General features: G+C 32.7%; 3 protein-coding genes across 4 annotated transcripts; all 3 read right to left on the bottom strand.

Annotated features, from left to right (window-relative positions):
- Positions 1–20,563: 20,563 nt before the first annotated feature.
- On the bottom strand, positions 20,564–23,517 carry LOC132191878 (G2/mitotic-specific cyclin S13-7). Its single transcript, XM_059606997.2, has 8 exons — positions 23,284–23,517; positions 22,560–22,762; positions 22,174–22,446; positions 21,961–22,086; positions 21,621–21,869; positions 21,292–21,450; positions 20,985–21,163; positions 20,564–20,803 (listed from the first exon to the last, which is right to left on the bottom strand). The coding sequence occupies exons 1-8, from the start codon at positions 23,318–23,320 to the stop codon at positions 20,641–20,643; spliced, it is 1,389 nt and encodes a 462-aa protein (XP_059462980.2). The 5' UTR covers positions 23,321–23,517; the 3' UTR covers positions 20,564–20,640.
- A 5,782-nt stretch (positions 23,518–29,299) lies between these two features.
- LOC132162091 (stomatal closure-related actin-binding protein 2) lies at positions 29,300–46,369 on the bottom strand. Of its 2 annotated transcripts, XM_059572341.2 has the most exons (14): positions 46,116–46,369; positions 44,446–44,623; positions 43,973–44,278; positions 43,370–43,498; positions 42,292–42,384; positions 39,759–39,899; positions 39,564–39,632; positions 38,175–38,258; positions 36,931–37,111; positions 34,905–35,021; positions 34,656–34,714; positions 30,966–31,100; positions 30,287–30,436; positions 29,300–29,608 (listed from the first exon to the last, which is right to left on the bottom strand). In XM_059572341.2, exons 3-14 carry the CDS (start codon positions 44,258–44,260, stop codon positions 29,576–29,578), a joined length of 1,479 nt encoding a protein of 492 aa, XP_059428324.1. In that variant the 5' UTR covers positions 44,261–44,278; positions 44,446–44,623; positions 46,116–46,369; the 3' UTR covers positions 29,300–29,575. The 2 variants fall into 2 exon arrangements, with proteins under 2 accessions (XP_059428324.1, XP_059428323.1); XM_059572340.2 differs by lacking the exon at positions 44,446–44,623.
- Positions 46,370–63,423: 17,054 nt separating this feature from the next.
- On the bottom strand, positions 63,424–64,922 carry LOC132162161 (acetylglutamate kinase, chloroplastic). Its single transcript, XM_059572424.2, has 2 exons — positions 64,810–64,922; positions 63,424–64,591 (listed from the first exon to the last, which is right to left on the bottom strand). Exon 2 carries the CDS (start codon positions 64,516–64,518, stop codon positions 63,490–63,492), a length of 1,029 nt encoding a protein of 342 aa, XP_059428407.2. The 5' UTR covers positions 64,519–64,591; positions 64,810–64,922; the 3' UTR covers positions 63,424–63,489.
- Between the last annotated feature and the right edge of the window lie 7,167 nt (positions 64,923–72,089).

The following is a 72,089-nucleotide window of genomic DNA, read 5'->3' as shown; positions in this document are numbered from 1 at the left end:
CCTTATTTTTTCTTATTTTTTATTAATTTGTTTTTTAATTTAAAATAATATTTTATTATTATTTTTATTGATGGGATATGTGTCCTATTTGTGGTCATAGGATTTTTGAAAAGAAATCTTTGACCATAAACTGGATATTCTCCAGTCCATTATGGACCGGAGAGGATCCTGTTCCCTCTCACTCTCTCTCTAAATAGGGAAAATTTATATAAACTAAAAACTAATATTTCTTGCTTGATACGGAAGGTAAAGGAAATTAAAAATGCTAACCATTCTTTTTTAATATTATTTTAATATAAAAATGATTTCTCTCTTTTATTTCTTTTAATATTAATTTGAAATAATATTTTATATTTAATTGAAAGCGTATTTAAATAATATAAAAAATTGTTAAGAAAAGTTATTATGGAGTTTATTTGAATAAAAAAGTAAAAAAAAGTAAAAATTAAAATTAAAAGGAAATTATTGTTATTGCTTAATAATAGAAATGATGCACTGAATAAGTAGACCATTATAATTTTATAAACAGCCATTTATTCTTTTTTAAAGTTTTTATCAAGGGAGTTAAATAAAAAGTTATATTAAATATGAAAAATCACACGTAAGTATAACATCATTTTATATATATATATATATAACATGTATATTTGTAAGGGTGGAACTAAAAGTGATTGCGAGGGACCAAATGCACTTGGCGCTCACCCCAAAATTATTGGGGATCAAAATTCCCAACTATAATATTCCGATTGGTTGAGTTGGGTTAGGTTTAGTTTACACTTTCCACGCATCAATGTCCTTTTTTCTATTTTTTCTTTTCTTTTAATTTGTTTTCTCGGCATCCAAACAGACCATTACAAGATTTGACAACAAGACCAACAAAACGTTCTTAACAAATATGACTTCGGCTTCCTCCTGTCGTGGAATGCTCCGGAGGTGGTCTACCAATTCCACAGAGGAAGAGAGATTATGATAATGTGGGAAAAGTTTACGAGGCAATCCGATTGGATGGGATATTGTAAACAAGAGGAAAGTCCCTTACCCTCTCAAATTATACTATTCAATTAATAATGTTTATTTTTAAATTATTAAAATTGTCAATAACCTCCTAATGATGAAAAAATTAATAATAAAATAAAAAATAAAATAAAATAAAACTAAAACTATTATATATATATATATATATATATTAAAAAAAAAAAAGCGAGGGTGTGGAAAATTTAAAAAAAATTCGTTTTTTTCATTTTTTTTTTTTCAAATTTATTGAAGTACTTTTGTCTTATTAAAAAAGAATTTCGGGTAATTTTTATCTTTTTGTTGGCCTTGAAGTGGACATTGTCAATTTTTTTATAGTTTAGGGGGGGACATTTGTTTCAATTAAAAATTTAAGCAGACATTTTCAATTGAATAGTAGTTTGAGGGGTAAGTAGAATTTTTCCTATAAATAGTTTAGCATTTTTTGTTTCGATATAAAATATTTTTTGCTGAAAAATACATACCAAAAATCACAAATATTGTTTTATATTTTTGTTCAATCATAAATAACCTATAAAAGTCAATTTTTATTCACAGTAAAAAAACAAAATAATTTTTTTTAAAAAAATTAACTTAAAATTTTGTATTTTGAGGGTGGTTTGGCAGAGTTCTGGTGGAGGTGTAGCAAACTCTAGGGTTGTTAATACGGTTAAAATTAGCGGTTATTGACAATAACCACTAATCGTAACCGCTAACCGCTAGGTTGTTAGCGGTTGGCTACTAAACGCCAATTAGCTGTTAGTGAAATAGGTAGCCGCTTGTTCAAAATTAGGCTTTTTTATTATTGTAGCATTTTTTACTCTCATTTGTTTTTTGTATTTTTAGTGTCTTCTTAGGCCAATTGCTATAAAAAGAGCCCATATTGAAAAATCAAAAATATTTGACCCCAAATTTACATTTACTTGTACTTTAAGAAAAATTCCTTAAATATTAAATCATAACTGCTTAACTTTTTTAAAAAAACACACACACACAACATAAAAAATAATAATAATAATAATAATTAAAAAAAAAAATTCATCACAACATATAAAAAAAGTTCAACACAACATATAACCGAAGTTCAAATAAAACATATGATTATATGTTATATTATATATGATTATATGTATTATTTGTTATTATATAATCATATGATTTAATGATCAATTCATCATGTGATATAATCATATCAATTATATTGATAATATTACTAAAATTAGAATGATAATACGTTAATACTTCAATTGTGTTTATAAGTAACACATTGTTTAATCCAATGTCAATTACTTAATTTGATATTATACAAATCACATTATCATTGTACAATAATAATATGATTCACTTGAATAAAGCATTTGAATTGTCGTTGAATCATATGATTAAGTATTGATATTATACATTTATATTATTCATATGCATATATGTATAATTATACTTTATAACATATACATAGACTTATAAGTTTATAACATACATTGGAACTAAGTCTCTAGGTACTTAATTGTTGTATTAGTATGAATTGGTATACTTATGACTTGTGTCATATTATATATGTATAATTTGTTATTATATAATCATATAAATTAGAATGATAATATATTAATACTTCAATTGTGGTTATAAGTAACACATTATTGAATCTAATGCCAATTACTTAATTTGATATTATATGAATCATATTATCATAGTACATTAATAATATGATTAGCTTGAATAAAGTATTTGAATTGTCATTGAATCATATGATTAAGTATTGATCTTATACATTTATATTATTTATATGCATATATGTATAATTATAATTTATAACATATATAGACTTATAAGTTTATAATATACATTGGAACTAAGTCTCTAAATAATTAATTGTTGTATTAGTATGAATTGGTATACTTATGAGTTATGTCATATTATATATGTATAATTTGTTATTATATAATCAAATGATTTAATGATCAATTGATCATGTGATATAATCATATAAATTATAATGATAATATATTAATACTCAAATTATGATTTAATTATCTAAAAAAAAAATGTAATTTAATGATCGAGTGATTATGTTATATATATAAATATTATTATAATTATAATTATAAAAATATATTATATCAAAAAGGCAGTTAGCGGTTAGCGGGCGATTTTCAACCGCTCGCATTGACACCCCTAGCAAACTCCAACAATTTAAAAATAAGAAGCTTAAGCTCAAAAAATGATTTACAATTTTAAAAAAGAGAAATTAGTTTACAAAAAATAAATAACTTTTTGGTTAAACCTAAATTATTTTTGGTTGACAATGATTATTTGTCACGCTATTGTGTTTGAGAAATAGAGCTTTTAAGTTAAAAAACGTTCTTTGGCAAAAGCTTAAAAATTAAACTTTTGCCAAAAGTGTATTTGACAATTTTTTGACTTTTTGGACCCTTAAAAGCCCTTTCAATTTTCTTTACCAAACGAATATTTTTTTTTTTCAAACGAACCTTTTGAATATTAAACGCAATTTTAAGTCACTTAAACGCAAATCCAAACATACTCTAACTACTAAAAACTATTTTTAAAAATCATTTTACACCAAAATAAACAAAAATAGTGTTGATGGAAATACAAAGGAAAAGAACAAGCTAGCAAAGGCCAATACACAAAAAATGTTGTGGCGTTAATAAGAAAGAAAAACCACTAAAATTTTTGTGTCATGGAAAAATGGAACTGACAAGTTTGGCTCATAAGATTTGGATCATACTCAAATTTTGTTCTTTTTTAAATGAGAAGTGTTAGGAAGCCAAACAAATGAATTAAAAAAAAATTAAAAATTAAACTGACGTGGCAAGTATTTTTAAATTAAAAAAGAAACATGCAAGAATCTAATAAAAATTTCATATTTTGCCCATAAAAGTCCATGTGGCAAGATGTCATATCATCTTCTTTTTGTTTTGTCTTTTTTTTTTTTTTTTTTTTTTTTTTTTTTTTTTTCTCTTCACCAAAATATGATGTGGCATCTTACCACTTGGACTTTTATGGGCAAAATATGAAGTTTTTATTAGATCCTAGCATTTGTTATTAAAAAAATGCAATTCCCCCTCCCTTGTCTGCCACTCACGGTCTGTAATGTCAGTTTGGAAAGTTTTATGTGTTTATTTGTTTGGCTCCTTAGCACTTCCATTTCTAAAGAGTTTGTAAAAAGCAAAAAAAAAAAAAAAAAAAATTGTTTGAAAAACAAAACTGTCATCAATCCAATTTTTTATAAACTTATTTTTTGTTCTAAAAAATTTTAAGGATTTTTTTTAAAAAAAATTGGGGACTACATGGCAAACTAGCTTAGTTAATTACATAATCACCCCTGGCCACCCCAACCACTATGGGGTGGGTTAGCCACTTTCACGAAATTGTTTCACTAAAATAACCAAAATTGGTTTTGGCGAGGCTGCAAAGGGTGCTCTTATGATATTTCAAACATGAACTTGTATTATGATTAAAGTAAATTAGTATTTCATTAAAATATGATTAGGTAGGATTACATATTATATGATATCTTTAGTTTTGCCCTTATTTATAGACCATAGTCTAAAATTCACCCGTGCTTTTCACATCGATGGTTCAATTATTCCAAGGGTTAAAGTCAATCATCTTACTGTAAGACAGTAAAGAGCAGCCATCTCTTTTTTTGTCTCATCCAAAGATGCCCTGCCGTTACATTTCCTTTTTCTCAAAATAAAATGGGGAAACTTCAGAAAACCCCCTGAAGTTCCAGCTAATTTGAAAAACTCCTCCTGAATTTTCAAAGCTCTCACTTAGACCCCCTGAACTTTGGTTTTCTCTCACTTTGGACCCCTTTAACATTAAACTACGTCGTTTTGAATGTTTTATACCCATTTTACCTTTCTCCAAAACTATGTCGTTTTGTGTCCTAAAATCACAACACATATCCAGCCCAAAACGACGTCGTTTTAAGTTTAATTTTTTTTTTTTAAATTAAAAAAGTAAAATATATATATATATAAAACCGTGGGTGGCTTCAGCCACCCCTTGGCCAAAATGGGGTGGCCGGACCACCCCATTTTTGGCCAAGGGGGTGGCTACAGCCACCCCCTAGCCGATCTGGGGGTGGTCGAACCACCCCCATGGCCAAGGGGGTGGTCCGACCACCCCCTTGGCCAAAAAAAAAAAAAAAAAAAAAAAGGGGATGGGGTGTTTTTGGGGGTGGCCGAACCACCCCCAAGGGGCTGGGGTGGTTTCGGCCACCCCATACCGGCCGTATGGGGTGGCCGAAACCACCCCCATCCCCTTGGGGGTGGTCCGGCCACCCCATATGCACCCCACCCCCCCGTTTTTTTTTTTTTTTTTGCCCTTTTGGGGGTTGCCGGACCACCCCCATGGCCAAGGGGGTGGTTCGGCCACCCCCAGACCGGCCAGGGGGTGGCAGAGCCACCCCCTTGGCCAAAAATGGGGTGGTTCGGCCACCCCATTTTGACCAACGGGGTGGCTGAAGCCACCCCAGTTTTTTTTTCTTTTTCTTTTTCTTTTTTTAAATTTTTAAATTTTTTTGTTTTTTTTTTAAAATAAAAATTAATGCCTAAAACGATGTCGTTTTAGGCTGGGTAATTTTAGGACACAAAACGACGTAGTTTTGGGGAAGGGTAAAAGGGGTATAAAACATTCAAAACGACGTAGTTTAATGTTAAAGGGGTCCAAAGTGAGAGAAAATAGAAGTTCAGGGGGCTTAAATGAGAGTTTTAGAAATTCAGGGGGGGTATTTCAAATCGGCTGGAACTTCAGGGGGGTTTTCTGAAGTTTCCCAAAATAAAATCAAACACAAACAAAACCATAATTATCAATAGCTCAACTTCACCATCATTACATATTTGCTTGATTAATTTCAGCAAACTGGCTTAATTAATTACATAATCACCTAAGGAGATACTAATTAAATTGAGAGGGAGCATTTTGTCTCCCCTCTTATCCCTCCAAAGATAATATAACTTATAAAATTACCTTACCATTGATTTGTATGTTGAGTCTAGTAGTTTATCCAACTGCTTACACTAAAATATACAAGTGTCTGTGTCCAATTAGCAACCATAATCACCAACCAAAACATGCGCTGAACAGAAGTAAACCAGCCGGTGCAACAAGCTTTCGACACTTGTACACAAACAAAATGCTTTCCAACAGCATATGATTTTTTAAAATATGTTGACTTTTTCTGGCGAATTAAAGAGACACGGTAGCATAATGCGACAATTTTTTAAAACAAAAATAGGATACTCTCAGTCTCATGCGTCATACAAAATCTTTTTTAGGTTGTCTTAAAATATATTAAATCTTTTTGAAAATTGTGTTTAATATACTAATTAATTCTGTTTCTTTAAATTTGGACCAATTAACCTCTAACTCACGATTCTATAATCAGAAAGATGAAGATAATGATAATGAAGCTCGCTCCAGCTGTCCAAGATCTTTCCTCAAACAATAATCCAATGAACAAAGATGAAGACAACTCATGAAATCGTGATACCTTGCAACACTTTACTTGCGCATCATATCTTGAGAAACCAGTTTCCATGTGTCAATAGTTAGTTGTGTTCCCTTAATTATTTGCATAAAAGAGCACGAATATGATTTTCTCCTTAACTGTACACTTTAGGAGCGAGTAATGCTAGTCTAGCTATACATCACTTACGTAGCTTAGGGTCTATTTAGAATTACCGTTTTAATTAGTGCAATTTTTAAAATTGTATTTTTAAAATCGCAAAGGTGTTTAGTAAAACATGTTAATTTTTTTTTTTTTTTATTTTTTTTTTTTATCAAATATTTGTTATGTGAAATCGTAATTTTGGTTTAAATTCACGTTTTTTTAAATAAGCACACTTTACGCTACTTATAGAAATCGCAAATTTTTTCTTAGTTTAGATTATGTGTTTTTTAAATCGTAATGTCAAACGCCTTATGTTTTGCGATATCTTTTAAAAACTCAAATTATTTTAGCGAAATCGTAATCCCAAATGCACCCTTAGTCGTTCCTAGCATTTAGAAAAATTCTGATTTAATCTCTTTACAAATCTTAAATCACATAGGTTTTGGGTGGATAAAGAGTGATGAATAGAATTACTTCATTAGAAACACACTATATCTTATCTTTTTAGTTGCATAGTGTTACTTGCATAGTTTACATATAATGAGAACTTAACAATAATTATGGATATTATAGGATTCTCAAGGATTCCTAAATCTCCGATGAGCAATTAGAGGTGCTCTCAAATCTCAACTCTTATAAACACATGGTTTGATAATTTTCTTGATTGATTCCTTTTATTCAATAACAATGCAATATTTAAAAGAATGGAATACAATCCTGCGTGAAATAAGACTTCCATTTGACTCACGACTCAATAGCCTAATCCGTCGTCAACAAGACCCCTAAAAGAGATTAATCTAATCCCACCCAAATACGGACAAAAATTTCCTCCAAATTTGGTTGGAAGAAGTTCTTCCAATCTCATTTACAAAAATGATATGTATCTCATTTTTTTCTTTTCTTTTCTTTTAATTGCAAAGACAATTTTGGAAGAAATTTTATTAAAAATGCATGTGAGAAACGAGTAATGCTACATGTCCCTCTTGAGTCATTCTAAGAATGATGTGGCTATTAAAATTACCATTCGGTTTGTGATTGATTACTATTAGATTTTGATCAAATGATGATTTTAATAGCCACATCATTCTTGGAGGGACTTAAGAGAGACACAAGATAGACTTTTAGAATTACTCGTGAGAAACACATGTTATTTAAAAAGTATGTGTTTCTCACATGGATCACATGAAAAATGACATGTCATTTTTATAGACTGTGTTCCTCCAACCCAATTTTAAAGAAAACTCTGTACCCTAAACACAATATAAAAGTTCCATCAACCAACATGCCATATCATATCTAAAATAAAAAAGAATAACAATAACAATAAAAATAATAAATAATAAATAATAAAAATAAAAGTTTTTTTTTTGGGGGGGGGGGGGGGATTGTGGATATGCAGGAGAAAAAAGAGTTGAAATTATGTTTGGATGATGATTAAGAAAATTAAGAAAAAATTAAAAAATATATATAATTAAAATATTAAAGGGGGAACTTCAATTACTCCCCCTATACTTTCGCGCTTTTTGCAGACACCCTTTCATTGTTCAAAACATCTCACTTTGATGTATCCAACTTTCGTTTCCTTTCACTTTGCCCCTTTCGTTAGGATTTTCTGTTAAATCCTAACGGAAAGGGTGGAAAAGTACAATCATGCACTTAATTTTTATTAAAAAAATAAATTTTTTTTAAAAAAATTTAGGGGTAGAAAGGTCTTTTACTAAATCTACCATTTGATTTAACTGCAAAAGCTAACGGTAGGGGGTATTTGAAAGGAAACGAAAGTTTGATACACCAAAGTGAGAGGTTTTAAACAATGGGAGGGTGTCTGCAAAAAGCGCGAAAGTATAGGGGGGTAAGTGAAGTTTCCCCAATATTAAAATATTAAACAAACAAAATTTACAATTAAAAAAAAAAAAAAAAAATAGAGATAGTTTTGAATCACCCTTAGGGGTGGCCGAACCACCACCAAGGGGTGGACCAACCACCCCCCAGGTGTCTAAGGGTGGCTGAGTCACCACCAGGGGGTGGATCCGCCACCCCCGAAACTGATGGGGGTGGCTTAACAACAACGATTTTGAGGTGGCTCGGCCACCCCAAAAACTACTTAGGGATGGCTAAGCCACCCCCAACGGCTATTTAGGGGTAGTCGAGCCACCCCTAGCCCACTCCCAAATTAGACTTGGGGGTGACCGATCCACCCCAAAAAGTGGATCGGCCACCCCCAGACTCTTAGGGGTGATCTGACCACCACCCTAGTCCAGCTGCCCCTTATATATATATATATATATATATATATATATATATATATATATATATAATTTTTTATTAATTGGGTTGAAATTTTTTGAGTTGAAGTTTAAAGAATTGCTAAACATGAATTTAGAAAATAATTGAATTGAGTTGGGAAACATGTGTTTCCCAAACAATTGTTAAAGGCTTAACATAGAAAGAAATAGCAAATAGCAGTAAGGGTTACTGTTTCCCAATTGCGCACAAATCCAAAATTGTTGAATTGTTGAATGGTAGCTTCTTGGAATGACAAGGACAAATAGCAGATAGCACTAAGGGTTACTGTTTCCCAATTGCAAATGGTGTCATAATGTTTTTTTTTTTAGTTGTGTTATAGTGTTTTAAATATAGTAAATATAATACATACTTAGAGATAAAGTATGGTAAGACTTCTTAAAAAAAAAAAAAAAAAAGAAAAAGAAAAGAAAAGAAAAGAAAAGGTTTGAGTGTTAAAGTTGGCGTTTCAAACTTAAAGTCCCATCCCATATTCCCATACTCCCATGTGTAAATCAAGGCTAAGCTTTCAAGTCTATTAAAAGTCTCAGACGTGTCCCATTTGTGGGTTTTGAATTAGTTAAACGAGCGTTTTGGTAAAAGCTCAAACGATGCGTTTTTGTTAAAAATAAAATACATACATGTTCGTCTACAACCTCTATCTTCTTCAAGTTGGTGTTCTGGTTTGACCTAATCAAGAAACTGGCTGAAACAGTAACAAAACATAAGTGTGACTCTTGAAGCCCGGTCCTCTTGAAAAAAATATGCCCCCTAATGAGTGTTTGAGGGTGGGCAATTAGGACTTCCTTAAAAATTCTTCCACGGGTGAGGAGAATTTTTGGGAGGTGAAGGGGGGGCACTTGATCCCTCTCGACTCCCTCCCTCTGCCCCCCTGTCAGGAGCCAGACTATGAGAATTATTGAAGATGTTGAATCATCTCCATAACCACAACCTTTCAAAAGACCCAACATCATAGATCGTCAATTTGAAAAATTCCTAACAAAGGTGACAAATGATGTGGTTGCAAAGTTCTAAGTGTTAGCATTTTTGTTGGTTTAACTCGATTCTAAAATGTAGAGGCTACTGTCTATGGGCTTAAACACTAATATATAATGTTCAAAACCCAATCTCCACCGTTCACAATGAGGATTCATGTGTCATGAACATTTCTACAAAGTTTCAGCTCAATCGGACCACAAACGCTCATCGATCGGAGCTGTTGATCATGGTCAGATAGCATTTCTAAAATGTAGTTTTCCACCATTGCAGCCCTATTCGGACAGGCCCTCTCCCTGTCAGCAATTCCAAAAACATGCAATCTCGTCCTACCAAGGCTGTCCAAACAGCAAGACAGCCTACCCGGACAGCAGTTCCAGAAACATGTTTTTTCTTCCTCCGCAAGGCCCTGTCCGAACATGCCATTAACCTGTCCGGACACCCTGATAGTATTATGCCCAAATACATGTTTTTAGTGGGCCCAAGTCTAGGATTTTGTAGATGTTATAAATACATCTTTATAAAAGAGAAATGCACGAATTCTGCATCTAGAGTTCGGTAGTTTGTGTTAAGAGAGCGTTTAAGATATTGAGCGTGAGGTTAGTCTCTCTTAGAGTAAAAGGTTGTGCCTTCATCATAGATCGTATACAATTGAAGTCAACCGGAGTTCCGGTGAAGGTAGATCACGTAGAAGAATTGTGCCAGATGTTCTGGAAATGACTACTACGGTAGAAGTCAAGTGGGTCGCTTGCCTTATGCAAGAAGTGTCAGCTTCAAAGGTTTTGTAAGTGTGAACTTCTTGTAATCCTTATTCTTTTATAGTGGAGTGATTTCTTGGGTTTTGCTACCACTGAGAGATTTTACATTTAGAGAGTTCTTTAAATGGTTCCATTTTCGTAACCAAATATCTGTGTTATTTAATATTCATTACATATCTGTATTTGGTTGATTATTATCTATTAGGTCAGATCTATTTCAGCATAGTATTTTGTGAAACACCTACACAATCAAAATATGTGTTAATTGGACTCAATTAGAGTTTTTCAGTAACCGTTAGCTCTAATGAACATGTACTCTCTCTACTACTTCCTCTTCGAAATCTAGCAGATAACTTCTTCTACTCTCTTTTCTATTCCCTCTTCAAAATCCAGTAAATACCTTCTCCTACTCTCTCTTTTACCCCCTCTCCAGAATTCAATAGATTCCTTCTTCTAGACTCTATTCTACTCCCTCTTCGGAATCTAGTAAATGTCTTATTCTATTCTCTTTTCTACTTACTCTTCGGAATCAAGTAGATACCTTCTTCTACTCTGTCTTCTACTCCTTGTTCGGAATTCAACAAATAACTTCTTCTACTCTCTTTTCTACTTCCTCTTCGGAATCCAGTAGATACCTTATTCTACTATTCTACTCCCTCTTCAGAATTAATCAGATACCTTCTTCTATTCTATCTTCTAATTCCTCTTCGAGATCCAGTAGATACCTTATTCTACTCTCTTCCACCCTCACTTTGAAATTCAACAAATACATTCTTCTACTGACTCTTCTATTTACTCTTCAAAATCCAGCAGATATCTTCTACTCCATCTTTGGAATTCAGCAATACCTCCATCAACTCTCTCTTCTGCTTCCTCTTCGAAATCCAGCAGATACCTTCTTCTACTTTGTCTTCTACTTCTACTTACTCTTCGGAATCAAGTAGATACCTTCTTCTACTCTATCTTCTTTCGGAATTCAACAAATAACTTCTTCTACTCTCTTTTCTACTTCCTCTTCGGAATCCAGTAGATACCTTATTCTACTATTCTACTCCCTTTTCAGAATTAATCAAATACCTTCTTCTATTCTATCTTCTAATTCCTCTTCGAGATCCAGTAGATACCTTATTCTACTCTCTTCCACCCTCACTTTGAAATTCAGCAAATACATTCTTCTACTGACTCTTCTATTTACTCTTCAAAATCCAGCAGATATCTTCTTCTACTCCATCTTTGGAATTCAGCAATACCTCCATCAACTCTCTCTTCTGCTTCCTCTTCGAAATCCAGCAGATACCTTCTTCTACTCCCTCTTATGAATCCAGAAGATACCTTCTTCTACTTTGTCTTCTACTTCCTCTTAGGAATTCAGCACATACTTTCTTCTACTCTCTCTTCTACTTCCTCTTTAGAATCTAGTAGATATCTTCTACTACTTTTCTACTTCGTCTTCAAAATTAAGCAGATACCTTTTTCTGCTCTCTCTTCTACTTTCTCTTCGAAATCCAACAGATACCTTATTATACTATATCTTCTACATCCTCTTCAAAATCCAGCAAATACCTTCTTCTACTTCTTTTGAAATCAACAAATAACTTCTTCTACTATCTCTTCTACTTCTGCTTTGAAATGCAACATCTATCTTCTTCTACTCCCTTTTTGGAATTCAACAATTACCCCCTAAATTTATAGGCGGATAATTGCTACTTTTTACCCACAAGTGAACAAGATCAAAACGATAGTATAGTAGGCAAATATGAGATCATTTCCACGAGGATTGTGTAAATTATGCTTAAAAGGATTTTCCTATTTAATTTATTGAATTAAACAAGATGTCATAGATTGAATTGAATAATAAAATAAAAAGGTAATAAAAGATAGAAATAATAATAAGAACGAAGGTTAAGGTTTTGACATCCACAGCTAATCATACTCAATTAAGATAAACAATATGTCAATGCTAACAATTATATCGATATACTTAATGCTTGCCAACCTAATGGCATGTTATCTACTCCTTAAGCTATTGATCTCCCTAAGCAATGAATTAGGCATGGTATCTACTCTAATTCTTTTCTTTCTCAAAGGATTTAGCATGGTATCAATTAAGTTGTGCTTCAAGAAAGCATAAATCTGTGGAAATCAACAAACACATGAAGCCTAGGGCATGGTATCTACTCCCGATTCTCCATATTGATTAATCCAAGAACTCGTGAGGACATTCTTTTAATTTTTCTCTTCTCAATAGTGGTGACCCCAGTGTTGCCGCTATTGACCCTTCATCAACGCTGTTTTAGACCAAATAGCCTTTTTAATTTTAATTTTTTTATTTTTCATTTCTCAATAGCGGCGACCTCAATGTCGCAACTATTAACATCTCATCAACGGCAACTTTTGGAGTCATCGCTGTTTTAGACCAAAAGGTTTTGGAGTTGCCTTTTTAATTTTTAATTTTTATTTAATAGCTGCGACCCCAGAGTCGTCGCTATTGACCTCTCATCAGCAGCAACTTTTTGTCGCTGCTATTTGTTTGGTCGCTAATGAGAGTTTTTCTTGTTTGTAGTGATTGCAATCAATTTGAACACTTCCGTTAGATTTAAATGTTAAAAGTGAGACAATGACGTTTATACCCATGACTCTTTTATAAAATTATAAATTTATCCTTAATTTCAAATTAATTTTTTTAAAAAATATTATTAAAAAAAAAAAAAATCACAAGGTGACCCACAGTTGGGCCACCTTGTGATCATTTTTTTTTTCAAACTTTTTTTCTTCGATTTTTTCAATTTTTTTTAATAAAAAGAAAATTGAAGGATAATTTTGTCTTTTTAAGAGTTTTAACGGCAAAAATTGACGGAGGGGGCAAATTGACTGCAATTGAAAGTTCATGGGTCAAAATTGAGAGGTTTTAAAGTTGTGGGGTATGCCTAATCACCTAGTAATTCAGGGAGTTTAAAGTTAAAGTGGAGTTATATATATATATATATATATATATATATATATATATATATATATATTTTGGATAAAAAACTATAAGTATGGTAGAATGGATTTGGACATGTACAATGAGTTGCCTAAATCGGTGATAATTTGGATATCACATTATAAGAGAATCCATATAACCCACTTTTTCATTCTGACTTACCATTGTATAGTGGTTCTCCCTCCACATCATGCAGACGAATTCCGGATGAAAAGGTGAGATAGAGCATTATTTCTGTCAGGTTACCTATTCGAGCATGTCGGTCCAACCGATCATAATCACCAACCAAAATATGAGCTGAAATCCTTTTTCCACCTGTTGGTCTTCTTCCGCTTTATTGAGGCACTAATGGTATGTTAGATTTGGGTTTTTAAAAATAACTTCAATCGATTGGGCCTCAGACTCTATGTTGTGAAAAGATCCATTTTTTCATTGTTCATTTTCTTAACTTTCACCATTTCTTTGGAAACTTGTCTAGATTTAAGTTTATAGGGATATTCTTATTGCATATGATTTTATCCATCAAAGAGCGCCATGGCCTTCATTGATTGCATTCGCTAGTAACTTTCACATTTTTGATCTCCTTCCAGTTTACTGATGAGGTGCTAGTAGTGGTCTGTCTGATTTGAGATTTTCAATTTAGTCTTTATTTGCTTTATGTTTTTAATTTTCTCTGTAATTTCTTTATATATATATGAGCTGAAATAAAGTAGCCCATACAACAAGCTTTTGACACATGTACACAAATAGTAGAGGTATACGTAGTTGCATATGATTTTTTTTTTTTTTTAAAGGAAAAAATTCATTTTATCCTGAAGTTTTAGGAGTTTTTCAATTTGAACCCCAAAGTTTAAAAAGAGGCAATGTACCTAGGGCTGTTAAGTGAGCGAAGCGTCTCGCGAGCAAGCTCGGGCTCGGCTCGCATAAGCTCGGCTCGAATATTAAATGAAGCACTTCATGAACACAAATCTTAGCTCGAATATTAAATGAAGCAAGCTCGACTCGACTCGGCTAGGCTCGTGAACAAGCTCGTATAAGCTCGTGTGTGTGTATATATATATATAAACTAAGTAATACATAATTAATTATAAATCTCATAATTATTAAAATCTTAAAATTGCATTTATATTTAAGCGTTAGAGAATGAAAAATTCTAAACCCTTCGTGATCAAAGAGAGAGAGAGAGAGAGCAATCATTAAAAAGACATCGATTAAATTAGAGCAGACCCAAATGAAAGGAAGAAGAATCAAGTATAAACTATTGAGGGAGATTGCAAAAGGCATAAACTATTGAAGAATCATAGAGACCCAAACACAATCACTACCTGTTTGATGAGCGAGAGTGAGAGAGTGGAAAATGAGAGTTCAGGTGGAAGATACGCTGTAACTGGTGAGGGGGATTGAGAGAGAGACGTTGAAAAAATAGTTTTTTGTAGGGTGCGTTGTCCCGATACAGTCTGAATGTAACCTATTAACTTGTCCCACATTGTTAAGAAAAGATTAATCTCCAAGTTTGCTTATCTATAAAATGATGCATATCCTCTATCTTTGAAACCAAATGCCTTGCTGTATTGACTCAGGCTCCATACTCGACTAGCCAGATTAAGCAAATACTCATATGCAAACTAATTTCTTAAGCCGTTTAAGAGTACTTGAAGTTAATTTTTTTTAAAAAAATAAAAACATTAAATATAAGAGCCAGCTCGCGAGTTGGCTCGGCTCGACTTATTATTAGTTCGAGCTCGATTTTTTTGACTCGCCCTTGAGCTCGACTCGAGCTCGAGCTCGAGTAAAATTTAAACGAGCCAAGCCTGAACAAGGGAAGCTGGCTCAAGCTCGGCTCGTTTACACCCCTAAATGTACCCCCAATGTTTCAAAAATTTTCAATTTAAACATTCTGTTAGTAATTTCCGTTAAATTGGACGGAAATCTCTAAAATTACATAATTACCCTCAAGCTTTTTTTAAAAAAATTTCTGTCCAATTTAACGAAAATTGTAACGGAAGGTTTAAATTGAAAATTTTTGAAACATTTGGGGGGTACATTGCCACTTTTTAAACTTTGGGATTCAAATTAAAAAACCCCTGAAACTTCAGGGGAGTAAAGTGGATTTTCCCTTTTTTTTAAATATGTTGACTTTTTATTGAATTATTAAAGAGACACCGTAACAAATAGGTTACTCTTATGCATCATACAAAATCTCAAATATCTTTTGTAATTAACGGTGAGAAATGTTAGGTGCTCTCTTGGTATTTTTTTAGTATTTTTATAATTTTAGGTGAATATTATTTTATAAAAAATAAGTGAAAAATAAGGGCCAATTTTTTTTTTTTTTACTTTTCTAAAAAATAAGGGAAAAATCCACTTTACCCTCCTGAAGTTTTAGGGGTTTTTCAATTTGAAACCCAAAGTTTAAAAATTAGCAATGTACCCCCATAATGTTTCAAAAATTTTCAATTTAAACCTTTCGTTACTAATTTCCGTCAAATTGGACGAAAATCCATAAAATTACGTAATTACCCTTAGGCTTTTTAAAAAAAATTTCCATCCAACTTAACAGAAATTAGTAACGGAAGGTTTAAATTGAAAATTTTTGAAACATTAGGGGGTTATATTGCCAATTTTTAAACTTTGATGTTCAAATTGAAAAATTCCTGAAACTTCAGGGGGTAAAGTGGATTTTCCCAAAAAAATAATATATAATTAGGATTAAGAAGACATCAAAGGAAATCTACTTTACCCCCTGAAGTTTTAGGGGTTTTTCAATTTGAAACCCAAAGTTTAAAAATTAGCAATGTACCCCCATAATGTTTCAAAAATTTTCAATTTAAACCTTTCGTTACTAATTTCCGTCAAATTGGACGAAAATCCATAAAATTACGTAATTACCCTTAGGCTTTTTAAAAAAAATTTCCATCCAACTTAACAGAAATTAGTAACGGAAGGTTTAAATTGAAAATTTTTGAAACATTAGGGGGTTACATTGCCAATTTTTAAACTTTGATGTTCAAATTGAAAAATTCCTGAAACTTCAGGGGGTAAAGTGGATTTTCCCAAAAAAATAATATATAATTAGGATTAAGAAGACATCAAAGGAAATCCACTTTACCCCCTGAAGTTTTAAGGGTTTTTCAATTTGAACTCCAAAGTTTAAAAATTAGCAATGTACCCCCCTAATGTTTCAAAAATTTTCAATTTAAACCTTCCGTTACTAATTTCCGTCAAATTGGACGAAAATCCATAAAATTACGTAATTACCCTTAGGCTTTTTTTAAAAAAATTTCGTCCAATTTAATGGAAATCAGTAACGGAAGGTTTAAATTGAAAATTGGGGAAAGTTCACATAACTCCCTCAAACTACCACTCAATTGACAATGTTCCCCCCAAACTTTCAATTGTGACAATGTCCCCCCCAAACTACCAAAAATTGTCAATGTTCCCCCCAATGACGAAATTACCCTTAGTAAAATTAAAAAAAAAAAATTAAAACTAAAACTTCTAGTAAAAACCTAAAACTAACAAAAATTTTTTTTTTTTTAAAATCAATTTTATAAAAAAAAAAAATTTTAAAAAAAAATTCGATTTTTTTATTTTTATAAAAACTGAAAATTTTAGTTTCTTAGTTTTTTAGTTTTTTTTTTTTTTTTTTTTTTTTTTTTTTTTGTTTTATAATTTTATTTAAATAAAAATTTACGTTTAAAATAAAATAAAAAATTTCGTCTAATAAAATGAAATTTTTTGTTTTTTAAAACTAAATAAAAAAAAAATAGTTTTTTTTTTTTTAAATAAAATTGCCGTTTAAAAAAATTTTTAAAATTTTTGTTTAAAAAAATTGTTTTTTTTTTAAAATATTATTTTTAAATTAAAATTTTTCGTTTTTTAAAAAAATCAATTTTTTTTTGAATTTGTAGGAGTATTTTTGTCTTATTGAGAAATCTATAGGGGCATTTTTGTCTTATTGCTAGTATTGGGGGGGACATTTACAATGTTTTGGTAGTTTGGAGGGAACATTGTCACAATTGAAAGTTTGGGGGGGGGACATTGTCAATTGGGTGGTAGTTTGAGGGGGGTATGTAGATTTTACCCTTGAAAATTTTTGAAACATTAGGGGGTATATTGCCAATTTTTAAACTTTGGGGTTCAAATTGAAAAATTCTTGAAACTTCAGGGGGATAAAGTAGATTTTCCCCAAAAAATAATATATAATTAGGATTAAGAAGACATCAAGAGAACACAAAAAAAGAACGACCTAGAATTCCCAACAACAATAGCCAGGTTTTATGCTAAATTCTCAACAACACCAATATATGAATTTTTTGAAAATTGAATTTAATACTTATTTTAGTTAACCCAAGTACCTAACTCTCTAATGAGCAAGATGAAGATAGTGTTAATGAAGCTCGCTCCAGCTGTCCATGATCTTTCCTTAAACAATAATCCAATGAACAAAGATGAAGACAACTTCTTAATAAAAATAAATAAATAAAAAATTTTAAAAAAAGATGAAGACAACTCATGAAATCGTGATACACTTGCCTTGAGCATAGTATCTAATAATCAATATTCTCGCATATTTTCAATATTTGCAGCACGAATCTCATGTAAATACTCAAACATATAGAAGAAAACTTTATTTTGTGTATGTAGAGAGACTATTACTCTCAACCCTAATTTTCACATCATGACTTAATGAAGTCTAATGGGCCAACTTCACTTATATATAGGGTGAGAGTAAAGGACTTTCTCATGTATCTACAAAATTTGGCTCATCCCATTATAGGCATAAAACTAAACAAATAACTATGTTAGTCCACACAATAGAAATAAATACAATAGTATCTTGAGAGAGCAGTTGTGTGAATAGTTGTTCTTTTCTCACTGATTTTCTCCTTAGCTATAGGAGCAAATAATGCTATACATCATTTCCTGTTTACCCTTATTTCTCAAAGCTTATGTAATGTGGTATTCAGTAACATTAGATGCATGGAAAATATGAGAAAGTCCACATATCCCTCTCAAACTACTATTCAATTGATAATGTCTCATAAACCTTTTTTTTTTTTTTTTTTTTTTTTGAAAACTTCACTTTGACCCCCTGAACTTTCACCCGATTTTACAAACCCCCCATGAACTTCCAAATCTCTAATTTTGGACCCCTAAACTTTCAATTACTCTTAATTAGAACCCTTCCGTTAATTTTAGCCGTTAAAAATACAAAAAAAAAGACCAAAATGTCCTTGATTTTCATTTTTTTTAAAATAAAAAACGTTTTGGAAGTTGGAATTTTATACAAAAGTCAGGGGTATAAACGTCATGTAACATTTAAAATGTGACGAAAGAGTCCACATTGAGAGTAATTGAAAGTTTAAGGGTCCAAAATGAGAGATTTGGAAGTTCAGGGAGGGTTTGTAAAATCGAGTGGAAATTCAGGGGGTCAAAGTGGAAAATATGAGAAAGTCCACATATCTCTCTCAAACTACCATTCAATTGATAATGTCCTCTAAACCTTTTTTTTTTTTTTTTTTTTTGGGAAACTTCACTTTGACCCCCTGAACTTTCACCCGATTTTACAAACCCCCCATGAACTTTCAAATCTCTCATTTTAGATCCCTGAACTTTCAATTATTCTTAATTAGAACCCTTCCGTTAATTTTAGCTGTTAAAAATACAAAAAAAAAAAAAAAATGTCATTGATTTTCATTTTTTTAAAAATAAAAAAAACGTTTTGGAAGTTAAAATTTTATACAAAGTCAGGGGTATAAACGTCATGTAACGTTTAAAATTTGACGGAATAGTCTACATTGAGAGTAATTGAAAGTTTAAGGGTCCAAAACGAAAGATTTGGAAGTTCAGGGAGGGTTTGTAAAATCGAATGGAAGTTCAGGGGGCAAAAGTAAAATTTCTCCCCCCCTTTTTTTTTTTTTTTTGTCACTTACTTCTCATTCTGTTAATAATTATTGTTTGATAGGCTTATTTCTTAATTGCTATATTTTTATTTATGTAGATGAACTTTGTTGGACTGTAATATTATTTTTTGACTAGATAGGCGCTAAAAAGTTAAATTATCTTTAGGAAAAACATCACTTAACCCCCCTGAATTGTCATCACTTTTACAACGTCATCCCTAAAGTTTAATTTCTTTCAATTTAGTGTATTCATCTTTCACTTGTTTGCAATCTGACCCTCCATTAACTTTTCCCAAAATACCCCCATTTGTTTTAGGAAAAAAAAAAAAAAAACTGAAAAGATTAAGGGGATGCAAAAATACCCATGCCTCAATCTTTGCAAAAAATTTAACATATTTTTTCTAGAAAAAAAGATAGGGTATTTTGAAAATTTTGTTGGAATTTAACAGAAAATCCTAATGGATGGTCCTGATTAAGAGGTTTTAAATTTTACAAAAGTGGGTAACAATTCAGAGAGAATAAGTGAAGTCAGAGAGAGTAAGTGAAGTTTCTCCATATGTTTTAAATATGGTTATGGATAATTGGATATCGTTTATTAAATTGATTGTCATGTGTATAATTTATATAATTTATGTTTAGAATATACGAAATTGCATAATTCATACCAAGTATGTGGGTCAACATAACCCATTCAAACAGGTTGATATAATTTCATACTGTTTATTTAAATAGGTTGTGTTCAGTTAATCTAATATGATTTGTTTATTAAACGGGTTATGAGGATCGTGTCATGTCACTAATTTTTATTTATTTTTTAATTATGTTGATTTGACCATTTTAAAGCTGATTTTTTTATTAAATAGTTCGCCTGCTATATTTCTTCTTAGGTTTTAATTTTTTTAATTTATTTTTTGCAAATTCAATCTACTTCAAAACGAGAATGAATTTTTCTTTAGTACCAAAGTATCACATTACTGAGGATCCCACCTTTGAAAAGAATACTACTAATATTCAAATTGATTCCAAGGTGTCTCTCTCTCTCAGTCTCACATAAAAGCAATGTGATTAAACTGTGGTCTTCAAGGCAACCGAAGGCAAGAAGAGAGCTTTGGCCGGAGGAAACAGCGCCACCGCTTTTCTCTCAGGGTTTGAGTACTTTCTGTACACAGATTGAAGCTTACTTTTGGCAGCCATTGAGTGGAAGCTCACCAGCAGTTTAGCACAATCCCTGCTCGTTCCAAAAACATGGGAAAATTTTAGAAAATGGAAAACTATAAATGCTAATATAATTCCCACAAACGATTTCCCGCAATTTCATTGCATCAGCTTGAAAAATGCGTAGTGGTATTTTTCAAGCCGTTGGATGCAAAGTATATATATGCAAAAGGAAAAGGAAAAAAATTATTTACATTAGTTGAGGTTCAGAGAAGCCACTATGAAGCTTGAGGGTCTCGTTCCAAGCGGGTGACTTCTTTAGAGTGCAACGAGCAGCATAGACTGCTGAGGCAGCAATCATTGATGGGCAGTATATTATGGTGGCATAGTGCATCACACCCAACTCAGCAAGAAAATACACCATGCTTTCCAGCTACACAGATTGATACCATAAACACATTTTTAGCAATACATATAAAGACTCAAAATAACCTTTCCAAGCTTCCACACAAAATTCAGAAAAAAAAAAAATAATAATAATAATAATAATAATTTACTCACTTCTTGATCTGGAATAGATGCCTTGATGAAACGAGCAAGGAAAACGTATGGTGTAGGCACAGTCAAGGTCCATTCCAGCTTGCCCAGTATAATTTTCTCCATGACCAGAATCTGTTCATGAGTGTAAGCTCTGTCTGAAAGGTGTACGAAGTCATTGACCTGTTGGCACAACAAAGTTCAGTTCAACTTTACGTGTTTAAGAGGAAATTTGAGCTTACGGGGAAATGTTAGAATATAAATTAAATAATTAATATCATTTCCTACGAGGTAAACTTTTGAGATAAGTGATGATTTACTAGGGAATGGAAACTAGGGCCGGGCATATATACCTCAGGGGGCCAGATTTCTTCATACTTGGAGGCCAAGAGCATTGCACTTATGCCCACCAACTGCAATTCCCTCCTTGGCACTGTCTTGACTGCAAGGAAGCGGTCTATGACATTGATGGCCAGATAAAGAGTTTCTAACGAAAGTTCAAACTTCCTATGGACATCCACCAGCCAATCCACCAGAATTGCTCTCATACTTTCGTTGATCTCAGGCTGCGATTCCATATAGTCATGAGGGCGACTCTCATGCTGCAGCACACAAATAATTTTAGAGGCTAAACTAAACAGACACATACACAAACACAGAGATAAACTGCTGAAGAGGAATTATTAGCAATACCTCAATTAGTTTATAGAATTTGTAAATGTCCTCAACGTATTCCACAGCTGCCAATTCATTACCGGCGTCTTCAGCATCAATATCCACAATCTGCTCCTTTGGTTTCTTCGTCAGACCACAAGCAGCCTGCAAAAATAGCACATTTTATAACAAGAACACCTAAAAAAAGCACCCAAATTTCAAGAACAATCGAAATCAACAAAGAAATGTCACCTTGCTACGAGCAGTGAGGACCGAAGTAAAAGCGGGTGCTTTCTTCCTTGACGATCCTTCTCCATCCTTTTTCTTGTTGACAGGATTCTCTTGCTTAGTCTTAGCATCGGCCTCCGCGATATCCGGGCTTATATTGATCACTTCCTCGGGCTTTGGCTTAACATTAACTTTCTTCTGAGGTGGCGGCTTTGGTGCCCCGGCTCTTTTTCCGGCACCGGCAGCAACTCCATCAAGAAGAAGAGGGGCTCCATCCACATTAACACAAACTTGTTTCTGCATTTCGGACAGACCCATTATCCAAAATCAGATATTCTTTCAAATTTCGATGTCATAATTTCCAATCAAGAAAAGATTGAAGAAATCGGACAAGATGAATGAAACCAAACCTTGTTGTTTTCTGCAGCTGCTGCGGCTTGAGCATTTGCGAGTAGTTGAGCGCAGAAACTCCTTGTGATTGGACGATTAGGCTTGCCCTCGATCCCCCGGACGGTGACCAGATTCCCAATATCCCCGAGTGCTCTGCGGTTTCTTGCTTCTGCCGCACCATTCTTCTTCTGCTGATTACCTCCTCCACCAACTACTGCCTCACCTAATCAAATTCACAGGAATTTAAATCATAAAGAGTATAACGTTATCCTTGGTGCAGCATATTTCCGACAGAAAGAAATACATTAACAGAAGAAAAAGAAAAAAACGCATCAGTCTGTTTGATTCTGAGAAGATGTAAGAAAATAAAATTTACTTTCCATTATCTGAAAACCCAAAACGTCAATCAGTCTATAAAACAAATATTTGGTGCGTTTCCTTCCAGTTTTTTCGTCAGCCCAACAGAAAACAGAAAGAACAGAGAATATCAACAAACGAAAGCAGAAAGATAATGAAAAAAAGAATACTCAAAGAAGAAAACCTGCGAATAATCAATACTATCCAATAATCGTTCCGATTAAACAATCTTTTATATAAAAATAAAAATAAAAAACCGAGATTTCGAAAAAGATCACCACACCCATTGTGGATTTTGCACAGAAAACTGAATCTCATACTAACAGAGAAAAAGCATACTCATCATTGAGAAAGCCCTCAAGAGAGAGAGAGAGAGCAAAAGAATACCTCTGGGTTGTCGTGGAACAATGGGTCTTGAAGCCATTTCTAATGCTTGAATATGTCCAAGAACTACAAAGATAAACGATTAATCCCTTCTGGATTTCTTAGCCGCCCCCTTCTAATCTTCCTCTCCTCTCTCGCTCTCTCTCTGTCTCTCTCGCACACATGTACAGAATAGGAAGATCGAGGAGAGACTGAACCGGTGGCTTTTTGAAGTGGAGGAGCCAACGGTCGAATTTTTTTGACCGTAGGATCTGCGATTACTCCAACGGCAGAAGATGAGTCTGGAGAATTTCTAGCCGTTGGGGTTGAAATAAAGTTAATAATGTAAAGTCGTGCGCGGATTCAAGATCGTGGCCCTAAATGTTATTGAAACTCTGTGCATTTGGCGTCCATTGGCGACACGTGGAATAAGTTTGACCACTGCTCTAACCTTTTAGGTCATAAAGGCAGGTTTTCTTGTATTTTTTATGTGACAGCCGGTAATGGAAGGTGTTAGTGCGCTGGCATTTCCCAGTATTTGTTTTTACCATTAATGGAACGTAGATAATCAATTTGTATGGCGTTTGTTAAATATTTTCTATTTTATTTTCAACTTTTTCAATACAAATTATAACATATATTTTTTTTTATTTCATTATCTATTTCTTTTAAATATTATTTTTCAATATATTTTTTATTCATGTTTTAAGCATTCACAATGGGCTTCTTAAATATCACTTTCAGTCAAATTTGGGTTTTTTTTTTTTTTTTTTTAACAGAATGAGGGAAAAAGGGTTACCGGGTCGTCAAATTTGGATTAATTTACGATAAAAACATACTCCATCAAACTTCCTACTCCCCTCCCTATTTTTAGTTTGGTCAGAAACCCCCCACATTTGAAGAGCCAAACTCCACTCCATACTCATTTTTTTGAAGTTATTTCCTCTCCCTCTCTCTCCACTTTAATGCAAGTATGCAACATACTTCTTTCTTCAAACTCTAAATCTTGCTACAACACACTCTAAAACTAATAAAAAACTAGGAGAAAATTCACGTAACCCCCTCAAATTATCACCTAATTGACAATTACTCTCTAAACTTTCAATTATGACAATATTACTCCCAAATTACCAAACATTGTCAATGTCCCCCCAATGCTAGTAAAAAGATAAATATGTCCATAAATTTTTCTCAATAAGGCAAAAATACCTCTATAAACTTGAAAAAAATAATAATAATTTTTTTTAAACAACAATTTTAAGTTAAAAAAAAAAACGAAAAACGATTTTTTTTTTTTTTGAAACAAAATTTTTTTATTTTTTTAAATGAAATTTTTATTACAAAAAATTTAAAAAAAATTTTGATTTAAATTAAAAAAATTTTTTAAAAAAAAATGATTTTTTTTTTAAAAAAAAAATTTGGCCACCCGTTGGATTATTTATTTTTTAAAAATGTTTTAGGTTTTTTTTATAGAAATTTTAGTCTTTTTTGTTTTTAATTTACTAAGGGTAGTTTCATCATTGAGGATATATTATCAATTGAGTGGTAGTTTAAGATGGGTATATGAACTTTACCCTAAAAATTAATATTTAATTAAAGTAGAAAAACATATAAAGAGTTTGCTATTTAGTTCCTTTCAAAAGTAGTTCTTCAGTCCTCAAGGGATAGCTCAATCGACTATAAATCATGCTTCATGAAGCAGATGTTACTAGTTCGAATATCTTCTCCCCCTTCCCTTGTGTGGACATGTCAAAAAAAAAAAAGAAAAAAAAATAATTCTTCAAATTTGAAAATGGAAACGTTTCTCTTCAAATTTAACTTTTATTTGAATAGCAATGCAACCACCACCGCTCAAGTTCTCAACCAACGTTAAAAATTATTGCAAGCAAATTGATGATCGACTACATGAAGCATTGTTAAGTGCCACAGAGAGCAAGATCTAAAACACACTCAAAAAATCCTAATTTCCCCTTGAGGAATTCCCCGTAACGGAGAAAAGAGCCAACCCTATGCAACCCCAACATCTGCTTAAACCCTATAATCCTTCTTCAACTCGTCAGCACAATTCATGGAGGAAGGCTTATTTAAGGGTCTGGGTTGAACCCTATATGCCCCCATTTGACCTTTTCTAGCCACCCGAATCCTAGAGAGAGAAAAGGAAGAAAAAATGAGAGGTTTGTTGGAGGATTCTTAAGCTTTTAGTTTCAAGAAAGTTAACCTTTCTAGTAGAATATTTGACAGACGCAGGCCGGTCCAAAGGCTAGGCGACTTAGGTAGGTTAGGGCCCCCATTTAATAAGGCCGGCCCAAAAAAAAATTTCATAAAAATTTAAGGCCTCTAATAATGGTAAATAAGTAATAAGGCCCCATTTAATAAGGACCAGCATAAAAAATAGTAATAATAATAATAATTCAAAAGAAAAAAAAAAAAAAAATCCTCTAACCAACGTCTGTCTCTTTGATGGAATTTGGAAAGTGAAATATTATTAAAAAACCTATCACCAACGTCTATTGTCTCTGAATGATGGAATTTCACATTAAAAGATGAATCAAATAGTATTGTTTATTCTCAAAGTGGAATGTAGGCTGTCTCTTGTCTCTTTGTTGTTGGAATTTCACATAAGAACCAAAACCTTTACTCATATCTATTATCTAGCCTGCAATTTTTTTGACTTTATCGAAGATCAAGAGCCTTCATGCTAATTCTCCAAAACCTTCTTCCTCTCCAAAATGAGAAATCTCCAAGAACTCTCTAGTCTCTGCCTCTCTAATTTATCGTTCTATTTTTATAATTTATTTTATTATAGTCAGAATATATATATTTTTTTTATAAATTGTGTTTGTTTAATTTGTTAATATTTTTAATCAAACATGCATTCTAGTAGAAAATATGCATCTGGATATGAAAAACTTAACAAAAAAAAAAAAAAAAAGTAGGGGCTCTAAATAAATTTGTTATTAGAAATAAACAAAATATAGAGGATAATTTAGGTGAAAAACTCATAAATGAACAAGAAATTCATCAAAAAGAATTAGAAGATAATGAAAATGCTATTGATATATCTAACTCTATTGTTATAAATATTTATGACACACACCAATGGAAAAATATTGATGCAAAAAAGTGTTCCAAATGACATATTAAATTATATAAAAAGACTTGATTCTTTCCCAAATGCATATATCGCTTATAGAATTTTATTGACAATACCTGTTACAGTTGCTTCTGCAGAAAGAAGTTTTTCAAAATTAAAATTAATAAAATCCTACCTAAGATCAACAATGTCATAAGAGAGATTAAATGGATTAGCCATATTATCAATTGAAAAAAAGGATGTTAGAAAATATTGATTATAAAAACTTAATCAGTAATTTTGCATCCCAAAAAGCGAGAATAATGATTTTTAAATAAAATATCAAAATAAATATATTTTTTTACTTAAAAAAATAAAATATGAAAAACAAAAAAGAGAGACAAGGCCCCATTTTAAAGTTTTGCCTAAAGCCGCAAAATACATTGAGCCGGCCTTGCACAGACGACAGAGCCAGAGTGAACGAGGAAAATTTTTAAGAGAACCTTTACGATCAAGGTGAGTAGAACTCAAGTGAAACTATTTACCGACATTTCAAGCATAACTATTTTGATATCAAACTTGCATATTTTAGACCGTCATGAAATGTAAGGACGGTTACAATGGTGTATGTGCTAGAAATGCCTCGTGAAATTAACACCTATATTTTTAAATTGTAAAATGTAGCTATGACGATAACCTATTGCTCAATCTTTCGCGTGTTTTAAAGCATTGAAACCTAGTACGTTTTTCAAACAATTTAAAAGAATCTCCTTATTATTGAATTATTTAAAACCTTCAAAAGTATTTAAGTTTGATTTTGGAGGATTTTAGCTCATGGCCCAAAAGAACAAACGTTCAACCCTTGAGGAACCAACGTCCAACAATGCCTGGGAATGGATAATTGAGATTTTATTCACGGATTAGGGTTTCGACCACATGATTAGGGTTTTACTTGTGTAGATTAGTATTAGTTGGTGTCTGATATTAAAGTATGATTTGCAATGACTTGGTGATTGAGATGAACGAGAGTGAGGAGGATCGCTCGAGTCAAGTAAATGCTTCGGGAACTGTTTTTATTCTATGATACGATATGTTAGTGAACTAAGTATACTTTACTTTTCAAAAGAATATGTATTTAGCCTACTACATTTTTATAATATGTTTAAAACTGCTTCAAACAAATATTTGCCTATATAATATTTACAATAAATAAATAATACTTGCATCGTATGACATGACCGTGGATCATGGGTTACTATTATATATAGGTATATTTTTATTGTTTGACTTTAAATCCAATTGTTATTTATAATAGGCGTACCATGAAAGAATGAGTTACCATTACAGCTTTGCTAGTAGTGTGGGCCACCTGAGGTCTGACTCGATCGAGCTGCTAGTATGTGATGGTAGCGACAATATTTGGGGCATTGATATTGTACTATAAGTCCATTAGAATAACGTCGATCATACCAATAAAGGGGGAAGTGCTTGGATAGGCCAAATAGATGATAGCAATGACAAAATATATTTAATATTGCATAATTTCTCTACATTAAAATAAGTGGATTTTCATCAGGATTATGCTTATCAATTTCAAAATAAACCAATTTTACCTTGGCTTAATAACAGAGCCAACACAGTTCATTTTGTAAAATACCACAATGATTTTAGACTACCAAAGTTGAGAAACATGAAACATTATTAAAGGCTCTTTACATAAACCGTCGCAGAGTAGCAAGTTGTCAGGATGTAGAGGAAGAAATTCGCTGAGATGAACATGTCGAGTGAATGACTTACATTGTCAAGTTTACTTGGATAGTAGTTAATTGTCCACGCTATATAGTACCGTCTGTTGATTAATCCTGTTCAGTTTGTATAGATAAATGTTATCTTACTTTTGAACTCAATTGTAATTAAATAAATTAGTAGTCTGGAATGCTCGTCGTGCACCATTGGCACAAGCTTCCTCCTCTGAAATTGAACCTTCCTCTTAGAAGGTACCGGAATGCAATGAACAACCAATTTTAGTTTCCCCTTCTCCCTCCATGTACATTGTCGGGTGTAAGTGGATTTTCAAGATTACTGCTTCATCATCTATGGCTTATAAGGACCTTGGAAGATTGATTTTTTTTTTTTTTTTTTTTTTGGGGTGTTGAAACAGAATATGTGGCTACTGGTAATGTACTTTTACAGCAACGTTATATTACTGAGTTCTTCCTTGGACATTAAAATATGCATGAGGCCAATGATTATCATTTTGTGAGGAAGAAAGGAGCTCTTGGGGAGCTTCAAGTTCGTTTCTTCTGAGGACAAAGTCTCCAAAAGATCCAGCAGATCACTTAAAGCACAAGAACAAAATGATAAACCTCAACTGAATTATCTTAGCTGATAACGACTAATCCTTTTTGATTTGATTTTGAACTCGTTGTAATTATCTTTTATATCGGAAACACTTCATAAATAGATACAAAATCCACAGAAGAATTTAGGAGTGAGAGAAGTAACCAGAATGTTGTGTGTTGTTTGTTGTTTGTTTTACTTTCAATTTCTAAACTAGAACACTCTGCCATGGAAATGGGAAGAACCATTTCTAGCTTCCCAACATCCACAGCCTTCTTAGGCAATTTCTTCTATTTCCAAACATTTCCCACAATGATTTTTCTTATGAAATTTAGCATGTCTCCAAATTACTTTCCACTCATTACCATACTGGTGAATGAGCTAAACTTATCATCCCAGATGATAGACCTCAAAACCCAATATGCTCTCCCATACCCAATAAATTATCTAGAGTTCTTAAATTTCAAAATATTTGACACAACAGAATATGCATTTTGTAGCAAATTAACTCAAGTACCCCTCTGTCACCCAATTATGTCATAAACTGCATCCAATGTTGCAAATGTGCCAGCATGGGTCAGAGAAGATAGAAAAAGAAAAGTTCAAGGTATAAGCAAACAGCTAATATATGCAAATCAGTCACAAAGCACAAATGAACCCATTAATAGAGGAGTGGCAACTTTGTTACAACAAATGATTAGGCAAAACACAAAAAAACGATGCCTAAAATGATTCAACCCTATTAGTGGAAGCCCGATTGCAATTACAAAGGCAAATCTTCTTTTTTCTTTTTTCTTTTTTTTTTTTTTTTTTTTTCTGACAAGACAAACGCACACATATTACTCACACTATGAAAACCTGATTGTACTTACATTTGACAAATCTCAGTCAGTAGGTTAACTTCTATACTTGATCATCTGGTCCAGCAAGCATGACCTGTTATTTAAAGGTTTCCAACTTCAAACTCTATACAAAGTGAAAATAAAGCAAAAATACAGGAGACTGGCAAAACTAATTTTCACCAAACAGCCCACCGAGCCTTTATGAACTGGGTGATATATCCACAGAAAGGCCGGAAATTAGGGGCCAAGTATGAAGAAAATGTTTGTAAAAGCTACCCAGTTTCTTCATCCTGTATTGAAGATCCAGAAGAAATGGAAGGTGCATAATTGGAGCCCAGAAAATGGAAAAATTAGAGTAACCACTTGGTCATGGTGATCAAGATATTCTAATATTAAGAGCATATTTGGGACTACATTTGAGAAATAAAGCTTTTAAGTCAAAAACCGTTATTTGAAGCTTTTGCCAAAAGTATGTTTTGGTCATTTTTTGACTTTTTGGACCCTTAAAAGTGCTTTCAATTTTTTTTACCAAACAGGTACTTTTTTCTTCAAATGGACTTTTTGAATAATAAACGCACTTTTAGGCCAAACAGGCCCTAAGAATATATGATAATAAAAAATAGAAGCTGAATCTATTGGGTAAAAGGGGGAGTGCTCTTGGGAACTTAACATTCCCATGTTCTACTGAATCTCACAAAATGTCTGGAATAGTTTATGAAACCAATAATGGAAGAAAAACTTAGTTAAATTCAAAAAAGCGAAAGATACATACATTGCAATCAAGAGCATATTTCCTGGCAAGCATAATTGCTGCATTCCTTTCTCGCTCCGACTCAAATGTTAAAACAATTGAGAGGCCCTTACGTGGTTGCCAAAACAATGCCTTGGCTGCATTATTACCATCGCCTCTAACTCCACATAGCTAGAGGTTGAGAAAGAGTTAGTTAAACAAAATATTGTTCGTTAAGGTACTTCAGGTGAATTAAAATGGAAAGAAACAATAGTACCAGGTTTCAATGGAAAAACTCAAGCCTAAAGGAAAGACAATTTCCATCATGTAAACCATGCGGAGGTTTCTATGATCAGAGGCCACAACAGAAAATGAAGAATGACAAATCTATATGATATGACTGATACAGTGCCAGAGAAACAATGCAAAATTTCTTCATTATATATTAAAAAAGATTCTTCTTCTTCATCTATTTTGTGCTTTTCTTCACTTTAAACAGAAGTCAAAACGGAGGGGGAAGAGAGGGTGGGGGGGTGGGGGGAGAAAATAGTCATTTTAAATTATTTTAAATGGTAAGTGTAAAAAAGAAAGCAAAAAAAACAAAGAAAGAAAATCAATCACATTGCTGCTCAACACACAATGAAAAAACACAAAATCCAGCAAACCCACAATAACTTCTCCATCTTCCGTGAAACAAAAGTTATTAGCTAATAAAGAGTACCTGCATTGACAATGAATAATTTTCTCTAGCTTTCGTAATCCATCCTCTACAGAGCTTTATCCTCATCTTTCCCACGTGAAATACATGAACAGAGTGTGATGGATGATCTTGTCCATTCATCTGGGAAATAACTACCTATAAAACAACAAATGTCAAAATCTTATCAGAAATAGATGTGCAGACTAGTTTCCTAGCCACAATACTATACTTCTTTTCTTTTCTTTTCTTTTCTCTTTTTCAATTAGAACTAAAGTAAAAATGGACTCCAAAAATCACAGTTATAAATTTCTGAGCATTTATAATATTATGTACAACTTCTGATCATCCAAAAGGTGTTATGCAACCACATGGTTTCCAGCTAAGAACAATTCAGAAGTCACATTATATAGATTCAAGTCTAAGCCATGATATACATTGGATCAGTTTTGGACCTAGAGCAGAACTCAGTATTCTAAATGACTTTACATGCTACAGATAATTCTCAATCAACTTTACATCCCAGCCCCAATCAACTTCCTACAATAGCTCAATGATTTACCATTACGAAGAAGTTGATGGCCAGTATAGATAAATAGTTTGCAAAAAGATCTTATTTGGCCAAGTAGCTGATTGAAGAAGCTAAAGAGGGTCCATGGGGTTGACTAAAATCAATCTCTATCCAAAAGTCAGAATGAGGGCAACTATGTGGGCCTAAAGAGGCACTGGTGTCCTGTCCAGGTGTTAGAGGTAAAGAGCACTAAATATTGAGATGTCCAAGCCTATATAACAGCCACCAGGAAACTAGCATCTTGCATCTGAAAATTGACAAAAAAAAAAGAAGGTTTATCCCACCTACTAAGAGTACATACAATCCCACATTTGGGAGAAGAGATTTGGGTTGAGAGGTGATAAAAGCACAAGGATCATGTCCTTCCCCCAAATCAAACACATATGCAGTTTATATAAGGAAAATAAATTGCAATGCTCAATATTAAAACAACACAACAATAAAAATATTCACACATCCACAACACAAGATTTGTTGACGAATTAGAAAACCTTTTGAACAAATCAAAGGGAAAAACCACTCTGGGGCAGTCAAACCCAAGCATACAAAGAACCAGAATACAGACAATAAAAAACACTTACAACTCTGCAAGGTTCTAGGTTATAATACAACAAGCTTCCTACTTGCTTCCAAGCAGACCATCTTCATGGAGTGCATTTCCTTACCGACCCTCTGGTAGACTTCTTTGCAGTTGCAGAAGCATATGGTGTGGTTTAAATCTCAACACAAAATACCCAAGTAAGCAAAAGCACAAAGCTTTTTATGAATCCTTACTTGATACAATTAACAACGAAGGGTATCACCTCTACAAGGAAAAATATCACAAACTTCTTCAACGGGAACCTTCAAACTCTAAAGAGTGTAAATGAAAAGGTTCAAAGAGTTCTAAAAACAAGACGGGCATTTATAGCACTGTATCTTTCTTTCTTCAAGTCTTAACAAAAGCAAGCTCACGTTCTGACGGGAAGAGAAAAATATCGTAGATTTGACATTTTGAAAACTTCTTGTCATAACAAGAGTTAATTCCTGTTAAGATGCAAAGAGCAAAATAAACTAGATCTGAATACCCGTCACGTCCGCGTTTTGATGTGGCATCCAACGGGGTAGGCCGAGAGCAACACATGATGTCTTGTCACGTCCGTGTTTTGACGTGCCATCCAACGGGATAGGCCGAGAGCAACACTTGATGTCCCGTCACGTCCGTGTTCTGACGTGTCATCCAACAGGGTAGGCCGAGAGCGAACTTGAAGTCCAAATTACTTGCCTATTTTGATGAAGACGTATAGGGGAAGGCCGAGAGCTATTATTTGAGTCCCGTTACATGCCCGTTCTGACACCCATCCAATGGGAAAGGCAGTAACTTCCCTCTACATTGCCATTATGACGCCCCATCCAACGCGGAAGGCATAGAACACTTCTAACACATCCAATCTTCACCCCGACTTGGGGAAGAAATGAGAAATACAAACAAATGTTTTGATCATTGAATAAGGCTAAATTAAACCTAACGAGAGGAAAGGGGAGGAATGGAAAACAATGTAGTGAATTTAAATTTTCTTCAATGTGGGATTTTTATAGGTAGGTAAAGGGAGGGATTTATCAGGAAAACTGCTGCTATTTCTGAGGGATTTGCTTTCTACCCAAAAAAGGAATGATTGAAGGCAAGGAAAATCTTTCAATGAAATTTTCCCTCATTCACATGAAAACCAGTCACAACAAAACTTTATTTAAATAAAGGGGTATGATGATAAAAATCTAAATATACTTTTTCCTTTCCTTTCCTCTCATTAATCAAACAAGGGATTATAAGTTTCCTATACTCCCATGCTACCTTCATTTCATTTCCTCTACTGGTAGATCTTATCCACCCCATTCCTTTCCTCAAAACCTTGCAAACATAGCGTTAGTGGTGAAAAAATAACCCAAAAAGACGTGTTTCCCTCAAGTCCATCAGGGACAGGTTCTCCATTCAGGAAAAAGGACAGTAGCCTTTTATCATCTTTACAAAGACAATAATTTTTCTTTCCCAGTTAAAAATCACTAGTGAGGGGTTGGCCCAAGCAGTGGAGGCCTTGGTCATAAGGTTTGCTCCCTTTGAGATCCAAGGTTCAACACTGCATGGGTGCAAACAATCTCTTGGGGCCACACCTCCTGGTGAAAAGCCAACGATTTAATTAATTCCGTGTACAAAAACTTCCGAGGGTACGGTGCACAAGACCGGAGTTTACTCTGCAGGGCTGGGTCCAAAAGGCCCTGCCTTGGAGAGGTTCCCCGACATCAAAAAAGAAAAAAGAAAAGAGTAGCCCGAATCAAATATGATTTTGTTTTTCTATATGAAGATAACCCTCAAACAAATGGGATGACTCAGAGAGCCAACCGTTAGGGCTACTGGCCCCAAATATATACCCGTCAAAGAAAATCTCATTTCTTTTGGAGTGCTATTTAATAAAGAAAAAAGTCTTCAAATCAGCCTTGCATGGTAACTGTTTAAATTTATTTCTGTTTTTAAATTCACAAAAATAAAAAACAGAGCAAAAATGCTCTACCAAACATGGTCTCCGACGCTTTTTTCCGAGAATTATTCCTGAAAGAACTTGTTTTCAAACAACATCGAGTGTTTTCTGAAATAGTTTTTTGTTTTCAATTTAGAAAAACTAAAGACATAAAAAGCACCATGGTTCTATTTTTCTCTTTGTTACATGAACTGTTTTCAGAAAACCCAACCAATCTCCGAAGAAAGAGAACACACATCTCTGACAAATTACTTAAGCACCATAAGAAAGAAGCTGTTCCTTGAACCACATGAAGAATGCAGAACACATAAAATTGGTTATGAACAAATGAAAAAGAGGAATTACCCCCCCTCCCAAGTTACAGCAAACATCCAAGTTACAGCAAACATAGATATCAGATATTACCATTCACTCAATCACTAGCATACAATCTGTGACCATGGAAGGATGAGAAGATTAAAGGTGGACAAATTTAAAAAAAAAAAAAAAAAAAAAGGAGGAATAATACAACATTCTTTTGCTTTTCTTATCATATTTTTGTTTTAGTAGTAAACAATAAATATTCATTACTAGAGCTTAATGAGAATAACCAAAAGACCGGAAGTAACTAAAAAGGGTAGGATAACATACATTAAATTCAGCATTAGATTTTCGTAAAAGCGTCTCTACATAGCTTCCAAGTCCTGCAGCTGTTAGAAGTAATTAAGTCAGCCCCTTTTTTTCTCCACATTCCTAAGCATCAAGTAGGATGTATGAAGCTAAAATCTATAGGAGTCCAAACCAGGCAAATTGATCCAGATTACACAAGACAAAATATAAAAAAATGGAGTGAAAAAATGTTCCCAAAAACTATACTGAGCATTTATGATCAAAACCAACCCGTATCAATGGGACCAGTAGTTGTGACTCTGAATTTTTGGCCGTTGGAAACAATTTCAGCTTGTAAGACTCTTCCAACATCAAAGGGTTCAGGAGCGTAAATTGATTTGTTGGCGCCTGTTGAAGTGGAAAGATGAACCACTTAAGAAAAGTATGATGAAAACAACATAAGAGCTTTACAGAACAAAATTGAATTTGTGGAACCCAAATACCCAATTAAGTGAAATTGAAATGAACAGATAAGAGTCACAGTTAACATTTTGATCAGATACAAGTATGCTGCACGTACGATGATACCAATGGCTGTGTCATTTAGATTTTTGTGCCTTAATTTGGCTTAGTTTTTTACTCACTGTTAATTTCTAAGATCTACCCCTCTTGCTGTTAATTTCTTCTGTTCTAAAAATGCAGGACCCAGGTATAATTCATTGTTACCAGGCGGGCTTGTGCTAAGGAGCTGTATTAGAGGATTCTTAATATACATTTTTTGCTTTCTTCTTGTTAGAGTGAACTGTGGAATAATATGTAATTTCCTAAGAATATAGGGAATGGTATGTAAACCTTCTAGAAGAAGGCCAGGCGTCCTAGTGAGCTGTCCCTATAGCTGTCATAGAATATTTTGGCATTGAGGCTCTATTTAATGAATGAAGAAGGACGAATGAGCTATGTAGAATCAGCAGCTCCATTCCATTTCCTAGTTTTCTTTCCATTATACTTCCAAATGACCTAAACTCTTGGGGCTAGTGGTCCACTGCAGAGATATTTGATAAAAATTTTGTCATGAAGCTCACCTCTAACTCGCATACTTGACCAATCATGCCTTGGTATCATATTTGATTACATCGCAAGATTTGTCTTGCAGGTATTTAAAGGGGGATGTGCTCATGTCAAATGGTCAACTTTATGACTAACAATACAAGGTGGTATGACCTCCACTAGACATTTAAGAAAATTATGCAGCAAATTTACAAGCTGGACAACCTTAAGGTGATAGTAGGAGATGACAAACAAATCACCTAGTTTGGGTTTTCAACTGAGGAGATTTGAATAAGACACCGATAATAGAGGAGTTTTGAGTAGAGGATCTTCTTAGTAGCTGTGAAAATGAAATCTCCCAAGACCCGCATATGTTAGAGGCATTTACAAGAAAGACTAAATGAGATTATGCACATTGTTCTCAACCGCAGGGATCTATTAAGGTCTACCAAGATAAGAGATACATTTTAGTATGTGAAGAATTTCACGCAATATGTCAGATAGATTTACAGAAGCAAATTTCACACAATATGTCAAATAGATTTACAGAAGCAAACCATGTTCATTACTTTTCCGTAATTGCATTTTGAACTTTAGCTCCTTTTTTTTCTTTTCTTTTTTTGATGATCCAGGTTTGTAATCAGAATAAGAAACTTGATCAGTTCAGAAGCTGTGTCTCACTAAAGCAACAACTATGTGAATTTTGGCTAGAAAACCAAACTGATTTCACATCAAATCGTTGGATCAAAACAAGCATAACGTCTTATTTCTTTAATTCCACTGGCTCATTTCTTGGCACATAAAAATGATCATAAACTCCATGACTTGGGAGTAATTTCAATCCTCATTCATGTGAGACAACTTAAGCTGGAACGACTGTGAAGAAAGATGCAGTTGCAGGAGAACAAATGAACTTAATAGCAGCATGAAGCAAGTAGGAGTTTTAATTTTTTAAAGGTACATAGAAATCCTAGTTCTGTTAACACTTTGAAGTAGTTATCAACAGTTAAAAATGAAGTAATGGGTCATAGCAGTGAAAGCATGCAATTCCTTCAGTTTTCCTTTTCTCTTCCGAACCCACAATTGTAGACAACCTGCTTATTCATTAAACTTGTCTCCATTAAGTGAATTAAGGAAGAACATGCACTACATGACAAACCATACAGATGATTAAAGCATGAATAACAGATAAACAAGATATAATACACCAATATGCTAAATTGCTACAAATTTTAATCATATTAAGCATAAAAACTGACTGAATGAATACCTGAAATAACTTCCCTCCAGCTGCCTTCAGATGATAAGCGGTACCAATTGATTGAACATTTTGAAAGCAGTGGAGGCTTATCTGACCGAGGCCGGATTCGTAGATATGAACCTAGATTTTCAGAACCTTCTAAGACATATAAACAAGATTTGTTCTCCTCATCCCTCTTGCTTATTGCCAGCTGGAAAAGGATAAGGACATGAGCTCTTCAAATAAAAGTATCTTGAACAAACTTTCTTGCATTCCTAGGAATTATTTAATGATTGACTAATTGAAGAAAGATATCAGATTCCAAAACATAGTCATAATCACACTCAATTGAAAAAAGAAGTCAGATGGTTTGAAACTATACTGTTAGAAACTATTAAGTAATGATTAAGTGATTAAATTTATTTCTTCCTATAAGCTTAAGCTTTTAAGAAAACTGGTGATTTAACATGGTAATAGAGCCAAAGGTCCTGGGATCAATCACCCTCCATTTAAAGTAAATATTTTACATGTTAGATCTCACCTATTAAAAGGGAGTTTGAGCCCACGCGTGAGGGAGAGTGTTAAAATAATGATTAAGTAACTAAATTTATATCTTCCTATAAGTTTAAGCTTTTACGAAAACTGGTGATTTAATAGAAACATACACAGGTAAGAAAATTATTTTTCCATAATTAAGAAAAGAAACAGGCTTTTCATATAGGTATCTCTCATATAATCCAACTTAGCAATGCCTAAGGAATATAATTGACCAACCAGAATGTTACTGAACCTAAGGCAAGAAAAGCTAGCATGCAGGACATGAACCTATTCATTGTATATTTATGTTTGATGTACTTGATGTTACCACTAAATCCTGGCTACTGCTATTTTAGTATTCGTTTTCTACGTCATTTATTATTGTTTCCTCCATTTTGTGTTGAATATAACTTAAAAGCACAGTTGTGAAGAGCCAAAAAAAAATCTCAATTATTATTGGACCAAGTTCAGACATAGCCAGCTGAAGATGGGTCGGTAAATCATAAGTTAATTAAAACTTGTGGCAAATCTTTAACAAAGCAGTAAAGAAATATGTCATGAAACAAATCTTTAGGAATTTACTCGGAAAATAAGCTGATTTGAACCAATGCTATTCACTTCACTCTAATAACCAAGTCAGTGACACAGCCAAGCATACTGTTTAGTTAAGGACAGAAAAAATAATAATAATAATATTAGATGACATCTATGAAAGGTAAATGAGATAATTAACAAACCTCTTTCTGAAGCTTAACAGAAAATATAGATTTCTCCCGAATTTGAGTCCTTAGTGCACGAAGCTCATGTTCCATGTCTATCACCTGCATACATAATGCATATCTTCATAGTTTGAAAAGTATATTTTATCTTAACTACATATTTGAACCCCAAGTGTGTGCTAAAAAAGCCAACAGATTATCCTATTACTTTAAAGCAAATAAGTATACAAGATTAACATGGCTAGTAAGATGAGACATTTAGCCAGCTGGCAAAATCCTTAAGACATGGCAGTCAAATTACTCCAACTTAATCAAACATATCAAGAAAAAAAATACACCCTCGGAACAACCATATATACCAAACATGGAAGAATTAACCCAAACTGCCATAGTAAAATTAGCAACTAAAAGGTACTTAAATATAATAAATAAAAGGAGATGGAAACAAATTATAACAATGGTACTAAAGCTTCAGCTGCAACCTCCTTTTAGGCTGCAAGGTCAATTTTACTTGATATGAATAAACAAAAGAACTTAAAATATGTTCATAATTTTAGTACTTCATTAGTAAGGATGGCAATGGGATGGGCTAAATGGTCATCACTGGCATTTTTGGGATAAGTGCAATTTACCCATCCCAGGTATGCAGATGGCTGGTGGCTTTCAGTTGTAAGGGCAAGTGTAGGGATAGAGAAACCCATCACGCCTCACCCCCCCCCCCCCCCCCCTATTCATCAGCCACTATTTTTCTGCACTTTTTGCTCAACACCTAGAGACTTTTTTTTTTTTTTGGGGGGGGGTAACCGAATTAGCAAAATAAAGAAAGGAAAACACAAACTAACTATGTTGTTACGCCATTATTCTCAGCATCAGTTGATGTGATTAGTTGGACCACACTTATGAAGAATATTTCACATACTCTTGAAGAATTCATTGTTTCACTCCTTTATTAAATTACTTCTGAAACTAAGCATTTAAATTAAAACATCGAACCACGATGTTCGGCAAAAAAAAATTAAAACGAATAAAATCACAACTTTCTCTCCAATATGCTTCCAGTCAAGATCAAAATTACACAGTTGAAAAGTTTCCTGAACAAGAGGACAGAAGTGGTAACATCTGCTAGGTCTTTCTTGCTTTTGCCCCTAACTCTCAAGTGGCTTACTTGGGGTGACTACGCTTTTAATGAGATTTTGATTATTTATCAAAAAAAATCTGCTAAATTGAAAACTAAGTCTTAGCAGGAAACCTCTCAAGTTCTATATAATATGCATATTATGAAAACGCCTAGCCTTGGTAATATAATATAATATGTGTCAGATCAGGCAACGCACAAGTATCTGTATGATGGTATGTAATGAAAAATTGCAAAATTTATGAGTGAAAACAAAGCTTAGGAGATTGCACCTTGCTTGGCTGATGCAACAATTTGATTCTTCTACCCTCTTGAACTTCCTCTATCAGTTCCTCCACATCCTGATAGTATGGAACATCAGATAAAAACAAAAAAATATTTTACGTCTCATGCTCCACTCATTATTAGATTTCATAAAACATAAGCAAATTGAAGATACATATAACCTCAAAACAACTAATTGAAACCTGTTTTTTAGAAGCTGGTGAATTTCTTTCTTCTTCTTCAAGTGCCTCTCCAATTCTCTGCACTACAAGCCTAGCACTCTCAATTTCAGCACAAGCAAAAGATTTCTCTTGGTTAACCAACTTTTTAGCATCTTCAGAAGCCTGTAAACAAAAGAATACACTCAACTCGAGAACAAATATAAAATACCATTTTTCATAAAAGAACAAAATTCCAACAAGAAAAGATATATTAAAAGCTTGTATCAGCGAACAACTGTTCCATGAATAAGAGTTACAACTTACAATAAGGTAGTGAACTAAAAAGTGATGGTTGTTAAAGTGTAACATTCCCTATTTTAGACTTAGGTTGGACCTTGGGTGAGCCCAACATTTTGGGCTTAGAGTGTACAAGCCCAACATGGTATATTATTGTATCACTAGAAGACTCCTCAAGGTGTCAATCTCTCTTATAGAAGAAAATGGAGACTTCCACGCTCATTTATTTTATAAGCATTTACTTTTACCCATTTGTCAATTTTGTATCTTTTGGTTGATTTATTTAATATACACCTTCAAAGATGATGATACTAACATATTGTTTATCTTAAATGGAGAATGGAGCTGAATGGCACAAAAGCTTTACGTATCCTGTCTTAACTAGTTTAGTTCATTGAGATGATTAAATATCCTTGGGCAGGCAGCCGACATGCTTGCCCATCCAAATCCCCAGCAACCAACCAAGGGCTACCCTCAACAATAGTAGCATGGCATCCAATGTCAAGCCAAAGATCCTCTCTCCTTACATCGCAGTTTTTCACCATATACGAAAGACACAAAACAACTCCAAGTGTTGTCCATGCCCACTACACCTAGGAATCTTGTGTTGGCAAACAGCTTGTTGGAGGAAATGGATTTGGAGCATCAAGAGTCGCCTCTAATCCGGTGAAACATGAGCGAGCCAAAGATAGAGAGGGCGCCTGGATATGCTATAGAACAGGCATTATGTAATAAATAAAGTGGTAGGAAGCATCATAAGGACTCCTGACTTCTCTAGTGAGAATCAGATTTCCGACATCTTCACTAAGGGACTTAGCTGGGGCCTTCTTTGATGAGCAAGCCAGGAATGATCAATCTCCATTCGCTTGAACGAGTGTTAGTGTATGTGTGTCACTTATGTCTTGTGTGTCATTCATAATGGAAAGAAAGATACCACTACTTCGCCTCTTTGTTCGACTGCCAAATGTGAAGGGGAATACTTTAATCAATCACTCGAAGATCAAAAAGTAGACCCTCACCTATAACAACTTAGGAAAAAGAGCTAGCCACATTTACACTATTACCCCAAAATGACTAGTCAATTTGAAGCTTTCCTGAATCTATTATAAAACCTAGTTTCACCTAGTAACTAAATAATGTGGGACTTAGCACTCATGAACTCTTTTTATAAACCACCAATTCTATGTGAGCTACTCCCCATCTTCCCAATGTAGGAGTTAAAAGTGAATAAATTTACCTCTTCCTATCAGCTTAAGCTTATGGAAAAACTAGTGATTTAACATGGTATCAAAACCAAAGGTCCTAAAATCGAATCTTGACTTCATCAATTAACCCCCATTTAAATTAAATATTTCACGTGTTGAGCTTCACCTATTAAAAGAGAGTTTGAGCTCACACGTAAAGGGGAATGTTAAAATAGTAGTTAAGTAATTAAATTTACCTCTTCCTATCAGCTTAAGCTTTTAAGAAAACTGGTGATTTAACAATGGGATCGGGGTGTTACAAACTCTCCCCCTTAAGCCCATGACATCCTCGCCAGGGGTCACATCATGCAGTGCTTAAAAACCACATGGCGTTACTAGGTGGCTTTAATACCATTTGTAATAACCCAAAGAAAAACGCTAACCACATCTGCGCTATTACCCCAAAATGATTAGTCAATTTGAAGCTTCCCTAGATTCTCTTATAAAGCCTAGTTTCACCTAGAAACTAAGCAATGTTGGACTTGGCACTCATGAATTCTCTTTATAAACCACACAATCTATGTGGACTACTCCTCATCTTCCTAATGTAGGACCAGTGTCTTATATCACCTAACTAAGAGAAAGTAGCCACACACCTAGCAAAAGAACGGACAACGACAGGGACTCATTGTTATTGAGTTATATAGCTTTTCGATGAAAAAATATTCATTTGCTACATCCCACACTAAGTCAGCCTGCAACAGCTTTCTAAAAGTAGGTTAGGAAAGTCACGTATCTAAAGAGCTAAGTTGAAAACTTTGGACCATAAGCAAAATTGGTTGCCAGACCACTGGACCAAGGGTTGACAACCGACCCAATGCACTCAAGTCATACACTATCCACATGCATTAAACCAACGGCAATAGATCTAAGTGTAATATCATATGTAATAAGACACTAATCAAGGAATCATTGTTACCCTTAAATGCTTTAAAACCAGTAAGAGGAATCGAAAGAGAAATATAGCATCTGAAAAGGCATGTAGTTAAAAGATCTATGATTCTGCATGTAAATTCAGGATGGCACTAAATGACCTGCTTGAGGAAGTTTGCTAGTTTCTTCACTTCAAACTTCTCTTGAATCAATTCTCCTTCTTTCTGAGTCAACTTAACTGCTAAAGCTTCCACCTGCAGGATGAGATTATGGTCAAAGACAATATTATGTTTTAGTTATAGAATAGACAATAATAAAGGAATTATGTCCTAATGTTCCAAATGCACTCAGGAATGTGTTCCCAGAAAAAGGGAAGAGGGAGGGGAAGAAAAGAGAATCTTTATATATATATAAGGAGGTGTCCCGCTATTTGAGCACCTAACTAAACCTCGAACACACACACACACACACACACACATATATATATATATATTGCTCAAGAGGTGTCCTGCTATTTGAGCACCTAACTAAACCTCGAACACATACAATTGCCTCATTCCACACATTCAATAATTACAATCATAGGTCCCTAGGAAAGGTGGTTAAAAGAGGAAAATAAACTTGGTTATGCTTCCTGAAGCACCTCAAGAACAACCTCTAAAGATAAAGGGAAAAGTTACCCAATAACGGTCAGCCAAAGTGTGTCATAAACTAGAAGGTTAAACCCCTTTTATAATATAGGTTGGTCAAGAAATTCAGTTAAAAGTGACCTAAGAAGTACTCGTGCCACTAGAAATGTCATTTGTCAGCAGGAAGTACATGACAAGCATGAGTATAGTGTATACCCTAGAAAATAAAGAAACACACACTCTCAGTCCACATAATCAACATTTACTTAATTATTGACAAGAGCAAGCACAAGCACACAGGTTTAAGTCTCTAGAGCAGTCTCTTTACATGGAACTGTTGAAGGTAAAAAAAAAAAAATGTATCTAGCTCACCCATTCCAAATGGGACAAGCAATAGGTTTTGTCCTCTAGGATTTTAACAAGCAAGAGATAATTATTTTATTAATCAACAAAATGGAAGCACGACCCCATATATATGAATCATATACATCATACAAGAACCCTAAGGAGGTTGAACCAGTAGAATTTATCAACAAAATCCAAAAAGAAAACTTCTACAGAAATCAAACCCAGAACCTAACTAAATAGGGAAAAAGTATGCAAAACTAACCATAGATATAGCTTTCTCGACATCCTCCTTGTTTCTTCCTGCCAAACGGCCTCTTATAGATTCCAATGCATCTCTAAGCTTCTTCAAAAGAACATGTCCCTCCAAAGAAGCCACCTCTCTAAGCTTTGCCTGAATTTCAAGAAAAATTAGGGCAATTCATTTAGTATTGTCAGAACTTCAACTAAATAGACAAAAATAAACTAGACTTGAGTTGTGAGATTGAAGGGGAAAAGAAAAAAGAAAAAAAACGACAACAACAACAACACAAAAGACAGTTCAAGAAAACAATGGCAATTCATTATTCGTCTAGCATTGACAGAACTTGATACCGCACACAAGGGGGCAAAGAGAATAAACAGACAAAGACATAAACTAAGGTTGAGTTTTGTAATTAAAAGAAGAAGAAAAAAAATGCCCTTTCTTTTAAGTTAGGTAAGGCCCAACATATAGCTCAATGTGGCAAATTGAGTAGCTAATCACCAATAGTTGGAAATAAGCTATGTTGAATGTCAAACTGAAATTACTTATATGTCCATGTGTGTTTGAAAGAGAAAAAAATCAATCTAAAATAAAAGCCATTCAGAAGTGGCAAATTTTGGGAACCTCATCAGACAACTTAGCAGCAGCAGCAGCCAAGTTCTTGTCAAATTTACTAGCAAGGTCGCGAACTGAGAGACGCTTGTGCTGCTCTGACAGATTGACAGTTTCCTGTTCAACAACCTCCTTCAAGGATGGACCCAGGTTGTCCTCCTTTGGCTCTTCCAAAATTTGATTGTCAGCTCCTAATTTATACTTTGGAAACTGATTAGAAGCAAAGCTCACATCAGCTGAAACCTCCAGAATTTCTTCTGCCTGCATCTTCACTTCAAATTCAGGGCTTATCTTCGTCATTGTTTCAGATTAGGTTCTCTGTTCACCAGAAGCAAATATAAACAACAATCTCATGTCGGACCTTTAATTAAATAATAAAACATCAAATCTTCTTAATAACAGGTTATAAATCCATAATCTAAAGTACCAATGCACACACATGACACATATACATATGAAATTGTAAAAAACTTCACATTCCTCACCTAAACGCAACCACAACTTATGCAAATTGTATTTTCTTTTTTTTTAATCAGAAGCATAGCTTAAAGGCTTAGTGATGCAGGACGCCACAGGGTCATGGACTGGGCATCCCCTGATGTTGACATCCCTACCCACATGTGATATGTCACTCGTGTTTGGAGTCCCGCATCACATAGAGCCCTGAATTTGAAAGTATAGTTGACTACTGTGAGTGACCAATGCTTTCGTAATGATGTTCTTTCTTGAGTTAACTGACTCTGAAACAAAAAATCATAGTTGACTATTTTTGTTTTTCTCTTCAACATCATATCCTTTCATATTGATCTTCTTCTTATTATTATTCTGAAACAAGAAAACCTTCTCTTTCATTATATGATATTTAGTGACCAATGAAAGAGAAGAGGGCTATGAGAAAACAAAGATCAAAAACAAAGAGTGGCGGCATATTTATGAGAAGAAGGCCATATATAAACACTGAACAAAGATGTCACTCAACTTGGAAACACATAGTTGATACATAAAAGGGAACAACGTGAACTAGTGAGCTAGTTAGTGTTGATGATGGGGTTGCAAACAAATGGAAATTCAATTAAACTGTTTCCAGTAATATGTTCAATTATATTCTAAACTTTCAAACCACAAAACTAACCACTTTTAAAACAAGAATGTTCATCAGTCTAACCAATTCATTCAAAAATCAACCAATGCAAAACTTGCAAACCACTCTACCAGTCCTAGAATTAAAAAACAGAAAATGAGAGCAAAAACTCTGAACTTGGAGCTTGATAACACAAAAGTCCTAGAGTTCAAAACTACATTCATAACACAAGCAAAGAATCCAATATACAAAGAGTTCTAATTACTCCCAAATGAAACTATATAACAGAGTCAAATTAAAACCATTAAGTGTCATCTAATAAAAAATAAATAACATTTTAACACTCCTCCTCATATGTGGGCTCAATCTCTCCTCAATAATCGATGCTCAACATGTGAGATATTTAACTGAAATTAGGTGAATTATACCGTCAGGGTTCAAACTCATGAGTTATGTTCTAATACCATGTTAAATAACCAATTATACCAAAAGCTTAAGCCAATAGGAAGTCATGAATTTAATTAATTGATTAATATTCTAATAACCAATTATCCTAAAAATTTAAGGCGATTGAAAGTTATGAATTTAATTATTTAATTAATATTCTAACAAAAACCATTAGATGATGCAATACCATTATCAATATGAAATAAGAAAAAAGTTCTTACCTATAAAAGCAACTATCAAAGTCCAACTTCTCAGTTACAATTCAAAAACAACAACCCAAATTACAAATTTCTCCACACAACAACTTCTCTATCCATCTACATAAAATTCATCGATACCAACAAAAAAACAACAAAAAATAAAAAAAATAACCCAGAAATGTTATTCTGATCCTTTGATAAGGCATAACATGTTCACAACAACAAGAATCCAGCACTTAAAACCCACCAAAACCAAAAAAAAAAAAACAAAAAACAAAAAACAAAATCAGAAACTGAGCTTAAGCACAGCTTAAAAACTCCATTACGATACCCCTAATGCATCAAAGCTTCATGTACTAAGCAAATTCCAAAAGCGCAGACAAAGACAGAAAAACAATGCAGCAAAAGAAAGCGTAAGAACACTTACCAGATCGCCAACAATGTGTCACCGAAGCAGATAAATATGCTAATGCTGATCCATTGCTACCAGAGCAGAGCAGAGATTCTTGGTAGAAGACCGATGAGTAGTTATGAGAGAGAAAGAGAGTAAAGAGGTAAATAAGAACTTGGACAAGGAGAAGAAGAAGAAGAATCTAAGGATGGGCTGGTTTTTGCTTTGCTTTTTCAAAAGGAAAAGGCAAAGCAAAGAAGAAGGCGTTCGCTAATTGTCTCTGCCCTCTGTGTCTCCTGTCCCAACAACTTGAATGAGGTTCCTTTTTTCTTTTTTCTTTTTTCTTTTTTTTTTAACTTTACCTCCTCGAGTCATCATTCTTACTCTGTAAAAAGTTGCTGGTGAAACAGTAAAAAGAAGAAGCCCGCCTTTCCCACGCGCTGCCCCCACCTCATGACATGGGTCCCACACTCATGGTTTAACGACTTTTGAGTGGAGCGTCGACTGACGCGCGTGGGCCTAGGATTTCACTTTGTCGAACAGGTGAAATCCGCGAAATCCGTCTAATTACAGCACCTAAGCGAAATCCGCTAATAAACAAAAATGTTTGTAATGTACTATGTACACCGTCTGAGTCACAGGTTGGACCCGATTTTTGGAGGTCACCTAACCGCAATCACTTGCATGGAAATTTGGGGCATGTGGGAGCATTAGAAAATACCCGAAAGCTGTCGCTGTCAATTTAACAAAGTTTCTTTTCTTAATTTCTTCGACTATATACTATAATTGATCAAAGACTTTGGACACCGATTTTTTGCAGCTTATTTGGATGACGAAAAATGACGTAATTTTCACGAATTAAGGATATAATTATAAATTGAATTTGACCAAAAATAAAATAAAAATTCACAGTTTGGAATCTATTTTCAATACGTTGACTGGATTTTATGCTCATACATATATAGTATGAATATATATATTTTTTTTAATAGGGAAACCTCATGATAAGGTTGGTGAAGTGTTATTCTCATAGCATTGATCATTTTTATTCAAGTTTGGCCAACTAATTATGAGCATAGTTTTTGTGTTTAAAGCTCATAGTAATTGGTGTACCACATAATAAGCTTCAAAAGAAACGGGCATTTTCAAACAGTTGGCCGACTAATACAAGTCTAGTCTCGATCAAAAGCTTTATAGGCTAATCAAACCTAACCGAGAATGATAGAAGTGCAAGTGTTAAAAGAGATTGTATCTACTATATCCTAGCTATTGCTGCTTGTACTATTTACATTCTTTTAATCTCATAGGCTCAACAATGTGTTTAACGGATTGTGGACCAAAGAAAATTTGTTAGTCTATGAACCCCTCTCATAACCGATAACGCAGAAAACACTCCATAATGAGAAGAGAATTGAATATTTAGCCAAGCACTCGTCTTCTTCTACTTTTTGTAGAGCTTTTTAAAAAATAAAAAAATACAAAAATACAAAAGATTAGTTCTAACTTAACTATCGAAGTGACCTTCATACACCCCACTGAACATTTTGTGCTTGACCTAAAGATTTTGTCTTTGATACCAAATACCCAATTGATTGAAAAAGAAAGAGAATTGGATTGGAGCATGGATTCAAAGCATTTAGCCTGATTTATTACATTCCCAATTCCCAAATAAACTAGAAAAAAGCAGTAGCCCAATATTGGGTGTTTTTCCCCTTTCAGATTTTCTTAGCTTAATAAATTTGGATCCGTACAAATTGTGGCAGTGGTGTTTGAGTAAATTACAAGGAGGTGAGAGCGACAGGCAAATGGTGTATGTTCATTGATTGAAATGATGGTTCCGTTACAATTTAGATAGATGCTTTGGATTCAAGAATTAGTTTTAATTAATTGGTAATTAATAAATAAGTAATTAGTTGTGGTGGGGGAACACCGAACATTTGGTAGGTGACACTGGAACCACTTATTCTCCCTAATCATTGTTTAACGCTAGTGCTTTGCAACCATAATTGCTGGTCCAGGAATCCCACGAGATGCCCCAAAACCCGCTAACTTTTGTTACGGCAGGGCGGTGCGCAGCTTCTGACGTTAAATCAACCCGTGTGCTTCTTGTTTACTCCAAATATATTAACGGATAAATGCTTTTTTTTTTTCTTTTTTTTTTTTTGGTTCTTTAAGTTTGAAGTTTTGGCAAATAATTTTTTAAGTTTTAAAAAGTGATTAATTATTTTTTTTATATAAACAAAAAAAAAAAATTAGTCTTTGTCGTTAAAAAAATTGACAGAATCTAGTAAGATACTAAATAGAGTAATCGAACCATCTCCTCTAAGCATATCTGGAAATGGTCAAACCAACCTCTAGTGCTATTGGGCACCCCAAATGAAAAAATAAAAAAATAAATATTCAAATTTGAGTGGATGACCGAACCACTTCCAGTAGTCATGGGATGGTTTGGCCACGTCTTCGACCAGTCTAATTTCTGTCGTCATGCTAACTAAAGTAGTCAAACCACCCCTTCTGAGCATATTTGGGAGTGGTCAAACCGTCCCTAGTGCCATGGTCATGGTATGGTTTGGCCACGTTTTCGATCAGCCAAATTTATATTATTGTGACACATTAATAGATTCTGTCAATTTTTTTAACGGTTTAGCCTATAGACCGATTTGTTTATCTTTGTTTACTCTTGCAGCTGCTTGTCAATTCCAAACAATGTAAAAAACAAAATACATTTATCCCATAAATTAATCCAAGTTGTTGTTTAGTGTCAATGGTGGCCTCTTTCTTTCCTCTCGTTTCTGGGACCGTTTGTGAAGAGTCTGATGAAGTGTTTGGAGTATTGCTAGGCTGTTATCTTGTTTCTTTTTGACCTTTTTGGTGAACTTCCTGAAGGCAATGATGGGGGTTGGGGGTGTTAAGTGTAACCTTTTCTTTTCTGCTTTATGAAATTTTTGGACAGATGCACGTGGGTAGGGTCCAATGAGTCAATGACTCCAATCCCAAGCTGCAATTTCTAGGTCCCAACGCATGCAACTCTGCTCTCTTCCTCACCGTGGGGTAATGTAATCTACTCCAATTAATGGACTCAAATTTACTTTGGAATATCACTCTGCTCTGCAGTGCCTTCAATTTGACTAGTTGGTAATTAATTTGGAATACCACCTGAATTAATAATTATTAGAATAAATACAGCAAAAATTAATATTGATATTGTAACGCCCAACAAAATTAAATGGAAAAACTGTCAAGTATGAAAAAATGAGTTTTTCATTTATTGATATTTTCAAGATAATTTTTACCGCTTTTTATTCCTTATACACCGGATAGTTAACTGTGATTTTATGAGATTTTATGAAAGGGTTTACATTGATGAACATCAATGTACCATTTGTCATAAGCTGCTGAAAATCATATTTTGTACTAAAACTGGATTTTTAGATTTTGATCTGGTGGGAATATGATTTTTTTAGTATTTTTATTTGAGTCCAAATGGAGGTATTTCCTTATTTACAATGTAAACTTAAAGTAAATGGACATATAAAATGTTTACAGTAGAAATAAGTGCTAATGAACCGAAGGCTGAAGCCTAATGCTGAAGCTGAATTGGAAAACGGTCACATAAGCAAAGTTTCAAAGTGGTGTTCGAACATAGCATCAATGTGTTCAGACAGCTTTGACAGGGGGACTCATGTTCCCTGCGTGTCCAGACGGATTTGCGGACGCGAGAGGAAAGGATTTTTGTGTCCCCTAAGTGTCCAGACGGATTTGTGGACACGTGAGGTAGGGATTTTTTGGTGTTCAGACATCCTACTAACGTGCCTGGACATGACATGGGTATATAAGGGCTTAACGCAATTTTTAGCCCATTTTCTTCTCATTTTCTCCACTTCATCCGAAATTCTCTCTTCTCTTACCTAGGGTTTGCACTCAAACTTTAGGCATTGGTTTGTAGAGGTCTCCAAGGTCAAATCCAACATCGGGAACAAGTTTCTTGGCGTTAAATTGTCGTTTCTACCAATTGATTCAAGGTAAATTCATAAACCCTAAGTTTTCTTAATTTGAGTTAGATTTTTTGGGGTTTTGCTAATTCTCTCAAATTTATTTGGAGTTCTTGTGTTTAGAAGGCTTCTAAACCATCCTAGAGCATCAGGTTGAATTTTAGTGGCTTGGAACCTTGAATTTTACCAGTAATCAAGGTAAGACCCAAAACCTTAGTTTTTGACTAAGTGTTGATTTGAGTATTTTGAAATGTCTAACTGTAACGCCTTCAAATCTGGTCTTGACGAGTCTAGTAGGGTTACTCGCAATTACCCCAATATAGCTAACTGGGAAACCGTCCCTCTAAGCATCATCAGAGTTAATGCATAAGAATGTGAGATTAATATGAAAAATCTAATAACCATATAGGAAGCATATTATCCTTGAAACATAGACACAAGGCAACTAATGGACATAATAACCTGATAACAACATAGAGATCTCTATCTTAAACAATTCCATAGTGACAACCTCGCCATTCTCCTCTTACTAAAAGATGTAATAACCGTATAAGTCTAACGACTTAGTAAGTAAACCTCACAGTTGAGTATGACATGAGCTAGTTTTTATTGAGTAGACACAAACGTGCAATTTGACAAAAGTTTGAAAGAAGTGTTGTTTTTGTTAATACATCATAAAAATATTATCTTGTTGAATGAATGAGGTGTACTTTTAGTGGCAATCGCCTAAGAGTTTTAATGCAAAAAACTAATGCTTTATTATGTCATAACTATCATATATGGTCTACTCGAGATATTACCCACTCTCAGTAGGGTTGGTGCTGTCTTGAGGGACCTGTAATATAATGCTGGTGCCTTAGCCATTATTCACTATCGTCCATAACACTAGCAGACCGAACTCGGGTGGCCCACGCTACTAATGATGTACATCATGTAATGACCTACCAATTAAGGCCGCGCCAGTTACAAAATAACTGTTAGATTCAAGGCCCTTATATCACATTCATACACATATTTGACCATAAAATCAAGTTTATATAGTATGCCCATGACCATTATACCGCACGTACCGGTATATCATGTCATGCGATGCATATTATCAACTAGTTATTAAGACAGTTACCAAGTTATGCAAAAATATAGGCATGCTCATATCATATGCGTGCTCAGTCAGCTGACATATCGCACGTTTTTAAGGTAAGTAGTCATAAGTGTTTACTTATCTAGTGCGCTCGCTTGAATCCTCCAACATCACAAATGCATGCTATTACGAAATACGACATATCTTTATATGCAACACTAGAGAACTCCTCGAGAGACACAATAAGTTCTATCTAACAAAAGGGGCCATTGAAACCCTAAACTCGTACATTTGGGTTTCTGGGCGCGTGTCATGCTCTCTGGGCAGACACTTGAACTTGGGGCGATCGTTCGGCCAGAAAGTAAAACTCTCAGCCAGAAGCCCCAAATATGGTCCTAAGCTTCTAGGGTGTGGTATTGTAATACCTCAATAAAACACCAAGTTATAAAAGGCTATGAATTTATTACAAGACGACTAATATTTTTATAAAACAAGGTTTAATAACCCAAAGGCCAAAACCCCTTGGCACTCCTTGCAGCCTCACAAAAACTATTTTTTGGTTATTTTGGTGAGGCAATTTAACCAAAATGGCCTAAGAGCACTCATTGTAGCCTCACCAAAACCATTTTTTGGATATTTTGGAAAGGCAATTTAACTAAAATAGCATAAATATCTACTTTTCAGCCTCACTACTTTAACCAAAAAAAGTAGTGAGATGAATAGTACTCACAAAATTTAAAAATTACTATTCACTCACCTATTGATTAAACAACTCATTTCTCTCTCTTCCTTTTTGCTTTTCGTTTCTCTCTCTTCCTTTAATAGTTAAAAAAAAAAAAAAAAAAAAACAAATTTTTGAAAAAGAATATTTAAATGGGATGGTGAAAGTGGATTGTTAAAATAGTGAGGCTGCTGAAGTATTCTAAAAAAGTGAGTTGTTAGAGCACTCATTGCAGCCTCACCAAAACCATTTTTTGGTTATTTTGGTGAGATAATTTAACCAAAATTGCCTAAATGTCCACTTTTCAGCCTCACTACTTTAACTAAAAAAAGTAATGTGGTGAATAATACTCACCAAATTTAAAAATTACTATTCACTCATCTATTGATTAAACAATTAATTTCTCTCTCTTCATTTTTGCTTTTCGTTTCTTTCTCTTCCTTTAATAGTTAAAAAAAGAATAAAAAAATATTTGAAAAAGAATATTTAAATGGAATGGAATAGTGAAAGTGGATTGTTAAAATAGTGAGGCTGCTGGGGTGCTCTAAAAAAGTAAGTTGTTAAAATAACTAAAAGTATACTTTTGGTTATTTTTGTGAGTAAAATTTGGTGAGGTTGTTAGGAACGCTCTTAAAATAACTAAAAGTGTACTTTTGGTTATTTTGGAGAGTAAAATTTGGTGAGACTGCTAGGAATACTCTAAATGTCTACTTTTCAGCCTCACTACTTTAACAAAAAAAAAAGAAAAAGTAGTCAGGTGAATAGTACTCAACAAATTTAAAAATTACTATTTACTCACCTATTGATTAAACAACTCATTTATCTCTCTTCTTTTTTGCTTTCCATATCTCTCTCTTCTTTTAATAGTTAAAAATAAATAAACAAATCTTGTAATCAAAATATTTAAATGGAATATTGAAAGTGGATTGTTAAAATAATGAGGCTACTGGGATACTCTAAAAATATGAGTTATCAAAGTAACCAAAAGTGGTGAGTAAAATTTGGTGAGACTGCTAGGAATGCTCTTATGAGTAGCCCAACTCCTGAGCCATTTTTAAGCAAAACCCAAGACACCCACTCCTTGATTGAACACACGCTAGGGGGACCACCCGAACGTACGCTCTTGACATAAGTGCGAGTGTACGCTACAAGGACCACCACGAGCGTTCATTGACCAATCTTTGAGCCATTATGTAAAACTCAAACGTATGCCTGAACCCTTTTACCCATTGTGCAATAGTACACGAATGTTCGCGGACAACTCTGAAAAGTAATTTTAACTCATTCTCCGAATCTCCACATTTTTAGAAGGCCCCAAGCTCCAATATAAATCATTCCCTTCGATCAGTGGCGGAGCCAGCATTTTGCTTGAGAGAGGGCAAAAAAGAAAATTTTAATAAGAAAAAAAAAAATTAGTTGAACAAAATTTAATTAAAAATATAACTAGTGAATTATTAACTATAACGTATGTTAATGATATATGTTTTATACATACAATTAAAATATATCACAATATATATATATATATATATATATACAATTAATTTAAAATAGCAATCTAAATATAAAAACTTAATTAATGTAAAAGTTGTCCATAGAAAACATTTTCTCAAGTATGGACCCACCAAAATACATTTCTAAAAACAATTCTTACTTTTTTGTCACATCAAAACACTATTTAAAACCAAAATCACAAAGCAACTAACCAAATACGTTAACAAACAAAACCCTTAAATTTATGTTTGCTTGAACATTATTTATTACGTGAAAAACTAATAATTGAATAGGCATATATTCAACTTGTAAAAATATATGTAATCATATATATATATATAAAAGCCGAGTTTTGACGTAGAGAGTGCTTAGAATTGCAACACGTGTCCATATTTTTAATATCTAAACCATTTTTTTATTCTTACCTCCAGTCATTAATTAGCATAATTAATTGTATTGATTATATTTCAAGAGTTTTCCACACATAAATTATTCAATAAATTAAGTATTATTAATGTCCGAATCAAATAAGGAAAATAATATAAATGAAATTATACCCTTTTTTTTCACACCAACAATATTTTGTTTAAATTTTAAATTTTTTTACTCATAATTTTTAATAATTGAACCGTGAAAATATTGAAAGGGTTTTTCCTTTTTTTATTTATTTTTAATAAATTATGTGTACAATTTTTCCTTAATTAATTCATTTTGACCTTTCCTTTTATTAACTCACGTGTCCTTGTGTTTTTTTTTTTTTTTAATTTTAATTTTTTTTACTCATAATTTTTAATAATTGAACCGTACAAATATTGAAAGGGGTTTTTCCCTTTTTTTTTTTTTTAATGAATTAAGTGTAAATATTAAAACACAATTTTTCCTTAATTAATTCGTTTTGACCTTTAATTTTATTAACTCACATTTATCTCTCTCACTCTAAATTTACCATCTCCTTCTACGACAACAACGTTTCAAAACACTTTGCTATAGAAGTTGACGGTTGCACAAAGTTTATTTGATTAGTTTCATGAAAATATATGTGACTCCGAACAATGATTTAAGGCATGAGATATTCGAAATGAATGTATCTTTATACTTTTAGGTATGAATTTTTAGCAACTATAAATTGATGATCTTTAGTTTGTTTTTTTATATATATTTTTTTTGTACCAAACACCGTTTTAAATTAGAGATTAGGTAGAGATGAATATGTTTCCGTTTTGTTTTGTAAAATTTTTTGTTCATTTTTTTTTTTTTTGGTGGGTATTTAGCTATTATTCATTTGAATGTTCTATAGTTTTTTTTTTTTTTTTTTTTTTTTTTTTTTTTCATTTGCTTTTTTGAATGTTCAGAATTATAAGTTTTATTTGTATTAAAATATAATATGTATTACACCAAAAATATTAAAATTTTATGTTAATTTTATATTAATACTTTGATAATCAAAATTCATGTTTTCTTGCCTTCTTCTTCTTTTTTTTTTTTTTTCTTTTTTTCCTTTTCTAATTTTCTATTAGTTTTCGTTTTTTGTTTTTTTTTTTCTTTATGCTTTTCATTTTAAACTACACATATGGGGACGAATTTAGGTTGTTTTAATTTATTTTTTAGATTAAGGGAAGATTGAAATGATTTATTTGATTGCATTAAATATTGAGTGAAAGATTTTGTTATTTTTGTATCCCTAAAAAAAAAAAGATTTGTTATTTTGCTTTGTATTATTTTTTAAATGTTCAGAATTTTATGAGTTTTATTTGTATTGAAATATAATAGGTATTACACAAAAACCTATTGGGTTTAGGGTTACTCTCAGTTTTGCTACCATTCTTAATATATTGTTATAGGGTTTAGGGTTACTCTTTCCTTATTTTCTGTTCTAATTTATATATTATTTTTCATTCAAAACTCTTATTGTTCTTTTGTAAATTTAATTGACTTTGTTGTTCATTATGTTTTTTTGTGTTCCAATATTCCTTCTACGATTTTTTATCTCTTTCTTTGATGAAAGAAATAAAACTACTCCAATGAGAATAAATATTTTAATATGTTTTATGGGTCTCATGTTTTAACTCATTCCAGCTGGTTTTAAATTACACATATGAGAATTTTTTTAATTTGTTTTAATTTATATGGATTAAAACTAAAATTATATATGGTTCTTGTGATAGTATATTTTTATGTGATTTATATATTCATGGAAACTTATGTGTAATTATGTCACTATATTCAACAATATATTGTTGAATAACCTTTTGTAATTTATTTATTTATTTATTGAAATAGGCATGATAGGTTTTTTTACACAATTTTTTTGACCTATAATAAAGAATACAATGGAGATGTGTTTATCTTTAGTTTGTTTCTTTAGAATTTTTTTTTTGTACCAAACACCTTTTTAAATTAGAGATTAGGTAGAGATTGTATCTCTCCCTTTATTAAAACACAATTTTTCCTTAATTAATTCATTTTGACCTTTCGTTTTATTAACACACATTTATCTCTCTTACCCTAAACCACGTCAATCTCTCTCACTATAAACTTATGTCTCGTTCCCAAGGGGTAGCTCAATCGGCTGTGAACTACGCTTCATAAAGTGGAGGTCACTAGTTCGAATCGCCCATCCCCCTTCCCTTTGTGTGGACATGTCAAAAACATAAAATAAAATAAAATAAACTCATGTCTCTCCTTATACGGCAACAACGTTTCAAAACTCTTTCCTATAGAAGTTGATGGTTGCACAACGTTTATTTGATCAGTTTCATGAAAATATATGTGACTCTGAACTATGGTTTAAGGTATGGGATATTCGAGATGAATGTTTCTTTATGCTTTTATGTATAAATTTTTAGCAACTGTAAATTGATAATCTTTAGTTTGTTTCTTGAGATTTTTTTTTTTGTACCAAACACTGTTTTAAATTAGAGATTAGGTAGAAATGAATATGTTTCTGTTTTGTTTTGTGAAATTTTTGTTCAGCTTTTTTTTTTTTTTTTTTGAATGTTTAGAATTATGAGTTTTATTTGTATTAAAATATAATAGATATTGTCCCCAAGGGGTAGCTCAATCGGCTGTGGACCATGCCTTATGAAGCACTGGTCACTAGTTCGAATCCCCCCTCCCCCTTCCATTGTGTGGACATGTCAAAAAAAAAATATATATATATATAATAGATATTACACCAAAATATTAAAATTTTATACTAATTTTATATTAATACTTTTTTTTTTTCTAATAAATTTTATATTAATACTTTGATAAATCAAAATTCATGTTTTCTTGCCTTCTTCTTTCTTTTTTTTTTCTTTTTTTTTTCCTTTTCTAATTTTCTATTAGTTTTCGTTTTTTTTTTTTTTTCTTTATGCTTTTCATTTTAAACTACACATATGGGGACGAATTTAGGTTGTTTTAATTTATTTTTTAGATTAAGGGAAGATTGAAATGATTTATTTGATTGCATTAAATATTGAGCGAAAAATTTTGTTATTTTTGTATCCCTAAAAAAAAAAAAAGATTTGTTATTTTGCTGTGTATTATTTTTTAAATGTTCAAAATTTTATGAGTTTTATTTATATTGAAATATAGTAGGTATTACACAAAAACCTATTGAGTTTAGGGTTACTCTCAGTTTTGCTATCATTCTCAATATATTGTTATAGGGTTTAGGGTTACTCTTTCCTTATTTTGTTCTAATTTATATATTATTTTTCATTCAAATTTCTTATTGTTCTTTTGTAAATTTAATTGACTTTGTTGTTCATTATGTTTTTTTGTGTTCCAATATTCCTTCTACGATTTTTTATCTCTTTCTTTGATGAAAGAAATAAAACTACTCCAATGAGAATAAATATTTTAATATGTTTTATAGGTCTCATGTTTTAACTCATTCCAGCTGGTTTTAAATTATACATATGAGAATTTTTTTAATTTGTTTTAATTTATATAGATTAAAACTAAAATTATATATGGTTCTTATGATAGTATATTTTTATGTGATTTATATATTCATGCAAACTTATGTGTAATTGTGTCACTATGTTCTGAAATATATTGTTGAATAACCTTTTGTATTTTTTTTATTGAAATAGGCATGATAGATTTTTTTACCTATAATAAAAAATACAATGGAGATGTGTTTATCTTTAGTTTGTTTCTTTAGAATTTTTTTTGTACCAAACACCATTCTAAATTAGAGATTAGGTAAAGATTGTATCTCTCCCTTTATTAAAACACAATTTTTCCTTAATTAATTCCTTTTGACCTTTCGTTTTATTAACACACATTTATCTCTTTTACCCTAAATTACGTCAATCTCTCTAACTATAAACTCATGTCTCGTCCCCAAGGGGTAGCTCAATCGGCTGTGAACCACGCTTCATAAAGTGGGGGTCACTAGTTCGAATATCCCATCCCCCTTCCCTTTGTGTCGACATGTGAAGAAAAAAAAAAATAAAATAAACTCATATCTCTTCTTATACGGCAACAACGTTTCAAAACTCTTTCCTATAGAAGTTGACGGTTGCACGACGTTTATTTGATCAGTTTCATGAAAATATATGTGACTCCGAATTATGATTTAAGGTATGAGATATTCGAGATAAATGTTTCTTTGTGCTTTTATGTATAAATTTTTAGCAATTGTAAATTGATGATCTTTAGTTTGTTTATTGAGATTTTTTTTTTGTACCAAACACCGTTTTAAATTAGAGATTAGGTAGAGATGAATATGTTTCTGTTTTGTTTTGTGAAATTTTTGTTCAGCTTTATTTTTTTATTTTTTGAATGTTCAGAATTATGAGTTTTATTTGTATTAAAATATAATAGGTATTACACCAAAAATATTAAAATTTTATGCTAATTTTATATTAATACTTTGATAATCAAAATTCATGTTTTCTTGCCTTCTTCTTTTTTTTTTTTTTTTTTTTTTTTTTTTTTCTGCTTCTTTATGCTTTTCATTTTAATCTACACATATGGGGACGAATTTAGGTTGTTTTAATTTATTTTTTAGATTAAGGGAAGATTGAAATGATTTATTTGATTGCATTAAATATTGAGCGAAAGATTTTGTTATTTTTGTATCCCTTAAAAAAAAAAAAAAAGATTTGTTATTTTGCTTTGTATTATTTTTTAAATGTCCAGAATTTTATGAGTTTTGTTTGTATTGAAATATAGTAGGTATTACACAAAAACCTATTGGGTTTAGAGTTACTCTCAATTTTGCTATCATTCTTAATATATTGTTATAGGGTTTAGGGTTACTCTTTCCTTATTTTGTTCTAATTTATATATTATTTTTCATTCAAATTTCTTATTGTTCTTTTGTAAATTTAATTGACTTTGTTGTTCATTATGTTTTTTTGTGTTCCAATATTCCTTCTACGATTTTTTATCTCTTTCTTTGATGAAAGAAATAAAACTACTCCAATGAGAATAAATATTTTAATATGTTTTATGGGTCTCATGTTTTAACTCATTCCAGCTCGTTTTAAATTACACATATGAGAATTTTTTAATTTGTTTTTTAATTCATGCAAACTTATGTGTAATTGTGTCACTATGTTCTACAATATATTGTTGAATAACCTTTTGTATTTTTTTTTTTAAAAAAAATGTCCAGAATTTTATGAGTTTTGTTTGTATTGAAATATAGTAGGTATTACATAAAAACCTATTGGGTTTAGGGTTACTCTCAGTTTTGCTATCATTCTTAATATATTGTTATAGGGTTTAGGGTTACTCTTTCCTTATTTTCTATTCTAATTTATATATTATTTTTCATTCAAATTTCTTATTGTTCTTTTGTAAATTTAATTGACTTTGTTGTTCATTTTGTTTTTTTGTGTTCCAATATTCCTTCTACGATTTTTTATCTCTTTCTTTGATGAAAGAAATAAAACTACTCCAATGAGAATAAATATTTTAATATGTTTTATGGGTCTCATGTTTTAACTCATTCCAGCTGGTTTTAAATTACACATATGAGAATTTTTTAATTTGTTTTAATTTATATGGATTAAAACTAAAATTATATATGGTTCTTATGATAGTATATTTTTATGTGATTTATATATTCATGCAAACTTATGTGTAATTGTGTGACTATGTTCTACAATATATTGTTGAATAACCTTTTGTATTTTTTTTTTTTTTATTGAAATAGGCATGATAGATTTTTTTACACAATTTTTTTGACCTATAATAAAAAATACAATGGAGATGTGTTTTAAGTTTTTTTTTTTTTTTGATAAAGATGTGTTTTAAGTTTTAAAATCAAATTATAATAAATAATCCCGCGTATAGCGCGGGTTCTAAGCTAGTATATATATAAAAGCCGAGTTTTGACGTGGAGAGTGCTTAGAATTGCGACACGTGTCCATGTTTTTAATATCTGAAATGTTTTTTTTATTTTTACCCTTGGTCATTAATTAGTGTAATTAATTGTGTTGATTATATTTCAAGAGTTTTTCATACATAAATTATTCAATAAATTAAGTATTATTAATGTTGGAATCAAATAAGGAAACAAATAATATAAATGAAATTATAACCTTTTTTTTTCACACCAACAATATTTTCTTTAAATTTTAAATTTTTTTACTCATGATTTTTAATAATTGAACTGTGCAAATATTGAAAGGTTTTTCCTTTTTCTATTTTTTTTAATGAATTAAGTGCACGATTTTTTCTTAATTAATTCCTTTTGACCTTTCTTTTTATTAACTCAAGTTTATCTCTCTCACCTTAAATGACGATTTTTTTTTTAATAAATTAAGTGTCTTAATGCATTAATATCTCTCTCTTTATTAAAACACAATTTTCCTTAATTAATTCCTTTTGACCTTTCGTTTTATTAACTCACATTTATCTCTCTCACCCTAAATCATATCGATCTCTCTCACTCTAAATTCACCCTCTCCTTGTACGGCAATAATGTTTCAAAACACTTTCCTATAGAAGTTGATGGTTGCACAAAGTTTATTTGATCAGTTTCATAGAAATATATGTGACTCTGAACTATGATTAAGGTATGAGATATTCGAGATGAATGTATCTTTCTACTTTTATGTATAAATTTTTAGCAATTGTGAATTGATTATCTTTAGTTTGTTTCTTTAGAATTTTTTTGTACCAAACACCGTTTTAAATTAGAGATTAGATAGAGATTGTATCTCACTTTATTAAAACACAATTTTTCCTTGATTAATTCCTTTTGACCTTTCGTTTTATTAACACACATTTATCTCTCTTACCCTAAATCATGTCAATCTCTCTCACTCTAAACTCATGTCTCTCCTTATACGGCAACAATGTTTTAAAACTCTTTCCTATAGAAGTTGATGGTTGCACAAAATTTATTTGATCAGTTTCATGGAAATATATGTGACTCCAAACTATGATTTAAAGTATGAGATATTCGAGATGAATGAATCTTTGTGCTTTTATGTATAAATTTTTAGCAATTGTGAATTGATGATCTTTAGTTTGTTTCTTGAGAATTTTTTTTGTACCAAACACCTTTTTAAATTAGAGATTAGGGAGAGATGAATATGTTTCCGTTTTGTTTTGTGAAATTTTTTGTTCAACTTTTTTTTTTTTTTTCATTTGCTTTTTTGAATGTTCAGAATTATGAGTTTTATTTGTATTAAAATATAATAGGTATTACACCAAAAATATTAAAATTTTATGCTAATTTTATATTAATACTTTGATAATCAAAATTCATGTTTTCTTGCCTTCCTTTTTTCTTTTCTTTTTTTCTTTTCTAATTTTCTATTAGTTTTTTTTTTTTTTTTCTTTATGCTTTTCATTTTAAACTACACATATGGGGACGAATTTAGGTTATTTTAATTTATTTTTTAGATTAAGGAAAGATTGAAATGATTTATTTGATTGCATTAAATATTGAATGAAAGATTTTATTAATTTTGTATCCATAAAAAAAAGAAAAAAGAAAAAAAAAAAGATTTGTTATTTTGCATTGTATTATTTTTTAAATGTCCACAATTTTATGAGTTTTATTTGTATTGAAATATAATATGTATTACACAAAAACCTATTGGGTTTAAGGTTACTCTCGGTTTTGCTACCATTCTCAATATATTGTTTTAGGGTTTAGGGTTACTCTTTCCTTATTTTCTGTTCTAATTTATGTATTATTTTTCATTCAAATTGCTTATTGACTTTGTTGTTCATTATGTTTTTTTTGTGTTCCAATATTCCTTCTACGATTTTTTATCTCTTTCTTTGATGAAAGAAATAAAACTACTCTTATGAGAATAAATATTTTAATATATTTTATGGGTCTTATGATTTAAGGGTCTTATGTTTTAACTCATTCCAGCTGGTTTTAAATTACACATATGAGAATTTTTTAATATGTTTTAATTTATATGGATTAAACTAAAATTATATATGGTTCTTATGATGGTATATTTTTATGTGATTTATATTTTCATGCAAACTTATGTGTAATTGTGTCACTATGTTCAACAATATACTATTGAATAACCTTTCGCATTTTTTTTTTTATTGAAATAAGCATGATAGATTTTTTTATACAATTTTTTTGACCTATAATAAAAAATACAATGGAGATGCGTTTTAAGTTTTAAAATCAAATTATAATAAATAATCTCACGCATAGCGCGGACTCTAAGTTAGTATATGTAAAGGGCAAGTCAACAGGTATGACTTAAATAATTAGCACGTAGTGTCATTATTCCTCATCGTATAAACGTTTACGTGCCAGCATGTATCTTGGTCAGTGTTTACACGAGTAAATTTTTGTGGAAGAACATATTGGGGCATATTCTTCAGTACACCATGCCCCTTATTACTCTAGAAGGCTTCCAGAAGCATTTCCATTATTCGAAAAATTACACCACAATGCAATCGGAAGCAGAAATATCTGTAAACAAAAAAAAAAATGAAGATGATCTTCAATACAGGAAATAAAAGATCTTACATCCTTAGGCCATTCGAACACAAGTGAAAAAAAGTTGAAATCATGAGTTGTATCAGTCCCATCCACCCATCGCAGAAATATATAGTTGACTATTTACTACTTAAGGGTAAAGATATATGAATGCCTTAATACAGCACTTTAGGATTGTGATCTCACTTAACATGGTTTGTATGCAGAACAGTTTGGAACTCAATTAGCTTGCAGATGAATTCATATTTGTTGATTGAGACCTCAATTTCTGATTCAGAAAAAGAAAAACTGCTATAGAACAAAGCCAAGGAGGGGAGGATAATGACCACAATGGGGGCCAAGAAACAGACAGAGACTCAAAAGACAATTCTGGTAAAAAGGGTGATTCCTTGGATAGTGACACTTAAAGTGACATGCTTCAAGAAGTCGATATTGATGATGAGAATAAGGATAGTGATTATTGTGGGAATATGGAAAAGATGATATTGACGATGGTGGTGAGTTTGAAAATTCTGAAGCTGACGGGAATCATGCAACAATGCTTCATTCGCAGAAGGCGAATGGTTTTAGTACCCAAAAGCTTAGGGGGGAGCGTTGGAGTAAGAGACTAGCTGGAGCCACAAGCGATCTTGTCGCCGAAACGAGAAGCTTGGATACAAACAATGGGCTGAGACAAAGTCCCACTCGAAATTCCGCCCTCGACTCTCTTGCGGTACCCGATTAAGAGGATGAAGACAGTGCCAGAAAATACTAAGCAAGGAATATCAGAAGTCGGTGACAGCTAAATGTGAAACCTCATGAGTTTTGTGTTTGGAAGGTAAATTTTGAAGAACACGTTGTAGAAAGGTGCTATGATGGAGATTTGTATAATCATGGGACCGAGAGCTAAATTGTTTGTTTAAATGCCTGAAAGAAGGACGGCCCATACACCAGGAGGCTGCTCTTATTGGCTTTGGTCTCAGCTGATGATGAAGAAATAGTTATCTGATTGGCCTCGGAAATTAAACCATATATATGTTGGAGGTATTTTTCAATTATCTAGCATATGCAATATGATTAAGAGCTGAAACTATTTATTCTCATGCATGTTCTTGTATCACAAATGCGTATGATGAGATAGAAAATTAAGACAAGTTTCAAAGCCTCTTTATTAAAACTTCCATAACAGAACGTTTATCACACATTTTTGTTCACTCAGTAATCATCGTTCCAGCCCCTTTATCGGTCATGATCTCCAAGAGCAACGAGTGCGGCACCCTCCCATCAATAATACTCGCAGTCCTAACGCCTTGCGCCAGCGATCGCACGCAGCAATGGACCTTGGGAATCATCCCACCCCCGACCTTCCCTTCCTCCACCATCCTCTTCACCCCGTTAATGCTTATTTTCTTCACCAAACTATCCGGATCCTCCCTGTCCTCCAAGATCCCCGCCACGTCCGTCAGCAGGATCAGCTTCTCGGCCCCCAACGCCGCCGCCAGCTCCCCCGCCACCGTGTCCGCGTTGATGTTGTACGGCTGACCCGACTCGTCTGCCGCCACAGACGTCACGACCGGAATGTGTCCGTTATCGATGAGCGGACGCAGGACGGTGGGGTCCACGCGGGCGACCTCGCCGACAAACCCTAGTTGCTGGGACTTGGGGCTGGGCCGGGCTGTCAGGAGCTGGCCGTCCATGCCAGAGAGCCCGACGGCGGTGGCGCCTGCCCTATTGATCAGGGACACCAGGTGTTTGTTCACTTTCCCGACAAGCACCATGGAGACGATCTCCATGGTTTGGGAGTCGGTGACGCGGAGACCCTCGTGGAAGACTGGAGGGATGTTGACGCGCTTCAACCATTGGTTGATCTCGGGTCCGCCGCCGTGTACGAGGACGGGCCGAAGGCCAACGCAGGCGAGGAGGACTAGGTCGTTGACGACGGAGGCCTGGAGCTCCTGTGACTTCATGGCTGCGCCCCCGTACTTGACCACGATGGTCTTTCCCCGGAATTTCTGGATGAATGGCAGCGATTCCGATAGAATATCGACTCGGAACTGACCGGCGGTGCCCGCGTCATCTTGTGCCGAGTTTGTGATTGAGAGGGAGCGTGCTTTGGGAGAGGGAGAGTGGAGAATCGGGAATGCGAAGTTGGGTTTCTTGGGGGTTTGGGTTTGCGTTCGGGTTTTTGAAGAGCATGAGAGAGATGGGTAGTGTTTTATTAGGGATTTTGCCGTCAACATGTTCGTGAGAAAGAGAGGGAGAGAGCGCCGGCGACGAAGTCTGGGCTTTTGTTTGCTCTCTGAGCAGGGCAGCCTGGGGGTTTCACACAGATCGAGCTTGCTTTTAAAAATGACAAGAATTAAAAAATAATAATAATTAGTGGATGCATAAATAACAAGAAGAAGAAAAAAAAAACAGTTTCAAAGTGTAGGAAGCAGATACGGAAATTCTATTAAAAAATAAATAGAGATACCGAAATTCTATTCAAAAAAGAGAATAAAAAATAAATAGAACATATCTGAGTCTCTGACCCTGACAGTAGGAGGATGACTCGTAGAGAGCTTGCGCGGCGAGTCGCCGATGGAGGGCGGCTTAGAGGCACGAGAGCTGAAACTTCAAGAAATAAGAGGTTGAATGCGATGATTCGATGAGGGCTAGGGTACGAGATGAATCAACGGTAGATGTTAAATTTGAAGCCAATAATCTAACGGTTCAGGTGCTCTATGGGGGAAAAGGTTGGTAAAAGGAAAGGACAAACTGTTGGTTTATTTTATTTTTTTTGCTTTTTGCTTTTTTTTTTTTTTTAAATTCATTTTTGTTAGATAGTGTGATAGTGGTTGACAAGGAATTGGCCCACATGGTGAGACTCATCGGACTTGTTGAGACTTGGTCACTTAAAAGAGAATTACCTAGAAGTTAAAAGATTATGTCTATAAATATAATTGAGTTAATTGACAAATCAAAAAGTTAAGACTTTATATAATATAAATTTTATATTTATTAGACAAACCATATATATATATATATATATGAACAAATCTATCGAACTGAGTTGAGCTTCTACGAGCTTTCTTCACAAGTCTATCTCGAGCCGAGCCAAGTTTTAGCATGCTCAGCTCGTTTAATAAATGAGCTTAAAAATATGTTCAAACTTTGTTCATTTAATAAATGAACCGATCCCGAGCTAAGCCGAGCATGTTTACGAGTAGCTCTACTCGCTTTTATAGGTTTGGTGTTACCCTAAAAAAATAGAAATGTTTTTTTCTTTTTTCTTTTTTTTTTTAAAAAAATAATATATATAGATACCTAACATTTCTCTTGAAAAAATGTATACATGAGATATGAGATATGAATATTAGGATTATATTGAATATTTTGTGTTAATAACACTTGTTCCAAAAGTATGAATGTATTGGTGAAAGTACCATAAAATCATTCAGTGGCAGATCCAGGATTTTCACTCATGGGGGGCATTTTTTTATGAATAAAAAAATAAAATTAATTAAAATATTAAAAATAATAATTAAATATAAAAAAAGACAAACTCTTATTTGTAGATATGCTCTTTAGATTTGGTCTCTATCACTAGGATTATAATCGCACTTTTTTTTTTGTTTAAACAAGATTTTCGGGTAAATTTACTAAATTTACTTCAACACGAGGTTGTTTAGAATTTGATTGGAGCTCAATAGAGTCGTTGTTTTTATTTATAATCTCAGATAACTACAATTATATATTTATACAATTAAAATATGAAACAAAAACTATATAAATTCATAAATAATTAAATATAAAAACAATTATCAAGAATAAGATGAATTAATAGTAATATAAAAATTAAAACAATCAATTGAAAAGAATAATTTAAATCTAAGTCTAAAAATTTGATTACATATTTACATGAGTACATTCCTCAATTTTTTGTTGAAGTTATCACTACAAAAAAAAGAATTTTTTACTGACATGCGTTTTCTGACGTGTTAGGTAGTCTGACACGTTAGGAAATTTTCCTGACGATGCATTTTTTACGTGTGTCAGGTGTTAAAATTTTGGGTGTTAGAAACAGAAAATTTCTAACATGTCAAATATAAAACGTTAGAATTTTTTGACGTATCAAAATTGGCACGTCAGAACAATTTCCTGACGTGTCACTTTTTGACATGTCAAAATTTTTTGACACGTCAGTAATTTATAAATTATTTTTAAAAAAATTTCTTTTTTTTTTAAAAAAAATTTTTATGGATTTTTTTTTTCAATTAAAAAATTTATTAATTTAAATTATTTTGCAATTAAAATAATATATATATTTTTTAATTCTTTTCTCCACCGTCGACAATCTCCCGGCCAGCTCTCTCCCTGTTCTCTTCTTTTCTCCATTTTCTGATCACTCTCTGCAGCTAGCTCTCCCTCTCTTCTTTTCTCCATTTTCTTACTCTCTCTCTCTTCTTTCCTCCATTTTAAAAAACGTAAACCCAAAAAATCAAAAAATCAACCTGATCAGAAAATCAAAAACACAAATGTCAAACCCAACAAATCTTCAAAAACTCAAAAAAATCTTCTTCTTCTTTTTCTCTTCTCTTTTTCCTTTTCTTCTTCCCTCTAGAGGGAGCTGGCCGGCTGCATGTGCAGAGAGAAGAGGGACATTGAGAGAGGATCCGGAGAGAGAGAGCTCATGGGTCTGGGGAAACAAAAGAAAAGGCCAGGGAAAGTTGAATAAAAGAATAAAGAATAAATGGAATAAAGATTAATAAAAGAATAAATTAAGGGAAAAGAAGAGGGAAAGAAGAAGGGAAAAGTTGAAAATTCTGTTCAATTTTTAAGTAATGTGCCAACATTTAACAGGTCAGAAACCTAATATTAAAAAATAAATAAATAAAAAAAAGATGAAATATATATAATATAAATAAACCTGATATATATATATATATATAACATGCTAAAAATAGCACGTCAGAAACCTGTATTAAAAAAAAAAAGATAAAATATATATAATATAAATATACCTGATATAAAAAATATATTAATTTATTTATTTCTAAAGTGCTAAAAATAGAAACCTGATTAAAAAATAATAATAATTATTAAAGGCGAAATATATATAATATAAATAAACTTGATATATATATATTAGAAATTTAGACAAGAACAAGCAGCCAAAAAGTTGTTGATGCTCAGAAGTATTCCCTTTCTGTTCGCATAATATGCCACTTCGGACTTTCGACGCAAAAACTCTGCTGCGCATGGTATGATTTCGATCTTTGATTACATCATTTTTTTTTTTAATTATGTTTAAATTATTGATGGCAGTGGAAGAGGCTGAAGAGCCAGAGGTTGCCCCCTCTCAACTCCCAATTTTTTATTTTATTTTAATTATTATTGGTAAAAATTTCTCTCATATCTTGGTTGCCCACCCTCAACTACTCATCAAAGGGCATTTACATTACACCGGCAAGGTTTTCCAACACTAAGAAGATCGAAATTCAGTATTTCATGTTAACAGAAAAGTTTCACTGTTTCAAATTTCCAGTCTTTCAGATTTAGGTTAACAAAAGTTCGAACAAGAAAGAAGGAAGAAGACAATACAAAACGCTGCGTTATGTTGGCAAATAATGGCAAAACGCATCGTTTAAATCATGTAAGGTTGAGTTAGCAAAACTTTAGTTGACTGTCTTACGTGTTGCAATTTTCAAGTTGACGACAAGGATGAAAGTCACAGACATCCAATTTTTTTTTTATTATTATTTTTTTCTAAGGTCTAGAATTCACAAAAAAATTTCCATGTGATAGGCCCACAAGTGTGAGTCTATATTGTAAAGAGTAATTGACCCACACACAAAGTTGGCAACACGTTATTTAAAAGAAGGGAAAAGTCCACATAACTCCCTCAAACTTTCACTCAATTGACAATGTTCCCCCTAAACTTTTAATTATGACAATGTCTCCTACAAACTACCAAAAATTGTCAATGTTCCCTCCAATGACGAAATTACCCTTATTAAAATTAAAAAAAAAAAAAAAAAAACTAAAACTAAAACTCCTAGAAAAAACCTAAAACCAACAAAAAAAAAAAATCCAAACTTTGGCCATTTTTTTAAAAAAAATCAATTTTATAAGAAAAAAATAAAAAATAAAAAAAATTCGATTTTTTTTTTTATATAAAAATTGAAAATTTTCGTTTTTTTTTGTATTTATTTTAATTTTTAATTTTTAATTTTATTTAAATAAAAATTTACATTTAAAAATAAATAAAATTTTCGTTTAATAAAATGAAATTTTTTGTTTTTAAAACTAAATAAAAAAATAGTTTTTTTAAAAAAAATAAAAATTTCCGTTTTAAAAAAAAAAATTAAAAATTTTTGTTTAAAAAAAAATTGTTTTTTTAAATTAAAATTTTTTGTTTTTTAAAAAAATCATTTTTTTTTTGAATTTATAGGGTATTTTTGTCTTATTGAGAAATCTATAGGGGCATTTTTGTCTTATTGCTAGTCTTGGGGGGGACATTGACAATGCTTTGGTAGTTTTGACGGGACATTGTCATAATTGAAAATTTGAGAGAGACATTGTCAATTGGGTGGTAGTTTGAGGGGGGTATGTGGACTTTATCCTTAAAAGAATATCGTATAGGAAGAGAAAGAATAACTATTTTCTTGTTCAAATTTTATTTTGTTGCATTTAATGATGTATATGGTACCGCGTTATTTAAAAGGTTTAATTTAGATGAAAATGTCGAGATGCATTTAAAATGAATAAGGATTCTCTCAATTTCACGAATTATTTTATGATTAAAGTTGAATTTTATGTATCTAATGGTGTTGACAAAATTTAAATTTGATATATGATCTAGAGATAAAAACCATAGTTTGGCCAATAACCTTCTTGATTTTCTACTTATCTAAAAAAAAAAATTATTAAATTTGATTTTGGATAACGGATTATGAAATTTTGGGCAAACCTTTGTTGGGCCCCAGTGTTGTCAATGACGTGTAAAATGAGAGAATATTAAAAGTAAGACTTATGTCTCCTTTTTATTCTCCAAAAGTATTGTCTCTTTTGAAATTACCATTGAATTTGAGACAATTACTGATAAATTTTGATTAAATGATAATTTTAAAAGTCACATTTTCTTTAGAGATCAAAGAGAAATAAAAGTCATACTTTTAGTATTACTAGTAGTACTAAAAGTAAAGTGACAAAGACGGCAAAATGTTAATTTTGACGGTATAGTGACAAAGAGACCTATATAAAATTTGGGCAAAACCTAAAAACTTATTCTTGAAATTAAAAAAACAAAGACTAAATCCAAATTTAGGGGCTAAGTATCATTTATCCCCTTTAATCGCTATAGACAAATCATATCCACTTGATATACTACAAGTTTTGAACTATTACAATATTGACAAGTTCGTGGGCCTTTGTGAGAAGAGCTCTATGATGCTCTGCATAAAATAAAAAGGGAAAAATTCACTTTACCCTCTTGAATTTTAGGAGTTTTTCAATTTGAACCCCAAAGTTTAAAAATTGGCAATATACACCCCTAATGTTTTAAAAATTTTCAATTTAAACCTTCCGTTACTAATTTTCGTCAAATTGGATGGAAATCTTTGAAATTACGTAATTACCCTCAAGCTTTTTTTTTAAAAAAAATTCGTCCAATTTAACGGAAATTAGTAACGGAAGGTTTAAATTAAAATTTTTTGAAACATTAGGGGGTACATTGCTAATTTTTAAATTTTAGGATTCAAATTGAAAAATCCTTGAAACTTCAGAGGGGTAAAGTGAATTTTCTTCAAATAAAAATAAAAATAAAAAAATAAAAAAAAAGTTATGGTTATAGTAAAAATAGATGAAAACATACACCACAGCTAAGAAAAGAAAATGAACTAGATTGGGATGGTTGATGGGCTGCCTTGTTTGATCCTCCACTAGGTATAAGTGATCTTCCATAACATTTTCTAGTGCCTAGTCTTTGGATGTTGGGGAGTAAAACAAGAACGGATCAACCTCAAAATAAGCATGTTTGCAAATTATTTTCTTAAGAACGTACACTTTAAAAAATTTTAAAAAAATAATAATGGGGAAATGTGATAGTTAAAATATAATTGAACACTTTGGCTCATAGTTTTATAGTTGGATGAGTAATATTATTCACAATCTTTTTATCTAATGACATTTTCTTCTATTCATGAGGAGAAAATTTTTAAAATTAGACTTTAGTTAGAAGAAGGACTCTAGTCTCAATTACATTAATAAAGAGATAGATAGAAATTTTAGTTCACAAAGCATGTTGTGGCTTTCTAGCTGTTTATATAATCTTCCAGAAAGGTGAGCTTTTTTTATTTTATTTTTCTAATTTGTCAAAGTATGGTCACTTTTGCAAGGCCCTTACTTCTCACGAACTCTTAAACATATCATTATTTCCCTAGTTGCCACATTATGGTATTAAAAGTTTGAAGTTGTTTCACCCAAAAGATCTAGCTTGGATGTTGAACAAGCTTGATTTGTAAATTAATTTTGCAGGTGGACATGAAATTTTAGTTCTCTGCAAAATCCTAAGATCCTACAAAAAATGTGTGTGGACATAACATTTAGACATCTACATGATCTTAAGAGTTTGCAAGATATACTAGTTCTTGAACATGATGTATCTTTTATAGAATTGTGTTGCTGCCAATAATTTTTTTTTCATCTCTTAACCATGTTCTAACCATGCACTAGGAGGAGCTCATTTGATGCGCACATAAAAATGATGTCACTGTTAATCTTTTGTGTAAGTGCTAATTGGTGTTAAACTTGCAGGGGTAAAAGTTTTAGAGAAGTCAGCCAAGAAGGTATTCCATATTCCATGTTCTTATGCAATTAAGCACTTTGTATCATGACCATCAAGGGTAGTGGATTAATGGCCTTGGATTCTCATTGATGCCTTGGTGGGGCTAGATTAGGCTATGACTCAGTCAAACTTGTGAGAGTGCCTGCGGTTCCCACTGTCTAGGCCCCTTCTATGCGATTCTCAACGGGTAGGTGCTACTATGGTCGCGCTCAGGTAAAATAGCCACAATTTGTCTCTCCCGGCCTACCTTTTTGAATAGACAAAAAAAGAAAAAAAGAGCACTTTGTGTCATGACATTGTCTAATGCTTTTGTTGATACCGTGCATAACAATGATGAACAGTATAGAATCGAAAAGAGAGAGATTAAGAGAGAGTAGATACACAGATTTACGCGATTCGGCAATGTGCCTACGTCTACAGAGAAGCGGCTGTATTTTTCTCTTAATGATTCAGGGTTACATCATAACATATATATAAGAAAAACCCTAAACCCTAATTATACTGACGTATTTTGAAAATTTCCAAAATACCCCGTACCGTACCCGCTTTGTGAACGTCGCTATCACTCCCGTCTACTTGGCCTTCCACTAGTATTAATATGAGCCACTAGTTCCAACAGCTCTTAAAGGAATTATTGAGGCTTGTTGTACAATTCCATTTAGATAATTATTATATGCAGATAAATAATTAATTTACATATGTCTGCTTGATATATATTTCATTATCTACTAAAAAAGAAAGAAAGAAAAAGAACAGTAATTGTTGGAGCTCAGTTGTGTTACCTAACCCCAAATATCAAACTATCCATGATATATAGTCCGAAATGGTTGCAAATATGCACCAAGCTACTCAATTCTCGAGGCACCCAAGGTTATCTTGATGGTCCATTTTGTTGGAGATTGCTTTTTCGTTTTCTTGACTAGCACACGCAACATATATATTTTTTTTCAAGAGTATTCCATTAAAAAAAGAGGCGAAAAACAA

The sequence above is a fragment of the Corylus avellana genome, chromosome 10 (assembly GCF_965113065.1).
Source record: "Corylus avellana chromosome 10, dhCorAvel1.hap1.2, whole genome shotgun sequence".
Taxonomy (NCBI): Eukaryota; Viridiplantae; Streptophyta; class Magnoliopsida; order Fagales; family Betulaceae; genus Corylus; species Corylus avellana.
This window is presented reverse-complemented; position numbering and strand designations above follow the sequence as displayed.

Excerpts from the sequence above, each read along its gene's own strand:
- LOC132191878 (XM_059606997.2), bottom strand. The coding sequence starts at position 23,320 with ATGGCTTCAAGACCCATTGTTCCACGACAACCCAGAG. Across the intron at positions 22,447-22,559 it reads CAGCTGCAGAAAACAACAAG|AAACAAGTTTGTGTTAATGT; the intron begins GTTTGGTTTCAT and ends TCCGAAATGCAG. Across the intron at positions 21,870-21,960 it reads AATTCTATAAACTAATTGAG|CATGAGAGTCGCCCTCATGA; the intron begins GTATTGCTAATA and ends TGTGTGCTGCAG.
- LOC132162091 (XM_059572341.2), bottom strand. The coding sequence starts at position 44,260 with ATGACGAAGATAAGCCCTGAATTTGAAGTGAAGATGCAGGCAGAAGAA. Across the intron at positions 38,259-39,563 it reads TGTTGCATCAGCCAAGCAAG|GTGATAGACATGGAACATGA; the intron begins GTGCAATCTCCT and ends TTATGTATGCAG. Across the intron at positions 30,437-30,965 it reads ATTATTCATTGTCAATGCAG|CTATGTGGAGTTAGAGGCGA; the intron begins GTACTCTTTATT and ends CTCAACCTCTAG.
- LOC132162161 (XM_059572424.2), bottom strand. The coding sequence starts at position 64,518 with ATGTTGACGGCAAAATCCCTAATAAAACACTACCCATCTCTCTCATGC.